The 72,089-nt window shown below is 43.3% G+C and overlaps 1 long non-coding RNA gene across 2 annotated transcripts; it reads left to right on the top strand.

Annotated features, from left to right (window-relative positions):
- Window positions 1-42,110: 42,110 nt before the first annotated feature.
- LOC140126340 (uncharacterized) lies at window positions 42,111-57,228 on the top strand. 2 transcript variants are annotated; one of them, XR_011854800.1, is made up of 5 exons: window positions 42,111-42,201; window positions 45,353-45,540; window positions 50,399-50,574; window positions 56,260-56,347; window positions 56,559-57,228. It is a non-coding gene; the product is annotated as an uncharacterized lncRNA (long non-coding RNA). The 2 variants fall into 2 exon arrangements; XR_011854801.1 differs by lacking the exons at window positions 42,111-42,201; window positions 45,353-45,540; window positions 50,399-50,574 and adding an exon at window positions 53,455-53,593.
- The last annotated feature ends 14,861 nt before the right edge of the window (window positions 57,229-72,089 follow it).

Genomic DNA, 72,089 nt, shown 5'->3' with positions numbered 1-72,089 from the left:
CCATGGGCCCCGTAGAAGGCTTGGATCCTGGGTTACTGCCCAAATCATCTATATTATAGTCCACTACTGCTTGAGTCTTGTTGCACCACATTGCTCCACAATGACATCATGGAAATCAACAACTACAGCCAAAATGGTGGCATAAAAGTGCTGGTAAAGTGCATTACAGCTGCCTTCTGGGATTTATTGAGGCTGGAGCCTCCTGATATATATTTTTGGTAAGCTACCCACATAATATCATGTTAGGGTATCTCCCATATCATGAACATGAAATATTTTGAGATGTGTTAGTTATAATAGGATTAGTCATAAATCATAGCACAAGTAGCCATTGTTCTGTGATTGACAGAGCGGGTTATAGATCGTATTCCATGACCTATCCAATGGCTACACGAGAAGACTATGGTCACATAGCAGACCACAGCCATATAGAGGTCTCTCCACTCCTACACAAGCCGTAGTGTTAGTGTAACACATTACTCTCCTTCCACAAGAAAAGCTTCTTTGTTCTTTGTTTCCCAAAGACAAAATCTTGCAGAAACATATAAGTCCCATCAAATGAGACTCGCCAGAAGCAAAGTTTCTCCATTCACTTGTCACTGACAAGTTTTTTAATTACTTTTACTTTAAAGTGTGTTTGATCTGAAACTTACAAAAAAGTAAAAGGTACATTTACATAAAGTCTAAGGAACCAGACCATATTCATCCAACTGAGAGCCCTGAAACATGGATTAATAAGCATTGGCGCTCACTTACTAAGGGTCGCAGATCGCACTTTCGTTGGACTTTTCACCGTTTTTGAGGATTAAATGGCTTTCACAGGCATTTAACAGGTGTCTGCGATTGTCAGTAGTGATGTAATGATGGGTCAGTGTTCTCTATATAGAGGTCATTGTACAGGGAGGAGGAGATGAGCTGTGACATCATCTATTGTCAGTAGTGATGTAATGATGGGTCAGTGTTATCTATATAGAGGTCATTGTACAGGGAGGGGAGGAGATAAGCTGTGACATCATCTATTGTCAGTAGTGATGTAATGATGGGTCAGTGTTATCTATATAGAGGTCATTGTACAGGGAGGAGGAGATAAGCTGTGACATCATCTATTGTCAGTAGTGATGTAATGATGGGTCAGTGTTCTCTATATAGAGGTCATTGTACAGGGAGGGGGAGGAGATAAGCTGTGACATCATCTATTGTCAGTAGTGATGTAATGATGGGTCAGTGTTATCTATATAGAGGACATTGTACAGGGAGGGGGAGGAGATAAGATGTGACATCATCTATTGTCAGTAGTGATGTAATGATGGCTCAGTGTTATCTACATAGAGGTCATTGTACAGGAGGGGGAGGAGATAAGCGGTGACATCATCTATTGTCAGTAGTGATGTAATGATGGGTCAGTGTTATCTATATAGAGGTCATTGTACAGGGAGGGGGAGGAGATAAGCTGTGACATCATCTATTGTCAGTAGTGATGTAATGATGGGTCAGTGTTATCTATATAGAGGTCATTGTACAGGGAGGGGGCGGAGATAAGCTGTGACATCATCTATTGTCAGTAGTGATGTAATGATGGGTCAGTGTTATCTATATAGAGGTCATTGTACAGGGAGGGGGAGGAGATAAGCTGTGACATCATCTATTGTCAGTAGTGATGTAATGATGGGTCAGTGTTATCTATATAGAGGACATTGTACAGGGATGGAGAGGAGATAAGCTGTGACATCATCTATTGTCATTAGTGATGTAATGATGGGTCAGTGTTATCTATATAGAGATCATTGTACTGGGAGGGGGAGGAGATAAGCTATGACATCATCTATTTTCAGTAGTGATGTAGTGATGGGTTAGTTTTTCTATATAGAGGTTATTGTACAGGAGGAGGGGAGATAAGCTGTGACATCATCTATTGTCAGTAGTGATGTAGTGATGGGTCAGTTTTTCTATATAGAGGTTATTGTACAGGAGGAGGGGAGATAAGCTGTGACATCATCTGATGGGTCAGTGTTATCTAGAGTATATAGAGGTCATTATGCATCAATTTTACCATGAAGTTATGTTAAAAACTATTTTGTAAAAATTTTCTATATATATATATATTTGTTTTTGATTAGTTTTTTTATATACTTTCCATGTGACCATCTCATTGATGCTGTGGCGATGCTCACGGGACACATTCACCGGGCCCCTGGGGTCTGCTATTGTAGATGACTATGATTATTGTGAATCCCTACATGTGGGAATACTCTCTCTACACGGGGAACCTCATTTTTCGGCGTATATTTCTATATCTTGAAGTCCTTGCACAGCTTTGCGCTAATAAATTGAAAATTGCTTACTTAGAGATGGAAGGAAACCCATTAAGTTGCTGCTTTACTAGATCTACCTTATTGAGTGTATAGAAAAATCCAGTAGTTTGGAAGCACCGCTGGGGGGTCAGCTCTGGGAGGAGGAAGATGTATTCTCACATTCAGGTAGGTATTACCATTTAATGGATAACATATCTCATAACAGATAGATAATTTGATAGATCTTCCTCTACATCTGTGTCCCCACAGTCACAATGCTTTGGTCCTAGCTGATCCAAATAGCAACAGGTTGTACTAAATGGGAACGAGCTCCAGTTCCTTGCATGCTAACATGTGATTTTCTACTCATTTGTTCATAGTAAAAAGGTTAAAAGGCTAAAAGTAAACATTATTTTAGAGAAGGAGGAACTTAGCAGATTGTACATAGTGTCCTATCTGCAGGCAGCGTGTTATAGAGAAGGAGAAGCTGTGCAGATTGTACATAGTGTCCTATCTGCAGGCAGCGTGTTATAGAGTAGGAGAAGCTATGCAGATTGTACATAGTGTCCTGTCTGCAGGCAGCATGATATAGAGCAGGAGGAAATTAGCTAATTGTACATAGTGTCATATCTGCAGGCAGCATGTTATAGAGCAGGAGAAGCTGTTCAGATTGTACATAGTGTCCTATCTGCAGTCAGCATGTTATAGAGCAGGAGGATATGAGCTGATTGTATATTGTGTTTTATCTGCAGGCAGCATGTTATAGAATAGGAGGAGCTGAGCAGATTGTACATTGTGTTTTAACTGCAGACAGTATGTTATAGAGCAAGAGGAGCTGGGCAGATTATCCATAGTGTCTTATCTGCAGGCAGCATGCGATTCACTTAGATTGTGCGTCCGATATCCTGCATGTGTCGCTTCCCCGCTCAGGTCCGACAGAGTTCACCTTCTTCTTCCTGGTGCATGTAAGTCCACAATCCGGTTGCGTGCGACACAATCCCAGCGCAGACACCTGTTAAACACCTGTCAAAGCCGCGCAAATCCCGCAAACGGTGCAAAGTCCAACGAAAATGCGTTCCGCGACCCTTAGTAAATAAGCCCCAATCTGTCAATCCCTGAGTAGCGCCACCTACTGGACTGCCAGAATGAGCTGCCACAATTTTACCAATTCTACAGAATGTATACATGAATCGGTACAGCTGCTCTATAACATGAGGCTTGGAGAATACGTTCAGTTTCACAGATTTCCTTTAAATGTAGCTAATGTCCTCATATTCATAACTGCGCTGATGTATGATGTGATATCCCACAGTACGCCATGTATTGGGTCTGAGTAGAGATAAATGATAGTGATGCCGCTTCCTCTGTTATCTCTCCTTCCTTGTCTCTCCCTAATCTAATGTTTCTATGAGGATCATTATGTCTCCTGACTCTCGGTGAACTCTTCTCTCCTTCTGCTGCTCAGATTGCCATGGAAAATTAAAAAACAAAACTCCATTAATCTCTAAAGTGTCGGATTCTGAATATATTGGCCGCCAGCCACACATGTCACAATCCCAGGTGACTGCTCGCATTGCCCCCTACTGGCTCCAGAGGGAAAGTCCTCCTCCGAGTGAAAGGTCGGGGGCAGAGCAGATGCCAAGAAGACTAAGTGCAGAACCGATCCAGATTCTGCTGTCATACACTGTAGTCATAGACACTATGAGGTGTAATAGAACAGCAAAGTGTCCTATATAACTAGTAACTTGAGCTGTGCCAAACCTTTTATGCCTTAGAGGGGTTCTCCATTGACAACAACTTGCTGATCGGTGGTTGTCTCAGTGATGTACCACTGGCTACTCTGTTCATGTAAGGTACAGCGCACCCCTGTTCTCATGAGCCATGGGGGTCCCATCACTGAGACCCCCACAGATCAGAAAATTTGCCCCTATCCTATGGATAAGGGCTAACTTGTCACTGGTGAAACCCATTAATTCATGCTGTTTCCCCTAATCCCCACCAGTATAGTATCCCCCAAAATGGAACTTCTCCTCGTAAAATATTCCACTTCCTTTGACATCCTATCATGTATAATGTCCCCAATCCTGTTACACCTATCATGTATAATGCCCCCTATCCTGTTACACCTATCATGTATAATGCCCCCTATCCTGTTACACCTATCATGTATAATGCCCCCAATCCTGTTACACCTATCACGTATAATGCCCCCTATCCTGTTACACCTATCATGTATAATGCCCCCTATCCTGTTACACCTATCATGTATAATGCCCCCTATCCTGTTACACCTATCATGTATAATGCCCCCAATCCAGTGACATCCTATCATGTATAATGCCCCCAATCCAGTGACATCCTATCATGTATAATGTCCCCAATCCAGTGACATCCTATCATGTATAATGTCCCCAATCCAGTGACACCCTATCATGTATAATGCCCCCAATCCAGTGACACCCTATCATGTATAATGTCCCCAATCCAGTGACACCCTATCATGTATAATGTCCCCAATCCAGTGACATCCTATCATGTATAATGTCCCCAATCCAGTGACCTCCTATCATGTATAATGTCCCCAATCCAGTGACACCCTATCACAGGGGTAGGGAACCTATGGCTCGGGAGCCAGATATGGCTCTTTTGTTGGCTGCATCTGGCTCTCAGGCACATATGTAATAAATAGTGATGGCTGCTGTGTGTCTGTTAGACTGATCACTGGACACAGGCAGCGATGTTACCGCTGCCTACACTTTTGTATGACCCAGGTGCTATTGTGGCCATCGTCTAAGCCTGAGTCAAAGAGAAGAGTGTGGGAGCAATGAGGAGCTGGCTGCAGGGAGCGCTGGTAAGTGAATATTCTTTATTTTTTTTGCTGTGACTACCTATCTACCGGGGAGCATGTGCTGTGGCTACTTATCTACTGTGGGACATGTGCTGTGGCTACCAATCTACCGGGGAGCATGTGCTGTGGCTATCTACTGTGGGCATGTGCTGTGACTACCTATCTACCGGGGAGCATGTGCTGTGGCTACTTATCTACTGGGGGTATGTGCTGTGGCTACCTATCTACCGGGGAGCATGTGCTGTGGCTATCTACTGTGGGGCATGTGCTGTGGCTACCTATCTACTTGGGGGCATGTGCTGTGGCTATCTACTGTGGGACATGTGCTGTGGCTACATCTACTTGGGGGCATGTGCTGTGGCTATCTACTGTGGGACATATGCTGTGACTACCTATCTACCGGGGAGCATGTGCTGTGGCTACCTATCTACTGTGGCGCATGTGCTGTGGCTACCTATCTACTGAGAATATGTGCTGTGGCTACCTATCTACTCGGGGTATGTGCTGGGGCTACCTATCTTCTCGGGGTATGTGCTAGGGCTAGCTATCTACTGGGAGGCATGTGCTGGGACTACCTATCTACTGGGGGTATGTGCTGTGGCTACCAATCTACCGGGGAGCATGTGCTGTGGCTATCTACTGTGGGCATGTGCTGTGACTACCTATCTACCGGGGAGCATGTGCTGTGGCTACTTATCTACTGGGGGTATGTGCTGTGGCTACCTATCTACCGGGGAGCATGTGCTGTGGCTATCTACTGTGGGACATGTGCTGTGGCTACCTATCTACTTGGGGGCATGTGCTGTGGCTATCTACTGTGGGACATGTGCTGTGACTACCTATCTACCGGGGAGCATGTGCTGTGGCTGCCTATCTACTGTGGCGCATGTGCTGTGGCTACCTATCTACTGGGAATATGTGCTGTGGCTACCTATCTACTCGGGGTATGTGCTGGGGCTACCTATCTACTGGGGGTATGTGCTGGGGCTGCCTATCTACTGGGGGTATGTGCTGGGGCTACCTATCTACTGGGGGTATGTGCTGGGGCTACCTATCTACTGGGGGTATGTGCTGGGGCTACCTATCTACTCGGGGTATGTGCTGGGGCTACCTATCTACTCAGGGTATGTGCTAGGGCTAGCTATCTACTGGGAGGCATGTGCTGGGACTACCTATCTACTGGGAGGCATGTGGTGGGTGTCAGGATTTGGAGTAATGCACCCCCTGGACCACCATGAATGATGATGTAAGCAGAAACCTGGGACCAATCAGTGGCGCTCTAAATCTGCAAGAGGTGAGTGAGCTCGGAAAGAGGCGCCGCCACAGAGAGGGGCACGGGTGTGCACCCGTAACACTGGGACCACCTATCTACTGGGGGGCATGTGCATATTGTACGGCTCTTACAGAATAACATTTTAAAATATGTGACGTTCATGGCTCTCTCAGCCAAACACGTTCCTGACCCCTGCCCTATCATGTATAATGTTCCCAATCCAGTGACCTCCTATCATGTATAATGTCCCCAATCCAGTGACGCCCTATCATGTATAATGTCCCCAATCCAGTGACACCCTATCATGTATAATGTCCCCAATCCAGTGACATCCTATCATGTATAATGTCCCCAATCCAGTGACACCCTATCATGTATAATGTCCCCAATCCAGTGACCTCCTATCATGTATAATGCCCCCAATCCAGTGACACCCTATCATGTATAATGTCCCCAATCCAGTGACACCCTATCATGTATAATGCCCCCAATCCAGTGACACCCTATCATGTATAATGCCCCCAATCCAGTGACACCCTATCATGTATAATGTCCCCAATCCAGTGACACCCTATCATGTATAATGCCCCCAATCCAGTGACACCCTATCATGTATAATGTTCCCAATCCAGTGACCTCCTATCATGTATAATGTCCCCAATCCAGTGACACCCTATCATGTATAATGCCCCCAATCCAGTGACATCCTATCATGTATAATGCCCCCAATCCAGTGACCTCCCATCATGTATAATGCCCCCAATCCAGTGACACCCTATCATGTATAATGTCCCCAATCCAGTGACACCCTATCATGTATAATGTCCCCAATCCAGTGACACCCTATCATGTATAATGTCCCCAATCCAGTGACACCCTATCATGTATAATGTCCCCAATCCAGTGACCTCCTATCATGTATAATGCCCCCAATCCAGTGACACCCTATCATGTATAATGTCACCAATCCAGTGACCTCCCATCATGTATAATGCCCCCAATCCAGTGACACCCTATCATGTATAATGCCCCCAATCCAGTGACCTCCTATCATGTATAATGCCCCCAATCCAGTGACACCCTATCATGTATAATGTCCCCAATCCAGTGACCTCCTATCATGTATAATGTCCCCAATCCAGTGACACCCTATCATGTATAATGCCCCCAATCCAGTGACCTCCCATCATGTATAATGCCCCCAATCCAGTGACACCCTATCATGTATAATGTCCCCAATCCAGTGACACCCTATCATGTATAATTCCCCCAATCCAGTGACATCCTATCATGTATAATGTCCCCAATCCAGTGACACCCTATCATGTATAATGCCCCCAATGCAGTGACCTCCCATCATGTATAATGCCCCCAATCCAGTGACATCCTATCATGTATAATGTCCCCAATCCAGTGACACCCTATCATGTATAATGTCCCCAATCCAGTGACCTCCTATCATGTATAATGCCCCCAATCCAGTGACACCCTATCATGTATAATGTCCCCAATCCAGTGACACCCTATCATATATAATGCCCCCAATCCAGTGACCTCCTATCATGTATAATGCCCCCAATCCAGTGACATCCTATCATGTATAATGTCCCCAATCCAGTGACACCCTATCATGTATAATGTCCCCAATCCAGTGACCTCCTATCATGTATAATGCCCCCAATCCAGTGACACCCTATCATGTATAATGTCCCCAATCCAGTGACACCCTATCATATATAATGCCCCCAATCCAGTGACCTCCTATCATGTATAATGCTCCCAATCCAGTGACCTCCTATCATGTATAATGACCCCAATCCAGTGACATCCTTTCATGTATAATGCCCCCAATCCAGTGACCTCCCATCATGTATCATGCCCCCAATCCAGTGACCTCCCATCATGTATAATGCCCCCAATCCAGTGACCTCCCATCATGTATAATGCCCCCAATCCAGTGACAGCCTATCATGTATAATGCTCCCAATCCAGTGACCTCCTATCATGTATAATGCTCCCAATCCAGTGACATCCTATCATGTATAATGTCCCCAATCAGGTGACCTCCTATCATGTATAATGTCCCCAATCCAGTGACCTCCTATCATGTATAATGTACCCAATCCAGTGACACCCTATCATGTATAATGTCCCCAATCCAGTGACCTCCTATCATGTATAATGTCCCCAATCCAGTGACACCCTATCATGTATAATGCCCCCAATCCAGTGACATCCTATCATGTATAATGTCCCCAATCCACTGACACCCTATCATGTATAATGTCCCCAATCCAGTGACCTCCTATCATGTGTAATGCCCCCAATCCAGTGACACCCTATCATGTATAATTCCCCCAATCCAGTAACATCCTATCATGTATAATGTCCCCAATCCAGTGACACCCTATCATGTATAATGTCCCCAATCCAGTGACCTCCTATCATGTATAATGTCCCCAATCCAGTGACACCCTATCATGTATATTTCCCCCAATCCAGTAACATCCTATCATGTATACTGTCCCCAATCCAGTGACACCCTATCATGTATAATGCCCCCAATCCAGTGACCTCCCATCATGTATAATGCCCCCAATCCAGTGAAACCCTATCATGTATAATGCCCCCAATCCAGTGACCTCCTATCATGTATAATGACCCCAATCCAGTGACATCCTTTCATGTATAATGCCACCAATCCAGTGACCTCCCATCATGTATAATGCCCCCAATCCAGTGACCTCCCATCATGTATAATGCCCCCAATCCAGTGACCTCCCATCATGTATAATGCCCCCAATCCAGTGACCTCCCATCATGTATAATGCCCCCAATCCAGTGACACCCTATCATGTATAATGTCCCCAATCCAGTGACACCCTATCATGTATAATGTCCCCAATCCAGTGACACCCTATCATGTATAATGTCCCCAATCCAGTGACACCCTATCATGTATAATGTCCCCAATCCAGTGACACCCTATCATGTATAATGTCCCCAATCCAGTGACATCCTATCATGTATAATGTTCCCAATCCAGTGACATCCTATCATGTATAATTCCCCCAATCCAGTGACATCCTATCATGTATAATGTCCCCAATCAGGTGACCTCATATCATGTATAATGTCCCCAATCCAGTGACACCCTATCATGTATAATGTCCCCAATCCAGTGACACCCTATCATGTATAATGTTCCCAATCCAGTGACCTCCTATCATGTATAATGTCCCCAATCCAGTGACACCCTATCATGTATAATGTCCCCAATCCAGTGACCTCCTATCATGTATAATGTCCCCAATCCAGTGACATCCTATCATGTATAATGTCCCCAATCCAGTGACACCCTATCATGTATAATGTCCCCAATCCAGTGACACCCTATCATGTATAATGTCCCCAATCCAGTGACACCCTATCATGTATAATGTCCCCAATCCAGTGACATCCTATCATGTATAATGTCCCCAATCAGGTGACCTCCTATCATGTATAATGTCCCCAATCCAGTGACACCCTATCATGTATAATGTCCCCAATCCAGTGACATCCTATCATGTATAATGTCCCCAATCCAGTGACATCCTATCATGTATAATGTCCCCAATCAGGTGACCTCATATCATGTATAATGTCCCCAATCCAGTGACACCCTATCATGTATAATGTCCCCAATCCAGTGACACCCTAGCATGTATAATGTTCCCAATCCAGTGACCTCCTATCATGTATAATGTCCCCAATCCAGTGACACCCTATCATGTATAATGTCCCCAATCCAGTGACCTCCTATCATGTATAATGTCCCCAATCCAGTGACACCCTATCATGTATAATGTCCCCAATCCAGTGACATCCTATCATGTATAATGCCCCCAATCCAGTGACCTCCTATCATGTATAATGCCCCCAATCCAGTGACACCCTATCATGTATAATGTCCCCAATCCAGTGACACCCTATCATGTATAATGCCCCCAATCCAGTGACACCCTATCATGTATAATGTTCCCAATCCAGTGACCTCCTATCATGTATAATGTCCCCAATCCAGTGACACCCTATCATGTATAATGTCCCCAATCCAGTGACCTCCTATCATGTATAATGTCCCCAATCCAGTGACACCCTATCATGTATAATGCCCCCAATCCAGTGACCTCCTATCATGTATAATGTCCCCAATCCAGTGACACCCTATCATGTATAATGTCCCCAATCCAGTGACCTCCTATCATGTATAATGTCCCCAATTCAGTGACCTCCCATCATGTATAATGCTCCCAATCCAGTGACCTCCTATCATGTGTAATGCCCCCAATCCAGTGACACCCTATCATGTATAATTCCCCCAATCCAGTAACATCCTATCATGTATAATGTCCCCAATCCAGTGACCTCCTATCATGTATAATGCCCCCAATCCAGTGACCTCCTATCATGTATAATGTCCCCAATCCAGTGACATCCTATCATGTATAATGCCCCCAATCCAGTGACCTCCCATCATGTATAATGCCCCCAATCCAGTGACACCCTATCATGTATAATGTCCCCAATCCAGTGACACCCTATCATGTATAATTCCCCCAATCCAGTGACATCCTATCATGTATAATGTCCCCAATCCAGTGACACCCTATCATGTATAATGCCCCCAATCCAGTGACCTCCTATCATGTATAATGCTCCCAATTAAGTGACATCCCATCATGTATAATGCCCCCAATCCAGTGACCTCCTATCATGTATAATGCCCCCAATCCAGTGACCTCCCATCATGTATAATGCTCCCAATCCAGTGACACCCTATCATGTATAATGTCTCCAATCCAGTGACATCCTATCATGTATAATGTCCCCAATCCAGTGACATCCTATCATGTATAATGCCCCCAATCCAGTGACACCCTATCATGTATAATGTCCCCAATCCAGTGACACCCTATCATGTATAATGTCCCCAATATTGTAACACCCTATCATGGATAACACTCCCTATCCTGTCATTCCGTACCTTTTATAATGCCCCCTACCCTGTGATTCCCTATCATGTATAATGCCCCCTACCCTGTGATACCCTATCATGTATAATGCCCCCTATCTTGTGACACCCTACTATGTATGATGCTATGTATGATACTCCACTATGTATAATACCCCCTATCCTGTGACACCCTATAAAGGAAAGTAAAAAGAATGGGAATTGATATGACTTGGGGCGCATTATGGTGTCTTAAGTAGGTGCGGTGGGCATAGTTGCATCTGGGCCGAGGAGCCCTACGGTGCCCATAAGATGTCTACTCATGCCTTTATGCATTGTGGTTTGGCTGCTTTGAGTTGCGCCTCTCATTTTCCAGGATCATTTAAAGAGGGTCTCAAGCTTATTTCCATCCATGCCTAATCAGAATGATGGGGATCCCCCATTTAGGACCTCCACCAATCTGGTGACTTCCCCCAAATCCAGAAACTTTGCAGATGATAAATCCAGAATAACACCACTTTTTGTGTAATAGCTGATCTTTGTTACTGAAGCTTGAATGGGAGCTAAGCTGTAATTACCCAACATGACCACTACACAAAGAATGGAGCTATTCTTCCAGCTCCATTTCCTGTGTTGATTTCAGCACCAGTGGAACACAAATCGTCTGATTATTGGTGATCCTAGGTGTTGCACCACCATCATACTGTGACCAGTATATGATCTTATATCTGATTTATACATCATGCCTTACATTTTCCATACTGTTTTTCTGCATTGACAGTACGAGGATGTGAATCCGATGTAATCCTACCAATGAGTAGATGCCATCGGCATCTGTCACCCAATGTGAAGCTATATATCTACTGGTACCGAATATGGCACTCCCGCTATATGAAATGTCATCGTCTCCTGCAATATTCCATATTCTACGTAATAAAGATATGATGCCAATTAATATAATAGGAGCCAATGGGTACACATGGTAGTATGGCTATGGGTGCAGGGGAAACTCTGCAGCTTAACAAGAGGTGATTTGTTCTGCCATCAAAAGCAGCCGAAAATTCAATAAAATGATTTAACGAAACCTGAATTCTCTAGATCTCATGTCATTATAGAATATTTCCATTGCTGACCTAAAGTATAGGTTATTAAAGGGAACCTGTCATCAGAAATTGGCTTAATAAACCACTAGCAGTATGTTGTCAAGCAGCTGAGCAGCTTCTAGATCATGTTTCTTCCATGCTTCAGTGTGGTGGCATCATCCAGAAAATCAAGTCAGGCGTAAATTGGTTTTATGAAGTCAAGGAGGCAGAGAGTTTAACACTGAAGTCAAGCTTTGATGGTTCTCCATCCAGGAAGATCAGATCTCCTGAAGTCTGATTGATGAGGAGGTGTTCAGAGGTGGGGGAGAGCTTGACTTCAGTGTTAAACTCTCCGCCTCCCTGACTTTATACTTCTAACTTACATCTCACTTCAAAGCTGATTTTCTGGATGATGCCTTTACACTGGGTCATAAAAGAAACATGATCTAGAAGCTTTTCAACTGCTTGACAACATACTGGTAGTGGTTTATTAGGCCAATTTCTGATGACAGGTTCCCTTTAATAACCTATACTTTAGGTCAGCAATGGAAATATGCTGTAATGACATGAGATCTAGAGAATTCAGGTTTCATTAAATCATATTATTGAATTTTCGGCTGCTTTTGATGGCAGAACAAATCACCTCTTGTTAAGCTGCAGAGTTTCCCCTGCACCCATAGCCATACTGCCATGTGTACCCATTGGCTCCTATTATATTAATTGGCATCATATCTTTATTACGTAGAATATGGAATATTGCAGGAGACGATGACATTTCATATAGCAGGAGTGCCATATTCGGTACCAGGAGATATATAGCTTCACATTGGGTGACAGATGCCGATGGCATCCACTCATTGGTAGGATTACATCGGATTCACATCCTCATACTGTCAATGCAGAAAAACTGTATGGAAAATGTAAGGCATGATGTATAAATCAGATGTAAGATCACATACTGGTCACAGGCTGCAGAGGTGGCACATGACTCAAGGTAACACAACCTTATATCTGCTTACAAAGCATGGGATGAAAGCTGCAGGCAGGGCTCCCAATTGTTGTTCGGTCCACATGCCCGTTTCAGCAGATGCATTCCCCATCTGCTGATTTAACTCTCTAGTAGCATCACCCATATAAATCCTTGGTATATCAGGTACAGAGCCATAAAACCATACATGTAAATACTATGTAACATAAGCCTCATACCAGGAATGTGTAAAACTATATAATTAATAAATGGAACATGAGCTTTTACTGCAGCGGCATATGAAGGACGCTATATGATCAGGAGCCATGAAATCTATTTTTCACGCAGCTTTAGGTTATCCAACCCCCTGCACTTTGCAGATTACAAGGCTCAGCTATTCTATGTTCCTGAGCATTAATGCTATATGCATAGAGGAAGACCCCCTAAATATAATAGAACCTGTCCTGGCCCCTTAAATTGTGGTGGACAAAGGTTCAGATTGAAACCCTGGCCCTGTATTTAGATCTCTAACCAAGGCAAAGTTTACTTTTGCTTGGTAAGAGGCCATTGATGTAGTTCAGGAATCTTTTTATGGAGACTGCTTTCACAGGCTACTCAAACACGCTCGGGATTCTGAGTAAGGAATATGCAAATAAGTTTTTCCAGGCTGGCAAAAGAAAAATTTAACTTCCAGCACTTCCATATATAAGGCAGCTCCCTTTACATCAATGTCTGACTTTCAGGAAGCCTAGAGGCATGATGCGGGGTAATAGCCAAACCAGTAAGTCTTTTCCAAAAGGAACAAGCATCACAGTTTTAATGTTATTACTTCTCATTAATACAGTGTAGGAGACTGGTTTGGTTAGATCAGAGACTGTCAACACAGTGCAGGAAGGAACTAATTCTCCTTATAGAGATTGTACATCTGAACAGGTATCCAGCAAAGGCAATCTCCATAGGCAGAATGAATTTCATCCTAAACTATGTTGATGGGCTCTCACCTAGCAAAACCAGTTCCCTATACTGTACCAATGAGATGTAATAACATTAAAACAGCACCAGCTACAGGTAGGTGCTATTATCCCACATCATGTCACTAGACATCCTGAAAGTCAGAAATTGATGTAGAGAGTGTTGCCTAATTTAACATAGCACTGAAGACATGGTATATATTTTCCCACACTGGAAAACTTATCTGCATATTGCCTACCAGCATGGTGGCTCAGTGGTTAGCACTACAGCCTTGCAGTGCTGGGGTTCTGGGTTCAAATCCGATCCAATGTGGGGAAAGAACAACCATGCCTTCAGTGCTATGTTAAATATGGATATGCATCTTTTTGGGGCATTTTTTGCAACTTTATGTCAAAATGTCACAAAATTCCCTGAAAACCTTAGCTTAGATGTATTAAATAAAGGCAGAAGTGCAAAGCCAAACAAATTTACATGTGCCCCATGTACTCTTAAAAACGCAGATTCAGGGGATTTGGGGTAAGGAGTATGCAGATAAGTTTTCTAGGGTTGGAAAAGAAAAGCTATGCCTGTAGGTCCCTGTACATCAATGTTTGACTTTCCGGAAGCCTAATAGCTAAACCAGTGAGTCTTTTCCTAAAGGAATAGACACTCACCTGTAGATGGCGCTGTTTTAATGTTATTGCATCTCATCTCTACAGTATAATGAACCAGTTTGGCTAAGTGAGAGGCCATAGACATAGGTCAGGAAGGGATTCATTCTCCTTATGGTGATAGCCCCTTGCTGGTCACCTTTCTGGATGTATGGATTCTTGTTGGTCCGTTTCAGTTTGGGGATGCAAATTTAAAGCAATTTTTGACACATCTCAGAATTTTACTATCTCTTTTGAGTCAAATCTAAGAGAATGAAAAATACAAATTGTTCCATATATAAGATAATAATAATTCTTTATTTATATAGCGCACACAGAATATGCAGCGCTGCACAGAGTTGCCAAATCAGTCCCTGTCCCCAATGGGGCTCACAATCTAATCATCCTAACAGTATGTTTTGGAGTGTGGGAGGAAACCGGAGGACCTGGAGGAAACCCACGCAAACACGGAGAGAACATACAAACTCTTTGCAGATGTTGACCCCGGGACTATATAAGATGTCTAGAGTTTGTATAGCTGGAGTGACATAACCACAGGGGAGACATTACATGACTTGTATGAGCGGCAGGGGGCAGGGCGTCTATTTTGGCTTTTGTTGTGGAGGGTCTATAGAGACTCTGCCATGTGAAGGACCTGAGTGCTTGTGTAATTCAGATGACAAATGATAAAGACAAAAGAGTGTGAGCTTGGCAGCGAGCTCCGGATCTGCCAGCACGATCACAGCTTGGGGCTTCACACATACAATTGTCATGGGTGCAGCGAGAATGGGCTACCACCCAAAAACATCTCGCTAACAACAGTCCTGTGGTGCGGAACAGAGGCCTGACGTGTCCCGGCCAAAGTACCAGACGAGGAGCAGGGGCAGGCATGGGCAGCGGGTATGGGGTCCTGTCATCCAATACAACACACAGACACTAGAGATATTGCTCCATGTTTAGGTGGTTTGGTCATACAGGAATCTGGAAAAGCTGGATACTACAAAAATTCTCCTCCAAGCCGAGATTCATGTGTGTATCATTGTCTTAGGAAAGCTGGGTGACAGGTAATATGGCTGTCTCTGTCCTGTTATATGTGGTTGGCAGCCTTCTCTTTTTTGGTTTCCATCTCTCTGTTATATCCCTTGCTGCTTGTACCCGCCATTCAGGAATCTGGAAAAGCTGGATACTACAAAAATGCTCCTCCAAGTCGAGATTCATGTGCATATCATTGCCTTTGGAAAGCTGGGTGACAGGTAATATGGCTGCCTCTGCCCTGTTATATGTGGTTGGCAGCCTAACATCTCTGTTATATCCATTGCTGCTTGTACCCGCCATTCAGGAATCAGGAAAAGATGGATACTGCAAAAATGCTCCTCCAAGTCGAGATTCATGTGCATATCATTGTCTTGGGAAAGCTGGGTGACAGGTAATGTGGCTGCCTCTGCCCTGTTATATGTGGTTGGCAGCCTTCTCTTCTTTAGTTTACATCTATCTGTTATATTCCTTGCTGCTTGTACCCACCATTCAGGAATCTGGAAAAGCTGGATACCACAAAAATCTTCCTCCATTCGAGATTCATGTGCGTATCATTGTCTTGGGAAAGCTGGGTGACAGGTAATATGGCTGTCTCTGCCCTGTTATATGTGGTTGGCAGCCTTCTCTTCTTTAGTTTACATTTCTCTGTTATATTCCTTGCTGCTTGTAACCGCCATTCAGGAATCTGGATATATATGGATACCCTAGACAGTTGTCACCCACCTTTTCCTGTATTGAATGGAAAGTCTGCCCATTGAGTCAGCGTTTATTTGCAGACATTCCATTTAGGAGTCTGGGAAAGCTGAGTGATAATCTATGGGGCAGATTTATCAAGTGTCTGAAAGTCAGAATATTTCCAGTTGCCCATGGCAACCAGTCACAGCTCAGCTTTCATTTTACCAGTGTTCATGAATATTTTAAAGGGGAGCTGCGATTGGTTGCCCTGGGCAACTAGAAATATTCTGACTTTCAGACACTTGATAAATCTGCCCCTATATGACTATTATCAATGTATTTGTGGCTTATTCTACAAAAAACTCACCCAGCTCTTATAGAGCACTGAATGGTAATGCTGCCTAGTTCTCAATGATACACCCCCCAGCTGCATATCTAGATGGATCAGCCATTTAGAAATCCGGAAAAGCTGGGTGATCATGGAAATTCAGTCTGTCTCTATTGCATCTCCTACAGGGTGTCACCCAGATCTTCTTAAATACTGAAAGGCAGATCTCTAATATAGCTCCAGCTGTGTATTTAGGTGGATTAACCTTTCAGGAATCTGGAAAAGATGGGTGACAATGACAATCTATACTGTTTCAATTAGATCTCCTCTATCCAGGCTCTACTGGATCTCCTACAGAAGGACATATGGATAGTTTAGAATACTGAATGGTAAATCTGTTATAAATCCCCCTGCTGCATATCTAGGCACAGTAACCATTCAGGAGTCTGGAAAAGCTGGGTGACAACGACAATCTATACTGGTTCAATTAGATCTCCTCTGCACAGGTTTTACTTGATTTCTGACAGAAGGACATATGGATATTCTTGAATACTGAATAGTAAATCTGTTATAAATCCCCTGCTGCATATCTAGGCACAGTAACCATTCAGGAATCTGGAAAAGCTGGGTGACAATGACAATGTGTTCCAATTATATTTCCTCCATACAGCATCTATTGGATCTTCTACAGAAGGACATCATTCTAGAATACTGAATGGCAAATTTGTACTTCATTCCCTGTTGCATATCTAGGCACAGTAACCATTCAGGAATCTGGAAAAGCTGGATGAGAATAAAAATCCATGCATTGTCTATTACATCTCCTGCATGTTGTCTCTTGGATCTTCTGGAATACTGAATGGTAGATGTGTAATATATCTCCTGCTGCATATCAAGATGGATAAACCAATCTGGAATCTGGAAAAGCTGTGTGACAATGACAATCCATACAGTCTCTTTTAGATCTCCTACATGTTGTCACCTGGATCTTCTAGAATACAATAATGTAGATCTGTAATACATCCCGTGCTGCATATCTATGAGGAGTAACCACTCAGGAATCCAGAAAAGCTGGGTGATGATGAAAATTAATACAGTCTCTATTAGATCTACAGTACGATGTCACATGGATCTTCTATACTATTGAATGGTAGATTTGTAATATATCTGCCTGCTGCATATCTAAGGGGTTTAGCCATTCAGTAAAATGGAAAAGCTGGGTGATGGTGAAAATCCATACAATCACTATTAGATCTCCTGCAAGCCATTACCTGGATCCTCTGGAATACCTCATGTAGATCTGTACAATAATCCCTTGCCGCAAATCTAGGTGAATTATCCATTCAGGAATCTGGAAAAGCTGGGTGATGGTGAAAATTCATACATTCTATATAAGATCTCCTACATGTTATCATCTAGATATTCAATAATAGTAAATAGTAGATCTGTAATCTCCTGCTGCATATCTAGGACGATTAACCATTCAGGAATCTGGAAAAGCTGGATGACAGATTAAATCCATACAGTTTCTGTTAGATCTTCTACAGCTGTCACCTGGATCATCTACATTACTGAATGTAGAGCTGTAATTTTTCACTGCTGCAAATCTGGGTGGATTCACCATTCAGAAACCTGGAAAAGCTGGGTGACAATGAAAATTCATACAATCTATAATAGATCTCCTACAGGCTGTCACTAGGATGTTCTAAAATACTAAGTAGTAAATATGCTGCTACATATCTAGGCGGATTAAGCATTCAGGAATGTGGTAAAGTTGGGTGATAGTGAAAAATCTATCGAATTTCTACTAAATCTCCTAAATGTTGTCACTTGAATCTTATACAATACTGTATTGTTAATCTGTACTATATCACCTACTGCAAATCGAGGCCAATTAACCACTCAGGAATGTGGAACAGCTGGGTGATAATGAAAATCCATACAGTCTCTATGAGATCTGCAGTATGTCATCACCTGGATCTTCTAGAAGGTATAACTATAGATCTGTGCTATATCTCCTGCTACATATCCAGGCAGAATAACCAGTCTGGAATCTGGAAAAGCTGGGTGATTATGAAAATCTATACAGTTTCTAGCAGACCTCTTACATGTTGTCACCGGGATCTTTATGAATACTGAATCGTAGATCCATAAAATATTTTCTGGATTAGCCATTCTGGAATCTGGAAAAGCTGGGTAATTATGAAAATCCATGGCGTTTCTATAGGATCTCCTGCAAGTTGTTACCTGGATCTTCTAGAATACTGAAGGGTAGATCCATAAAATATTTCCTGCTACATATCCAGGCAGAATAACCACTCTGGAATCTGGAAAAGCTGGGTGATGATGAAAATCTATACAGTTGCTCTCAGACCACTTACAAGTTGTAACCTGGATCTTTTTGAATATTGAACAGTAGAGCCATAAAATATTCCCTGCTACTTATCTAGGGGCATTAGCCATTCAGGAATCTGGAAAAGCTGGGTGATTCTGAAAATCCATGCTATTTCTATTAGATCTCCTACAAGTTGTTACCTGACTCTTTTAGAATACTGAATGGTAGATCCATAAAATATTTCCTGCTACTTATCTAGGTTTATTAGCCATTCAGGGATCGGGAAAAGCTGGGTGATTATGAAAATCCATGCAGCTTTATAAGATCTCCTACAAGTTGTTACCTGGGTCTTCTAGAATACTGAATAGTAGATCTGTATAGATCTATATTTACAGATATAGATCTGTATCTGTGTAGATCTCCTGCTGCAAATCTAGGTGGATAAATCATGCAGGAATCTGGAAAAGCTGGGTGATGACGAAAGTCAAAAACTGTAATATATCTCTTGATGCACATCAGACATCTGGGCGACATGCTTCATTTAATTCTGTGATAGTCGCCATATTGTTTACCCAATATGTATACACTTAGGGGGGGGGGGAGTGCTGGTCATAGTCGCCGCCCACTACTTCCCCTTCGGCGTCGTGATACAGTTATATTTATAAGAACAAAAGATCTGGAATTTGGGATGCTGCCAGCTGCATTGTCCACAGCTACAGACCCAGGATTCGTTTTGCTTGCAGAACTGAATCTGCGGAAAATGCTGATTCCCAGGTGGTGATGTATGTGCAAATATGTTAAATATAGTCCGAAATGAAGAAAAATGCCAACGCAGAAACATTAGAGGTCTCACAATAACAAAGGGCACAAAGTACAATTGTCTTTTCCTGCAATTCTATAGATTCCAATGGAGTGAACCAGTCCCCTCATCATCCGCTCTATAGAGGCGGCAGACTCCATTCACACACATCCATGATGGAATAACTATCACCGCTGAGCCCAATGGGTCCCACTATAAGTCAATGGGCACCCCTGGATGTCTATGGCATGTTCTCTGAAAGAACACAAAGATAGAAGATTAGATTCCATTCTTAATCCCAGTGGATTATCCCCTAAGCATCACATGGAGGTCCACAAGTGCCCCCTATGAATGGGGCAAGACAAAAACTGGGTTCACATTAAGTGCCCACATAAAGCACCGAAACCCAATTATTACACATTGAAGTTATGGATCGGGTATAACTGTCTGATTTGTTGAGGTCCTTGTCGCTACAAAGGTCCTATAACCCATGTTAATGGAACAGGTGGTCATGGATGCTAGAGAATTCCAGGAGTTATATCTGACAGCCCTATACTATCTTTACCTGTCTATAATGAGATAGAGGGATCACTAGCGATGAACGGACCCATTCGAATTTTAAAAATATGGACCGGGTACTGAAACCAGATGCGCACCAGTAACACCTATTATCAATCCTGGCAGTGTTAACTGTCACCACACTTAATGTCACCCATAAAATTTAAGTTATAAACTTGCCTGGTGTCTAGGAATCTATACAGCTAGTTGAGGGGCATGGCCTAGTCTCATGTGACATCATCACAGGTCTGTTAGCCTCTTAACATTAGCAAACTGTACCCCATGCACATATCTGACCACATAAAAAATCACATCATGCGTGCATGGACTTCTACTCCTCTCCATGCAGGCTGCTGTGATTTCATGTGACATGATATGCTGTGATTTCATGAGATATATGCTTGATGTACAGTTTGTTAGTGTTAGGAGGCTAAAGGACCTGCAATGATGTCACCTGACATTACTGCTGCATGCAAGTATGGAGGAAGTATGGGGAGGAGCTGCTGGATTCAGTAGGAGGAGGTCATGGCCACCTCAACTCTCTATAGATATACCTGGATACCAGGTAAAATTATGAAGTTGGATATATGCTACTGAACTTTGCAGTTTGGAATCACCCATCTCATAATTTGTGGGGGTCCTGTAGACCAATCAGACCTATAATGACAGAATATCTTATTTCTCTTCTTCCTAGCTGTGCCTTTCCGTCTCCATATCCGCCCCTGGTATTTCCCATTCCCAGCACACAATATGGAAGGCTCCCGCTTATATTTGTTACCTTTCTGAAATGCAAGAATAGCAGATTCTCCCATCAAGTTATTACAGAAGAATTTTTCATTTCCTTTTGTGTTGGGGGGAAAGGCTTTAACTAAGCCGATGACAACATCAAATGACTTGAGCTAATTAGCATTGTGACAAATTCATGACCATTTTCCCATTCACTCGCATATAAAACCCTCACATTATCTAAAGTGGCCGCCTTAAGATCCAGCTGCGGGAGAAGCGCTCACCCGTCTTCACAAGCAAAATGGGGCTGAAAATTGTATGCGGGAAAAAAATCTGACAGGCGGCCAATTTTCATTCATGAAGCTGCAAAGAAGAATCTAAACATCTGCTCCGACAAGCGTTCATCACATGAGCAGCGTTACCTTTCCTTCTCCGAAACCCCATTAGCTCTTAGAATTTCATATACACTACATAGGGTTAATATCACGTAATCTACCAATAATAATAATAATTCATTTATTTATATAGCAGAGATTACGCAGCGCTGCACAGAGCTTGTCACATTGTTCCCTGTCCCCAATGGGGCTCACAATCTAATGCACCTACCAGTATGTTTTTGGAGTGTGGGAGGAAACCGGAGGAGCAGGGGGAAACCCATGCAAACACGGAGAGATCATACAAACTCTTTACAGAAGTTCAGGGCTTGAACCCAGGTCCCCAGCGCTGCAAGGCTGTAATGCTAATCACTAAGCCACTGTGCTGCCCCAAATGTTTTTCCCTTTTTCCATTCGGTATGATGTTCCTCAATCTATTTCCCCTATAACATCCCTGAGACATATGTGGCACATATGTGGCAGTGGGGCACTGTACCTTTAGTACAGACGGTTTCCTCATATGCAAATTATCTTTTGTGACTCATGTCTGGTCTTTGTGACTCTTCTCTCTCTCTCAGGCTGACAGTGAACCACGCCCCATAATTCTGACTGACAGCTCTCTGTCTCTTCAAATCACTGCTCTGCCTCCTTGTACTTAGGGACTGTCTGCTAATTTTCAACTACAGACATATACAGCTCTATGTACAGATGGGAAATATTGTGTCAATTTTTTTTACATGGTGCCTTGTGTTAGATTCATGACATGTGACCAGAGTGACATCAATGCAGGTCTCTCAGCCTTCTAGTAATAGCAATATGTACACTGCGTATGTGATTTTGAAATCACAGGAGCCTCCATGGAGGATGGAAAGGAGTAGAATTCCATTGAGGCTGCTGTGACTTCATGTGGTAAGATACATGCATGGGGTACAGTTTGCTATTGTTAAAAAGTTAAAGGACCTGAGATGATGTCACTCTGGTCACATAGCATGAAGTATGACCAGTAAGGAGGCATAAGGTATGGGGAGTATTAGATGGGTGGGAGCGGACGAGCAGGACGCCCCCCTCTGATGCCAGGTAATATTAGATAAAGTGTGATTTATGTGGATGTAAGCGAAAACATTTTTAGCTAAAAGAAGGGTATCAGTCAGTAAATAGAACTCTACAGGAACCTGTCACTGGCTGTACATGTGCAAATGTGCTGACAGGTTCCCTTTAACTGTATTATAGATGTGATATTTCACTACATCTTAGATACACCGTCAACCGAGTCACCGAGTCTATGGTTGCCTGAAACACACCCTCTGTCTTGTCATTGGTTCATGATGCTGTTTGCTCCCTCCCCTGCGGAGCTCCGATAAATAGGACACAGTAAAAGGGGAGTGAAGCCTGAAGGACCAATATTAAAGGGGTTGTACATCGGTACAATGCGGTTCTGCTGCTCAGTTCTGTTAAATTATCCATGGATAAAATTTCATAGAATTTCTTGAAGATAGCAACCAAGGCCTACAAGAGCATAGCAAGGCCTAGTATCTGCTGTGGAATATGATGATAGTCAGGGGTCATTTCAGGTAACCGTGAGCAGAAGTTGTTGCTGTCATTTGGACGTTTCACAGGTCTTCATATTTAGAGAAGCCAATTATGTAATTGAAACATCATTTTCTCATTATGACGTACGCACCAGATCTTATTTATAATCATCGGCAGGGAAAGCTGTTCTGCAGGAGCATGTACAAGGCGCAGACACGCTGAGCTCAGTTACTGATCACTATTTATCGGTGCCAACTAAAGATATGTCAAGATATTCACAATATATCCAATTTGTCATTCAATAAAAATATCAATCAATAGAAAAAATGGCCACAGATCCACCAATATTTTCCATATCATCATGGGATGAGCAAACCCAAAAGGCCAGAAGGATTGTGAGGCCCCACTTTCACTGTCTATACTGAAAATCAAGATCACACAACATTTTGCCCTTCTGCTCATTAAGAATTTCTGTCCTTAAAGGGAACCTGTCAGCAGAAATTAACCTAATAAACCACTAGCAGTATGTTGTCAACTAGCTGAACACCTTCCAGATCATGTTTCTTTCATGGCCCAGTGCGGTGGCATCATCCAGAAAATCAACGATGAAGTGAGATGTAATTGGATGTATAAAGTCAAGGAGGCGGAGATTTTAGCAATGAAGCCAAGCTTTCCCCACATCATAATACCCCCTCTGCTGTGATTGAGATCATATACCAGGCTTCAAATGAGCCATATAATAATGACCCTGGGCATAAGAGCACATACAGCAGAGGAGGCATTCTATGGCAGGGAGAGCTTGACTTCAGTGCTAAAGTCTCCACCTCCTTGACTTTATAAATCCAATTTACATCTCACTACAAAGTTAATTTTTCAGATGATACCACCATGCGGGACCACAAAAGAATAGTGATCCGGAAGGTATTAACCTGCTTGACAATGTACCAGTAGGGATTTATTCTGCTGACAGGTTCCCTTTAAAGGGTTGCCCACCTTTAGCTTTAAAGGGAACCTACCACCACAAATCTACCTATAAAGGTAGATTGGGTGGTAGGTGGATCAATGGGACGTGAGGATAGCCCTTTTAAGGGCTAATCCTCACGTCCCCACACTTTTTTGATAACTTTTATTATCCCTATATTCAAATTTACTTATGTGGCTACTGGGGCGTGGAGTAGCCGCATCTGAGGTTACACGAGGCGGCTACTCCACGCCCCGGTAGCCACTTTACCCCTCCTACTCACCCATCTTCGGCGCGCAGCTCCGCGTAGCTGCGCGCCCTCGTCCGGCGATCCTGCCGTCTGCGCATGCGCAGAAGAGCAGGCCCGCGCCTGCGCGCTCACTGCTCCGAAACAGGCGCGGGCCTGCTCTTCTGCGCATGCGCAGACGGCAGGATCGCCGGACGAGGGCCGAAAATGGGTGAGTAGGAGGGGTAAAGTGGCTACCGGGGCGTGGAGTAGCCGCCTCGTGTAACCTCAGATGCGGCTACTCCACGCCCCAGTAGCCGCATAAGTAAATTTGAATATAGGGATAATAAAAGTTATCAAAAAAGTGTGGGGACGTGAGGATTAGCCCTTAAAAGGGCTATCCTCACGTCCCATTGATCCACCTACCACCCAATCTACCTTTATAGGTAGATTTGTGGTGGTAGGTGCCCTTTAAACATAAAAATAATGGGCAATATATTGCCGATAGCTAATTCTCCCTCCCAGTCCCAATACTGTTTTTCTCGTTTCCCCAGCTGGGTGGGAGCAGTGGGTGACATCTTCTTTGTGTGTCGCTAGACACATCATGGGTGACGCACATTACGGGTCATCATTGTGCATGCGCCAACATGGACAGCATGTTGATCGTTCCTCCATTGATTGAGACCGGGAGGATGGCCAGGAAGACAAAGAAGAAAGAAGATGGACCCGGAACCCCCGGACCACATGGGACAATGCTGGAGAATTCATAATGAAGGCAAATTTGACAAATGTTTGTCAGCCTGATCCCAGGCCATAGTTAAGATTTAACCCCTATAACCATAGGTCCAACTCAAGATCATTCTACGTGAAGCTGACTTTGGATACACTACAGTTTATTTGGTAGGTCAAATAATCTTTAAGGAAGTGAAAAGTCCAGAACACGCCACTGGCTGGGGGGCTAGTTGGATCATCCAGGTTAACATTTAGCCCTAGTAGTTAAAGTGGGACAATGGCCACCACAAGTGACGGTTCTGGCTCTATAATGTCAATGGGAATTGGGTAGAGCTAATGGGGCCCCTCTGTCCTATCTTCTAATCTTCTGCTTGTTTATTGGTTCCATTCTAGTGCTTGGGGTTAGCTCGGCTTCTCGTGGCACCTAAACCTCTTCTTGCTGCCTTGCCTACACTAAGATCCCTACAGATCCTCTCTCAGCCACGTCTTCTGTTTCTGAAGCGCCTGGACTTGCAGTGAATGTCTGTGGCTGTTCCTCATGAATCACACTACTATCATATAAAATCAAAGACTCACAATCTACCGTATTTTTTGGACTATAAGGTGCACAAAAAATCCTGCGGTGCGCCTTATAGTCCAGTGCGCCTTATATATGAACCATACTTACAGACAGCTGTCTTGAACTGTGCACAGGTCTGCCATCTGCTGGTCATTCATCCTTATAATCAGGTGCACCTTATAATCCGGTGCGCCTTATATATGATCCTAGATGTTTTAGCAGGCATTTATTGATGGTGTGCCTTATAATCCGGTGCACCTTATAGTCCAAAAAATACGGTAATCCCACCTTCCAATATGAATATTATAATTCTGAGAATGTATGGGGGTGATAATAAAGCCGTGTACATGAAGACTAACAGAAGTGCTCTACTGATGACCATATTTTGTTTGTAGACAATTTCCTGGTGTTGTATGACATTCTGACCTGAACATCTGCTCATGGTTGAATTACAACATGGAGCAAATACTGAAGACGGTTGCTTGTTTTTGCATCATAGTCACCACTGAAACAACCTGGGAGGTCATCTTGTTTTCCCTCTTGTCCCTTGAGTTGTTGAGCCCTAGAGGTGACCAGATCTTCTCACCGTAAAACCCCTGAGTCATGGTCCTGAGCAAAACAGGCTATTAATTGTTGTCCTAACACCTGAGCTGCTTTATTCTACAGGGGATATAATATCTGTCCTTTTAGACTATCCTTTATCCACACAATGGGAAGAAGTATATTCAAGGAAACCAGCTTTGTGCTGCTATTGTTCAACATCTGAAGCTTCTCTGCTTCTGAGCAGCACAATACGCCTTTTAACTGTTCATAACACCGGTCCATTAATCACAGAGCGAGGCCGTCCTCCATGTTTTCGGGGACCTCACAGCTTTATATTATATCGTAGTCGTTGTGGCCGATGAACTCTGTCTTCATTAAGAGAAATGATCAATGTGTTTTTCCTAGGTTTTATTTTTTAGTGATCCACAACGTCTCCCAACTTGCGTTGCAGATCACGTCAGAGTCGGATCAGGGTGCGATCAGGGTTTGGTCAGTGAAAAACGGGCTTGGAAGAGAATGGTATTTGGAGCACAGACATATACATTTTTTTGGCATCATAAAACATTTGTAAACAATCCTTCATGCATTACCCTGGTTTGTCGGGGCACGTGTCACACTGGTAGATGGTTTGTTTTTTATGCCCCTTTTGGAGCACACCCTGCACCTTTTCTGTGTCATTCCCTTGCTGGCAGTTTGGGAAACTTCTCCTGGAAAGTGCTGCCCTGGTACAATCCATGTGGCCTCGCTTCCAGTCATACTAGGATTCCCCCCACTTCCTGGTCTCTAAAAATCAAATTCTTGACTACCACCTCTTGAAATTCCAGGAAAGTTCCCCTCTGGCCGGCACATCGATGTAACACGTAAGCATTATACAGTGCCATCTGCATGATGTGCACGGCCAGCTCCGTGTACCACACCCTGGACTTCCGCATGGCGTTATATGGCTGAACTACCTTGTCCGGCAAGTCCACCCCTCCCATGTACTTGTTATAATCCAAACTATAGTCTGGCTTGGGGGCTTCTGCACCGATACCTCATACAGGGGCAGGGGTGGTGGTGTGCCAATGTATTGTTGTTAGTACAAGGACGTCCCTCTTGTCCTTGTACCTAACACACAATACTGAGTCGCTGCTTAGTGCTCGGCTCTCGTGCCTTCTGAGCTTTTCCCCTAGCAGTGACCTCTCTGACTTTTTCTAACAGTGCCGCATACCACAGTTTGTCTGGAAGTGTGGCACTTGAACAGGGTAGTACTAGTATAAAAGTTATCCAGGTAGAGGTGGTAGCCCTGGATCCAGTAGTGAGTGCACTAAATCCCACACTACTTTTCCAGCAATTCCCAGGAAGGGGGGGGGGGGGCCGATTCTGGGGGCACTATTCAAGAATCCTTCCCTTCATATACCCTGAACCTAAAAGTTTACCCTGACGCACTCTCACACAGCTTATACATCTTCATGCCATACCGTGCCCTCTTATTGGGCAGGTACTGTTGGAACTGAAGTCTCCCTTCGAAATGTACCAGGGACTCGTCTATCGATAAATGCCTCTCTGGAGAATACACTTCCATAAATCAGGCATTTAGATAATCTAATATGGGTCGGACCTTATACAACCTATCATAAGTGGGGTCATCTCTGGGTGGGCACTGTGCATTGTCGGCAAAATGCATAAACTTATGGATGACTTCAAAGCGCATCCTACTCATCGCCATGCGGAACATCGGAGTGTGGTACAGTATGTCTGTGCGCCAGTAGTCTCTGATTGATGGCTTCTTTACTAGTCCCATAAGAAGCGCTACGCCCCAAAACTTCTGGGCCATATATTGTGCAGCGTAGAGATTGGTCTGGGACACCATCAGACCAACTAGGTCCTCACTTAAAAAAGTCCACTGGTCCGAGCCCTGCTGTGTCTCTGCGTATCCCAAGACTGGCCGTAAAATCAGGGACCTGAGGGGCATAACTACTGGGGGTCACCCCTGTGGGGTTAGAATTCCCAGGCAGAAGTCCCAGGCTCCAGTAGAAGTCCTGGGCAATTCGGCACTACTACATAAGCGCATTCTCGGGGGTTCCACAGAGTCGCTTTGTGAGGACGAGGTAGACAAATAAAACGGACACTCGTCCCCAGTAGCTAAGTATACAACCTACACTACACTACAACAACTCCACTACAGTACACCACACCTACTCCACTACACCACAGCTACTCCACTACACCACACAATGCCTGTTCCTCCACGCTACTCCTGCTCCTATAATGCTACTCTTGCTCCTATATGCTACTCCTGCTCCTATACACTACTCCTCCAACTTCTAACAGATCGCACTGAAAAGTGCGGCTGTGGGGGATAGGGAAAACATACGATGGGGGGGGGTAATCAGGTGTTTTGGGGTACAGTAAAGGGACAGATCACTAGCACAACTCTCTCTAACAACTCCAACACCCAAATGGCGCTGTTAGAGAGTGTTGTGCTAGCTAGATCAGCGCCCCAGCGTCACAGATCGCTGTCATTGGCTATCTGAATCGGTTGGGCCATGGCGGCGATCAACATCATAGGACCAATTAGATCGGTCCTGTGATGTCATTGATGGGGTGTCGACACCTCCCACCTACGTCTCACCCAGTCTCGCTACAGGGTGACGTCCTAAATGTGAGTAGCGCTCATGCCCGATATATCAGACGCTGAGGCAAATCACCTCTCCTCAGCTGTTGTAATGTGTTTCAAAACGCAAGGAAAACGCAACCAAAACACAGCGTGTCACCGCGCTGTGGCACACGTGGCGTTTTGAACCCCTTTTTGGGCTGTTTTTAAGCATTCCATTAAAAAAAGCATGCATTTTAAAACGGATACTTTATTAGAAAACACATTCGTTTTTTCAATTTTTTTCCCCAATTATGATTATTATGATAATGAAATTTTGAAAATGCATCAATTTTTTACAGTATTTGTCCGTTTACCATGCGTTTGCCTGTTCATTTATTAAGATAATTGGAAAAAACGGCCAAAAACTGTCAAAAACACATGCGTTTTTAAAAGGACTGAAAACTCATGCTTAAAAACAGACCAAAAGCTCCATGTGTGGCATCACCCTAAGGGTGAAGACAGACGTGGCGTTTTTAGGCCATTTTTGGGCCGTTTTTAGTTAGTGCGTTTTTAGATTGTAAAAAACGAATGCGTTAAAAACTGCATGCGTCTTTTGAAAACGCATGTGTTTTTGACAGGTTTGACCAATTATCTTAATTCAAACTGGTCAAAAACGCATGCTGTTTCAAAAAACGCATACGTTTTTCAAAAACGTTTTTTTACGATCTGAAAACGCCAAACTAAAAACTCCCCAAAAACAGCCTAAAAACGCCACGTGTGTCTTCACCCTAAGGCTATATTCACACTGCCGTTGCCCGGCGCTTTGGAGGGGAGATGGGTCGGAGCGCCGCTCACCCCCGGCCCTCTCCATAGGAACATATGGCGCAAGGGGCCATATTCCGGAGAAAGATAGGACATGTCCTTTCTTTTTACGGGCTACGGAACGGTACGGTGCCACACGGTACGGTCCTGTACAGCGTCGTGAGGTCATTGCGATGTATGGGAGACGTATATACGTCCCCCATACGTTTGTGTGAATTTAGCCTCACGTTTAAGCTAAACTTAGCATGTGATCAAGGCTGAAACCCTTGGAATGCGTCAAAAACGCAACAAAAAACGTGACACAACACATCTTGTAAACTCGCAGTGTGCTATTGAAGCTAATATGGAAACAGGTTAACCCCTACACGAGGGTGCAGTCACATGTCGCATTTAACGCATGCATTTAAAAACCCATTGCAACAGCTGAAGAGAGATTTGCCTGTTAACACTTGAGATTACAAAATGCAACCATTAACACATGTTAACATCATGTTAACGCATGCATTTGTTAACACAACGTTAACACAAGTGTTACCATATGCGTTTTGTAAACGCAAGTGTTAACAGCTGTTTAATTAGGCAAATCTTCAGCTGTTGCAATGCATTTTTTTAATCATCCTATCTAGAGTCAATGCTCAATGCACACTTAATAATTAAAAATAACAAGTTTGAGTTAAGCCCCTCGCCCTCTTTGCGAAAGTTTTATTTTTTCCAATCATAGGACAGAAGACAGGCAAGATAGTTTCTATAAGTTTATTTTTAAGTTCAATATCTATGTAAATCAGGACAGTATATTCTGTATATGGAACTCCGGATAAATTATTCGCTGGTTTCCTAGACAATTCGATTTAAAAAATTTTGGGGTAACAAGTGAACATTGATTATTAATAAAGATTCATGATTTTGATCATTGCAGCCTGGGGTTAATATCTGTAAATTCTCAGTATCCCCAGAGATTACAGTAAGCCGAGAGATCTGTCAGTAAATAGGGGTCGTCCTTACGTTAGGTACTACCTGTGTAGTTAAAGGGGTTGTCCGAGACCTAAAAAAATATAATGTAAGAGGGCTGCTTAAAAAAATAAACATTTACTTACCTCCACGGACCCTGCCGGTGTCCCGTGCCCGGCTTGCCATGCCCCTGTTTGTTTACAGGTGCATGGAAGCTGTGCTGAATTCGGCTTCCGAGTTGGCCGACCACCTGTCCTCATATCCCAGCCATTTAAAGGGGCTCAGCTTGGTGAGGCGGTGCAGGACACCTGGAGGGACCACGGAGGTAAGCATTTTTTTTTAAGTAGCCACCTCCCAACCACATTTTTTCAGGTCTTGGACAACCTCTTTAATTTTGAAGCATACCTTTTTACTGATCATGAACCTGAAGGATAAGTGATTACTCTCAGATCAGCCGGCATTTAAAGAGCCTGCAGCGTTCACATGGGTGCTACGTTTTTTTTACAGTCTACCAGAAACAGTCCCGTACACTGTATTGTGGCTGTGCATAATATTGCACCTTTGCCTTATTCACTTGAATTCATCTGAACTGCAAACAGGCCACATGACTAATGGATGTGATATCATAGGTCAGTGGTGGCGAACCTATGGCACAGGTGCCAGCTGTGGCACTCAGAGCCCTCTATATGGGCACCCTTGCCATCACCCCAGGGCAGGGTTTGCCAGACAGGACTCAAGCCCCCCCCCCCGGCAGCCCAGGACACTAGAAGGAAGCCAGAACGATAATCCAAACTTGTTCTCCTTCTTTCTACTGTATTGGTGCCTATACAATTTAAACCTCTGAAAGTTCAGGGAGTAATAAGTTACTGCTTAAATTGTCGCATTGGCACTTTGTGAAAAATATGTGGGTTTCGGTTGTAGTTTGGGCACTCGGTGTCTAAAAGGTTTGCCATCGCTGTCATAGGTCAGTAAAGTGAACCCAGTGGGTGTGCCGGATATCAGACCACCGCCATTTGTTATAAACTATCCTAAGGATAGGAGACAAAAACGCATACTCCTTTAAATTGCACACTGTATCATAACAATTGCATACTATGGTTATTATTTAATCGAAAATCCCTGGTGACCGGTTCTGCTACCATTTTAGGGAATTGGAGTCTGTAAAGACTCGTTCCTGTGTAATTGTGGGAGACTTGACTTTTTTTTGTACTTTTAGATAACTAGAAGCTGATGGGCCCCAATGCAAAGTCTGTGCCAGGCCCCCGATTATAATGTATGGTTTATAGTAATAGTCTTCTCATATGGGAAAGTGACACCATAAGGGCCCCCTAAACCTCTTGGGCCCTGGTGCAACTGCAACCTCTGCAGCCCCAATAGTTATGCCCCTGATACCCGATACACAAAGCACAAAGAGCACCGGCCATTGATTCATATAACAAAACAGCAGCCTCACGCATGCGCCTAGGCTACCAGTACATGTGGTAATTACCATCTGTAATCATTGACTGAGTGGGCATCAGAGCTGGGCACGTGCCAGGCCTCACGTGGGTGTCTTCCCCTCATTACTTCAACACACAGCGAAATGGGAATCCCTCTATGATAATCTGTATCCTTGTTATCGCTGGAGAGTTTCCATGTGATTTGGCACCGAATGCCAATTATGATATTATTAGACTGGGCATTTTATCCTCTGGGCAGGGCTGGACAGAAAAGATAGCAGTCTCACTGTTATGCCTCCTTTATTTCAAATGTCAATGTTCCCAGTAGATTCCTGCGCGGGCCACCAACATAGAATAATACGAAAAGAAAAAAAAACTTTCATTATTTTTCTCAAAATTACGGCTCTAATAGTCCTTCCTGTAAAGTTGACCTTCTCGGCAGCGACAAATAGCATTTCTGTATTTCATTTCAAAGCATGGTAAAGAAAGCCTGTAACATAAAAGGAGAATGCAAAGCTGCTTATTATTAAAATGTCAGGGTTTAAGTCTGTGCGGGTTTTGTCACCTTTAATGCTCTGTTGTAACATGGTAATCTCCTACCGATTCCCCCTGCGGGTGCTAGGCCGCCATACACAAACAAATAAATAAAATCCTGTTTATTTTCATTACTGGCCAAAACTGTGAAGGGGTCTATGAACAATCTGCCAAAAAAAAGAAAAAAAAATCCTTTTTTTTTTGTTATTTCGATAAGATACTTCAGCGACGCTGAACATTATATCTGGTTGCTATGGCAGCTGTGACTGGGTTTAGTTATTGTGAGAAATATACAAAAAAAATTAGTCACTGGAGGGAAATCGCGTTGTGAAGAAAAAACGGAGAGGGGTGGGCAGGAAAAAAAAATAATGAAGACACGACTGACTGGGGGAAGGCGGTGGGTGAGAAAAAGTTTAAAACGGTAATAAAAGCAAAGATTTCGGTAATCAGGGAGTAGGTACCCTGCAGCTAAATGCTCTGGTAGTGTTCAGAGAAGAAAAGATTTGGCTTTTATTTCGGAAAACCAATACTGTATTTTAACATTTGCCCTTTAAAAAAGTGAAGAAAAAGTCACTGGTTTCTTCAAAGAAATCCTACAGGGCTGCGGACAAAGAACAGGCTTCTAACTGCGAGGTTGTGACACTAGGCCCGGACCGTCCTATAATCCTTAATAGGGCTTTCTATGACAGGAGAAGGGGAGGGGGATTTTTTTTTTCGTGGCGGTCTAGGAAAGTGAGCTAAGGATGCGGCCTGAGGTCCCCTCTGTTTTCATGCCGAGCTGTGAGAGGAAGTCTCAGCGGGTTACAGGCCTGCTCTGTGTTAGTTACATTCCCTCAGGGACTCCAGGACAAAGTCAATGAATGTTATTCATCACAGAAATAGCGCAGAGAGTAATTTATCACTTCCTTGTAGGTCCATGTTGCTTTGCTACACAATTTTAAGCAGGAGGGGGCAGGGGTTGTGAAGGAATGAAGCTGGAGCTGATGGATTTTGATGGATATACCTTTTTCATTGAGAGTGAAGAAAGTAAAGGGGACCCCAATGGAGCGTCCGTTTTGTGAAAATTTAAAGGAGTTGTCTTAGGGATAGGAAATATTACAGATATTAGGCTAGACATCATAAAATGTTTTAAAGTAAATTATTACCAGGGGAAAGATAACTCCAAATAACAGGGTCCCCGAGTCCCTTGTGTGAATAGAGTTACAGAAACCAGGTGATACCTTTTTAGGGCTAGCTGAGTACATTAGATGGTGATGTTCCGAGGATAATACGTCTTTTTGTCAGGCATGGCGTTATACCTAACGAAGAATACTAGTATTATCGGAGGCTAAATATCACATATTCTCAGTTAGTCACTCTTCTTCAGCACTCTATGGCTAACACAGTACAGGTCTACACTACTGGAGTTACAATAGACGTGTGTTGCCAAGGGTTCATTTCTGTGGGGACTATCACAACGTTGTAGTTAGATATTTGCTGTAAGGGAATACAGTGGTCGTCACATGCGCAATACTACATAATTCACAGTTAAGTTATGTGATGCTAAAGATCCTCACATATAGTGTGGGACTGACCCATTAAAGAACCAGAGGATCCTCTATTGGTCCAAGGCTCTAACTCAATATTAGACCCCTGAAGACCAGTAGAAGGCAACCCAGTTTCTAGGCCACTATGGTCTATTCCCAAGGGGATACTTTTATCATTCTGACCATGACCAGGTCTGAAATAGTGGCACCACAGCCCTTAAGCTTCAAGTCTTAGGCTGGGTTCACATCTTGTTTTTTGTCAGAGTACCTCTTGGAGGGCTCTACTTTTGCTTCACAGGTTGTTACACTATCTCCCCCTGAGCACTTCCTCCCCTCCCTCTCTCTGCTGTAGTCTCGCACAGTGGGAAGGGGAAGTGCTCCTGCCCAGTGTAACAGTCTGTGAAGCTGCAACACAGAGGGGCTCTGGTAACACCCCCAGAACCCTTCTGCCTCATTCCCATATTTATGGTGGGTAGACTAGAGGGAGGAAGGCCATGGAAGATGAATGTGGGAGGATTGCCACAGTCACGGAGTCTTGAATCTATGGGTGAGTGCCCCTAGTTTTTCATGATGGAATCTGATGGTAAATTTCCTTTTACAAGTGTGCAGCTTCAAATCATAGTATGAGATTAAATAATGCAAGTTTTAAAGAAAACTAAACTCAAACACTAAATACTTATATTTTAAGAGCCCCCCCCCCCCCCCTGTGTGCTCAGACCCACATTACTCCCCAATCCTTACTTCCTGGCCACCAAGGATGAGTAGCGTAAAAGTCTTATCAAGTGTAGGATGGTATTCTGGGATATTGGGGGCACTATAGAGAGATGGAGGAGAGGGCTACAAGTCACAGCATGCCCAGGCAGGGATTATGCAATATCTGTGAACAATATAAAGAGAGAGGTATAACTTTAAGGTAGACCATGAAGACTACAAGTCTCAGCATTCCCAGATAGTTGTTAAGATATATCCAGAAATATTAGTATAAAGGGGGACTATAACTCTAAGCAATTTAAGAATAAACTTTGGAGAAAAAACTGCAATTCCCAGATTTTCCAGTTTGTTATTTTGTTACTGGTGGCAAAACAGGGTGAACTAAAACTCCCAACTCCAAGGGTGATCACTACAAACTTTGCAAAGAACTACAAGTCCCATCATGCCCAGGATAATATATGAATGTTCTACAATGAAATTACAAGAAAATAATTTCTTAATCGTTCACTCTCTTCCTTTGAACCAGTCACAGAGGAAGAAGTGTCCGGGCTCCTCTCCTCTGCTCGCCCCACTACCTGCATCAGTGACCCCATCCACTCTCATCTTGTACAGTCCCTCACCCTCTCACCTCACTTAAATCTTCAACCTCTCTCTCTGTTCTTGTGTCGTTCACTCTTCTTTCAGTTGTTGTCCCATCACTAAAGAAACCTTCCCTGGGCACGTCCAATTCTGTTAACTACAGACCATTTTCTAACCTCCCTTTCAACTCCCTCCTTGACCACCTACAATCTGGTTATCGTTCTATGCATTCTACTGAATTTGCTCTTCCTAAAGTTTCCAATGATTTCTTCACCACTAAAGGTGATTATTCTCTCCGTATTCTTCTGGATCTCTCGGCTTTGTTTGAAACAACCAGCTCCTTCTCTTGGTTTTCTTCCAATCTCTCTGACTGCACTTTCAGTGTCTCTCTCTCTTCTCATCTTCCTCTCAGTATCGGGGTTCTTCGGAGCTCAGTCCAAGGTCCTCTTCTCTTTATCCTCTATACTGCCCATACTGGACAAACCATCAGCAGATTTGGCTTCCAGTATCATCTCTATGCTGATGATACCCAGCTGTATATTTCTGCACATAACATCACCCCTGCCTTACTTCAGAAAACCAGTCTGTCTCTCTGCCGTCTCTAACATCATGTCCTTGAAACTTAACCTTTCTGAGACTGAACTTCTTGTCTTTCGACCATCTACTTACCAACCCTCTCCATCTTGGTCTGTGGGATAACCATAACCCCGAGACAGCAGATCCGCAGTCTTGAGATTGTTGTACTGGACTCCGAATTCTCCTTTGCACTGTATATTCAATCACTTGCTTGTTCTTGCCACATTCATCTCAGAAACATCTCTAGATTCTGCCCATTTCTTATTGTTGAAACCTCTAAAATGCTAATTGCTGCTCTGAGTCACTCTCATCTTGATTACTGTAACTCCCTTACCGATCTTCCACTCACTAAACTCTCTCCTCTATTCTCTCCAATATATTCTTAATGCAGCAGCCTGCATTGATGCTGACTTACAGACTAAACTCTACACGGATGCCTCCAGTCTGTGCCAGTCACTTCACTGGTTGCCAGTCTCCTTCTGAATACAGTTTACAATAATCACCCTCATCCACAAAGCTCTGCATGATGCTGCACCTCCCTACTTTTCCTCCCTCATATCAGTCTACCGCTCAACACCTTAATCCGAACCTCTCACTCATATCTCAAGGACTTCTCCCGAGCTGCACTAATTCTCTGGAATGCTTTACCTGGGTCTATCCAGCCTCCAAACTTACAAATGTGCTCTTAAAACCCATTTCTTCAGAAAAGCCTATCACACCTGCTAACTGCATGAAACTTCAACTCTCTATTTACTTACCCAGCACATGTTCTCCTCTCATCTGTTATCAGGCAAACAACAAATATCAAGCTCCAGTCTCTGCAATCTCATTGACCTTGGACCTGTAGATGGCGGCTGAATTATTTTATTCTGTTCCCTTATGAAGAATAGCTGGATCATTATACAAGCTCTTATACCCCTTCACCCTCATAGACCGTAAGCTCTTGTGAGCAGGGCCCTCATTCCTATTGTTCCATATGACTATTTGTACTCTGTAATGTAATATCATATTTGTATATGTCCCCTATGATTTGTAAAGCGATACGGAATATGATGGCACTATATAAATAAAGTTTTATTACTATAGTCCCATAAATAATACCGTATATACTCGAGTATAAGCCGACCCGAGTATAAGCCGAGACCCCTAATTTTACCACCAAAAACTGGGAAAACCTATTGACTCAAGTATAAGCCGAGGGTGGGAAATGCATTGGTCACTGACTCCTCCAGTATATAGCCAGCCTGCCCCCTATAGTATACAGCCTGCCCCCTGTAGTATACAGCCAGCCCAGCTTGCCCCCAGTAGTATACATCCAGGCCAGCCTGCTTCCAGTAGAATACAGCCTGCCCCCAGTAGTATACAGCCTGCCCACAGTAGTATACAGCCTGCCCCCAGTAGTATACAGAGGATACTACTGCTGACGTCATACTATGCGCCACCCGGGGGAAAAACATGGCGGCGCCCTGCGGGAGGTTACAGACGAAAGAAGAGGAGCCGGAAAGCGAGAAGAGGAGCTGGGAAGCCAGAAGACGAGCCGCAATTACATCGGGGGAGCAGCGCTGCGCCACGGGGCCACTGGAGGGTGGGTATAAGTTTTTGGTTTTTTTAAAGTGCATTGACATATGTATTGACTCGTGTATAAGCCAATGTGAGGATTTTCAGCACATTTTTTGTGCTGAAAAACTCGGCTTATACAGTAGATATACGGTAGATACTTGACCAATCCAACAAAATTCAGCCAGCTTGGCTAACAATCTTGTGATATGTGTGGTCACATTTATGTTAATAACTGCTGATATCATTCACACCTCTCTACATGTAAATTTTGTGGAGGATCTCACCTCTTCATGTGATAAAGTCATGCTCAGAGGGACAGGGATGTTTCTGTATTTTGGTCCAAATAAGCTTGGGAAATTGCAGATAAAAATAGATAACATTCCGATAGCGCAGTTCATCTCGATAAGATACACTTTAGGAGTAGTTCTTAGAAATGAACAATGTGGCAAATTGCTGTCATAATTGGATCTAAAAAAGAAGCAATTATGAAATCTTTTCACAATGCAGACCTGTTTGACACCGAAGAGTGTGAATGGAATTTTTTGTGCTTTTCTACAACAATCAAGTTTTGGAGATCCAATACTATATCTTCCTCAGGCCAGTTGACCTACTTTAAGGTTACATTCACACAATGTATGCCCGCCGTACCGTAGTACGGCGGGCATACATCGGCGCCGCGGAGAGGGGCAGGGGATGAGCGCAGCTCACCCCGCCCCTCTCCATAGGAAGATACAGCGCACGGCGCCGTATCACGGGAAAAGATAGGACATGTCCTATCTTTTCCCGGGCTACGGAGCGGTACGGTGCCGCACGTGTGCAGGGCCGTGAGCCCATAGAAGTGTATGGGGGACGTATATCGGCCGCATATACGTCGGCCGTATACACGTCCCCCATACATGTGTGTGAATGTAGCATAAGGTAGGAAGCCATTATGGACCGATAAAGAGGACAACCAATGCTAAGACTCCTCCCACCGTGCACCATGGAAGATCCACCCCTTAGTATAATCTCTTTTTTCCCCAACCATATCTCAAAACATGGGTCAAGCCTTCCATTGCTCCTTCAAAATCAGTTGGTGGTCATCTTCTCAGGAGAATAAGCGAGTAATATCGGCATTGGCCAAGGGTTATCCCAACATGCACCATGAAAGACTTTGACTTTATCAAACTTTCTCTATTCCCCAATCATATCTCAAAACATGGGTCAAGCCATCCATCGCTCCTTCAAAATGAGTTTGTCCTGCGACAAAGTGGGTTATATCTTCCTTAGCCAATTTTGGGAGGTTGCACCATGATTATTGCTACCAATTATATCAATGAATAGGTTAAAGGAAATCTACCATCAAAACCCATCATGATAAACCAGGGACATTACTCATAGATCCAGGAAATGTGACTGTGGTAATCTTCTCATATTTGTTATCCGTGGCCTCCTTCCATCTACATTCGACTTTTAAAATGATGCTACCCTAGCCCCTCGGTGACCTGGCTTTACAGACTATTACGCTGTCTCACCCTCCCCATCTGCTCCCTCAGCACTTGTGCAGAGAGCAAAAAGTGCTTACTGCAAAAGTTCTCATTAGCATAATTTAAAAAGTTGATTTTAGAAGGAAAGAGGACAGGGATAACACATATAAGAAGATTACCACAGTCACGGTGCCTGGATCTATGAGTAAGTGACCCCTGGTTTATCATGATGGATTCGGATGGTAGATTGTCTTTAGGTATATCGTCTGCTGCCATAAAATATCAGTAATAGTTCATTTATACACTTTGAAAAAAAAAAAATTATTTTGCTCATAGATGTCCTATGAATCATTCGGAAAACTGGGCCCAGTGTGATAATGACATCTGTTTCCCAGGCAGAGCAGTCTGTCACATTTCCGCTACTTGCCGATTGATCATAGCATTCATGAAGCAGAACAGTGAATGAACCATCAAGGTTGGAGCAAACAATGCAGGTTCTCATGTAGGTTATGGATTGATGGAGACCATAGAGATGGCTCGTCGGCCAATAGGAATAATGAAGTCATACGATTCTTAGATGAGCATTTAGTAGGTGAGTTTTATAGCTGGTCAGGAGCATACCGGTGGACTCTCATAGTCATGTAGACAATTTGGGGGCTCGTACATAGATATTAGGACAATAGAGCTCATAGGAGGAAACATGTCAATAGCTATGGCATGACTATGACCAGTTCAATGTTCTTGCGGTGACCATACACAAGATTAATGTTAGACAAGTCCAATGCATGTCCATCTAATAAACTGCCATTAGAGAGCATTGCCTCTATCCCTTCATTATCCCTCTACATGCCTGTAAACCTAAGCAATGAGGTCCTAAAGCTGTATGCAAATGACCTGTGAAATGTCCATATTCAAGCTGTCCACCTTATTCATGAGTGGGAGGCACAGCCACACCCCCAGTGCATGACTGACAGCCTGTATAATGATGTGAGGCTGTATAATGATGTGCTTCCTGGTGCTGGTGGCCACTCCCCCTGCAGCCTGTGTGTGCATGTGTGTGTATAGGAGAGATACAGCAGCTCCAGGCAGCCATGTTACAGCAGAACATGTCAGATTCATGTGTAGCTGATGTCTGTGTCTCTCACCTGTATATTAGGAGGATGCAGCATGTCAGCAGATACAGCACACACACCAGCCATGCTTTACTATACATTACACACAGACATGAGCAGGGGGAGGAGAGGGGAGGGGGAACAGGGGTGACATCACTGCCTCTGACCATGTGACCAGCCTCATTTACATGATAAAGAATAGATGATTTTACAATGGATAATGTATGAAATAACTAGATAAAGGCTGGGATGGGATCCTTGTGAGCTGCTCCAACAGGTAGAGGTGACAGGACTAGTGACACAGACCAGATGACAGGTGTCCTTTAACCTAAAAGCCACTCCGCCTCTCTACACAAATAACATTCTGCTCAGCTCCTCCTGCTCTATAACATGCTGCCTGCAGATAGGACACTGTACAATCTGCTCAGCTCCTCCTGCTCTATAACATGCTGCCTGCAGATAGGACACTGTACAATCTGCTCAGCTCCTCCTGCTCTATAACATGCTGCCTGCAGATAGGACACTGTACAATCTGCTCAGCTCCTCCTGCTCTATAGCATGCGGCCTGATGATAAGAAATTATGTTCCATCTGCTTAGCTTCCCCTTCCCCTATTAAATGCTGCCTGCAGATAGGATACTGTTTACATTCTTCTCAGCTCCTCCTGCTATATACCATTCTCCCTGCAGATGAAACGCTATGTACAATCTTCTCAGCTCCTCTTGATCTGTAAAATTTAGCCTGCAGCTAGGACACTATCTAAAATCTCCTCTGCTGCTCCTACTCTATAAAATTCTGCCTGCAGAAAGGACATTAAGCTCCTTATGCTCTATAACATGAGCAAATAGTAAACTATGTACAATTTGCTTAGCTCCCTTGTTATATAACATCCTGCCTGCAGATAGGATACTATGTACAATTTGCTTAGCTCCCTTGCTATATAACATGCTGCCTGCAGATTGGATGCAGTAGAATCTGCTCAGCTGCTCCTGCTCCATAACATCCTGCCTGCAGATAGGATACTATGTACAATTTGTTCAGCTCCTCCTGCTCTATAACATGCTGCCTGCAGATAGAACACTATGTAGAATTTACTCAGCCTCTCCTGCTCTATAACATGCTGTCTGCAGATAGGACACTGTATACAATCTGCTCAGCTCTTCCTGCCCTATAACATGCTGCCTGCAGATAGGACACTATGTACAATTTTCTCAGCTCCTCCTGCTCTATAACATGCTGCCTGCAGATAGGACACTGTAGAATCTGCTCAGCTCCTCCTGCTCTATAACATGCTGCTTGCAGATGAGACACTATGTAGAATTTTTGCTCAGCCTCTGGTGCTCTACAACATGCTGCCTGCAGATAGGACATGATGTAGGATTTGCTCAGCGCCTCCTGGATTCTCCCTATAATAAGTAATTTGTCAGGTTACTACATGGCAAATCCGAGTGAGATCATTACAGTAAAATCCGGCTCTCACCCTTCATGCAACAAAACACGAACGCGCCTTTAGAACTCAGTGCCGACCCCTTGCAAACTGTCATCTGCTTGCGCCCCCTGCCCATCTGTTCCACTCCGGTGACGCAACTGTATCCAGAATCTGAAAAACCTTCTCTTCTCCTTTTTTTTCCCCCTACTTTGTTCCCAAGCTCCTCTGATACAGCACATTTTGCAGACAACAAAAATAATAATTGCTGATTGTTTCATATGCTGCTCCTTTGCGTTTTTTTCCCTTTATTCCTTGTTAATTGTACGAGAATAAAAAAAAAAAAGAAAGTAAGTCGCAACATCTGCTTCATTTGCATTTCCTGCGCCAGGCAGCGTTAGCTGTGACTCCTATAGAGCGGCTCGGATGATGAGAGGGAGACAGAACAGAGGAGTCTTTGAACTGCTGACTTCAGAGAGGAGGCAGGTTTGTCTTACGTGGAGCGGAGGAAGGCAGGGGGGGGGGGGTGCTGGAGCCCAGCGTTGGGGGCTCCGAGGTGTTTATTGTGTTCTTGTACGGTTCATTTGCGTCTCACATTTCCTCTTCGTCTTAGTTTAGCTCCTCGCCATCCTTTCTTCTTCTAAGGGAGCTTTGCTAGTGCGAAACACCTGCCTATGATACAGAAAAATGCCAGCACAAAGCTGTATGTGATCTGTGCCACCACACCCTGCCTTCTGGCGCTGTGTTATACACGGCTGAAGCATTCGCAGTACTGGAGGCAGCACAGATCACAAGACCTGGGACTGGAGGCAGAGACCATCCCGGCCTTTGTCTCTCTAACAGAAAGGTCATCTTATCTTTGTAATCCATTCAGAAGGTGTGCAAGTCCTTTATTTGGTGACCTTTAACACCTCTCACTGATCAAGTATGAAGGTCACTGGGGGATACAAGCCAAACGTAGAAAGTCGTGATATTATATTCAGGGTCGGCTCCAGGTTTCAGTAGGCCCTGGGTGACAGAGTGGGCCCCTTTGCTGAGAACTCATGTGGCAGCATTAAAAATTCAGAAACTAAAACAGTCTCCTGTTCTCTAAAGTATTCCCTAGTTTATCATCCTAACAGCCCCCTCTTCTTTTTTTTTTTTTATACAAAGCCCCCGTCACATCCTATGGATTCATTAGATACAGCCCCCTTATTGTTATTTTATACAAAGCTCCCCTCACCCCTTATAGATTTGTGAGATACAGCCCCCTTATTGTTATTTTATTTAAGCCCCTTCAGCCCCTATGGAGTCATTAGATACAGCCCCCCTTACCACCATGGATTCCTTATGTACAACCTTATGTTGGCGCCCAAGGAGCCCTGGGCCCTGACACTTGCCCAGGTATACCCAGTGCTAGTGCCGGCCCTGATTACATTATGGAATGAGGGTGCAAGAGAACAGAAAAAAAAATGGGCCTCTGATGACTCCAGGAACAATACATAGATTTCTTTTTGAAAAACCTAACCTTTTTATGCATCAAGCTATGTGGAGGAAGGGAGCTGTGTGTCTGCAAAGACGGGCAGAGATAGGACCTGCTCTACCGTGAACCATGAATAATGCGCGTCTATTTTTGCGGCTTTCTCATGGCTGCCATATGTAGACACACGATTGAAGCCTTTCTCCACCTTGCTGCAGCTTCCAAACTTATCATACTACACATAAGTATATGGAGAGGGTAGGGGGCGGAGACATGAGAGGGAGAGGAGAGTCGCTGGCCCGGCACAGAGGCTGCTGGAGTTAGATAATAAGTACTGAGTGATGTTCAGGAAAGTTCAGCCACACCCCTACTTGAAAATGGCAGTATATAAATCCCAGGGGTTTGAGGATACCACCATTTTGGTGCGGGGTCGTTATTCCCGATGATGTCATCGGGCACCAGCATTGATTTAAAGAAAATCTACCATCAAAATCCATCATGATAAACCAGGGACACTTAATCATAGGTCCAGGCACCGTGACTGTGGTAATCTTCTTATATTTCTTATCCATGGCCACCGGCCTTCTAAAATCAAATTATCAGAGCCCCTCTGTATTGTAGCTTCACAGGCTGTTACAATGAGCAGAACATGTCTCGACCAACCCGCTACTCTCTCTCCCTCCTTCCTCGGCCTGTGTAATCTAGAAGCAGGAGGAAGGGCAGAGGGTGGGGAGGCCTGGTCTGCTCATTGTAACAACCCTTGAAACTCTGAGAGCCTATGGAAACACCCACCAGAGCCCTTCAGTCTCATTAACATACTATAAAAGTTGATTTTAGAAGGCAGGAGGCCATGGATAACACATACAAGAAGATTACTACAGTCACGGTGTCTATGAGTAAGTGTCCCTGGTTTATCATGAGGGATTTTGATTTTTCTTTAAATGGCTCTGCTGCCGGAATTTAAAGAGTTAACACCCACAATACTGCACCGATCGCAGGTGTCCCCTTTAAGAAAGTCTTTCTCCTCTCCCTCTTACAATATGTGATGTGCTCACACTTTGTTGAAGTTTGTTCTCTTTTCTGCCTTTACAAGGCGTAAAATTGTACAGAAAAACTATGTAAGTTATGGAGAACACGCATACACACTGCCTGCAGACACCGGGAATCAATATCTTGTCAGTCGTGCTTTTCTGTACATCAAGAAAAAAATATTTTTGGAATATTCAGTAACATTCCTCAACTTGTCAAAACACTTCACAAAAATCATGGAGCAGGGTTTCACAAAATAAGATGTGATTCACAAAATCATTATCGGAACTGGGGCTGTGCAATGTGCCAAAATTCTGTGGCGTGTGTGGAGCCCGTGTATGGAACCCACTGCCACAAAAAGTCTCTATCATGAGAAAATTTGTCAGCCTTATTTTCGTTAATATTTTTGTGTATTTGGAACATATATTGTGCAATTTTGAGCTCCCCGCTCCATCATTGAGCCTCTGCCACTGCTGTGTACGGCACCGGCCTACAGACGGGATGTGATGGCATCATTGTACCTGTTGGCATCAGGCCGTGCATAACCATCTGCAGAGAAGAACAGGAGGGAACGGCTCTCAGGGAATTTTATTTTTTAATATGACTACATAGGGCAAGAAAAGGTGGGAAATGGGGGCATCAGGGAACTACAGAAAAGGGAGCATGAGGTGGGAGGGCGCACTAAGGGTGGGCATAAGGTGTGGGAGCTACCTAAAGTGAGTATGAGGTATGGGAGTTACCTAGATGGGGGTGTAAAGTGAGACGGGTAACTTAAGGGAATAAAAGATGGGGGAGCTTTCTGAAGAGGAACATAAGATGGGGGCCACCTACCTCTCCACTCTTGTTAGGTGAAGTGTGCATGTGTTATGGGTGGTAAGAGCTGAGTAAGCCGGTGCAACATTCCTGAGTTGGTGGTTTCTCTCCTCTGTGGACAAAAAGGTCAAGCACTTTGACATCTGGCGGCTTGACCCCACCACCATACTTGCAACATAGTTGGACGGTCTAGCAAATATCGGTGTGCTCAGTGGATACTGATGTTATATGTGCAGTCTTATTTTGGCCTCATTAAAAAATAATTTTAAAAACTGTATTTTTGCAATATTCCAATTTTTCTCCTGAAAATGTTTTGTCTTCTTCTCTTTTTGTTAGATTGAAGAACGGATTTCCCTGGCACTAGTGTGAATGCAGCCTTAGGCTTCGTGCAGACAACTATATTTACATGTTATTGACTTACATGACCAGGCAAAAACTGAGTCAGGGAAAATGCCCAGAAAAGAAAATAACCTGATTGACCAACCCCTAGCTAAATAAAACACAAGCAATTTCTTTGTTGGATGGTAATTGGTCACAGCTTTATTGAAATCTTTGAAATACAACTGAAAAATATAAAATTCTTTATTAACATGTCATAACAATGAACATTATATACATCCCTTTTACAATGATGGTGGCTGAGTTCTTGACAACAAACCTGAACATTTCAATATGATCACCGAAGAAAAACAGTACGGTATAACCTGTGTTGGCTACAGGTTTCAGAAAACCCCTGGGTGACAGAGCCTCGGTGGGCCCCTTTGCAGTTAACTCACGTGGCAACATTAAAAGTTCTGAAGCTAAAACAGTCTCCTGTTCCCTTAAATATTCAATAGTTTATCATCCCAATCAGCCCGTCATAGTTATTTTATATAAAACCCCCTCACCCCCTATGGATTCAGTATGTGGGCCCCCCCCCCGGCAGCTCTGGACCTTGGCACTTGCCCAGGTATGCCCAGTGCTGGCATCGGCCCTGGGTATAGCTACCCACCGCTCAAAAAACACACCTGCCAAATCCCCAAGCCACCAAGAGAAGATGTGACTGAAACCATCTCAACTTCTCAAACCAACCAGCTGCTCAGACGTCAAAGCTTGAAGGAGCTTGGAAATCCACATCTCATAATGACAACCAGACTTTTACCACTCACTAATGTTACCTCCTTTAAATTTAGCTGTTGCCAAGAACATGCCCCACCTTACAAAAGCTTGAACACTACCCAATGTAACTCTGAGCCTAACATAAAGGAAAACTACTTGTATCCCTCCTTCCTAAAATCACATCTGTGAACCTAATACAGAGACCAACTATGGGAAGGGCGGGCGGGATCAATTTGCTCCAGCCAAAAGATTGGTGTTTCCTTCCTTATATATGCACATAACTCCAAAGCCCCCTATCAACCCCTTCTTTATAGAATTGTTTCCCCTAAATCCCTTCCTCAGCCAATCCCTTCCCTTCCTTGGTTGATCTTGATGGACATGTGTCTTTTTTTAAGCGTATAAACTATGACTATCACCTCACTTATACACTCCACCCCCAATTAAACTCCACCCGGACTTCATCCTGGTCATAGCCGCACTGCACTTATTTGCTCCCAGCTACGTGCTAACATAATGCACATTGCGGTGAGAACACTCCGTCTCGTGACCGAGCCGTGCCGCCGTGCTACAAATTGTAGAGCAGGTCCTATTTCTGCTCAGCTCCTATGGAGAACTCCAACTGGTCGGAGTTGGTTGTGACGGTCGTGTGCACTTAGCCTTATTCTGCGGTACATCTTGCTCCAGCTCATCCCCCACATACAATCTGTAAGACTTAGTATGCCAGATACACGCACAACTTCACTTTCCTCCTGATATAATTTCCCAGTCAATGTTCTCTGATAATGTGTCTCCATCGCTGATAACCTTATTGATTTTCTTATCTTCTATCTGTGTTTATAGCTGTAGAAGTTCTACTCTGCTTTCTTCTCTCTAGTCAAGCGAATACGTTCTTACACTGCAAATAAATCACGGCGAGCGGGATATTTGTGACCCCCTGTCACCATAAGCACATGGAGGGCTGTTGTCATGTTGAGTCTGAGAAATCACATAGTATCGATTCATGATGTCACTGGTTCCTAGTGAGCTAATAGTTTATCATAGCGGGAAGGCAACAGGTGCCCTATTCTGGATAGGTCATCAATATCAGTTATGGGGGGGTGGGGGTTCACAGCTGCCGATCTGGACCATGGTTCTCAAGCATAGCATATTATTGTATAGCAGGTGTAACTCATTGAAATTCAATCTCTTTTTCTAGATGGACTCTGTAATGTAATATTATATGTGTATATGTCCCCTATGATTTGTAAGGCGCTGCGGAATTTGATGGCACTATATAAATAAAGATTATTATTATTTCATGGGACTTGATATCCGATGAGATTGACATCCAGTTATATTCCTTAGTGATGTCACCATTCCTCCTTCTGTGACCCCTGTGGCCATGGACTGACTGGAGTGGATACTTGGACACCCAGGGTCAGCTCCAGGTTTCAGTAGGCACCTGAGCGATAGAGCCTCAGCGGGCCCCTTTGCAGTGAACTCACGTGGTGAACTTAAAAATTCAGAAACTAAAAGTTTGCTAAACTTTTGTTGTACAGCCCCCCTCACACCCTATGGAATCATTAGATACAGCCCCTTTCACCCCCATGAATTCCATATGTATGGCCCTGTGTGGGTCCTCCCAGGAGCCCTGGACCCCAGTACTTGCCCAGGTATGCCCAGTGCTGGCGCCAGCCCTGTGTCCACTAACACTTCAATAAAGTTATCAAATGCAGTGCCACACCACAAGAGCCGTAGGAGGGTAAGTTCCTTAACACCTTAGCGCTCTGCGCCGTAGCTGTACTGCGCTGAGTCCCGCGATTAGCGCTCAGCGCAGTACAGCTACGGCGCAGAGACGATGCCGGTTCAGCGCTGTATAGCAGCCGAACCGGCATCGCTAGCCGCGGGATTTCAGCGGTAATCTACCGCTGACATCCCCGGCTAACACCCGCGGTCGGAGTGGGCTCCGATCGCGGGTGTTTAACCCGTTAAATGCCGCGGTCAACGCGACCGCGGCATTTAACATGCCTTCTGGGGGTCTTTACCCCACGATCGCCCCCCCCGCACCGTTTTCGGGGGGGGCGATCGCTGTTTTGGCTCCTCTGGGGTCCGATCGGGACCCCAGAGAAGCCTTGGAGGGTTTACCTTTAAGATGGCGTCTGTGACGTCATCTTAAAGGCAAAGTGTCAGCCTATGCATCTGCATAGGCTGGCACTGATAATACCCTGCAATACATTAGTATTGCAGAGTATTATCAAGAACAAGCAATCAGATGATTGCTTGTTCATATCCCATGGTGGATCAAGTAAAAAAATGTAAAAAAAAAGGTTTTTCAATAAAAAATTACTTTATAAATCACTAAAAATGCCCATAAGCCAGAAAACATATAAAGAGACATATAACGCTCAAAAAAGTCTAAATCATAACACAAACCCCACATATATAGTATCACCGTGTCCGTAACAATCCATAGAATAAAACTAAATAACTATTGAACCCATATGATGAACGCCGTAAAAAAAAAACGTCAAAAACCCGCCAAAAATTATGATTTTTACCTATTATATCCCACTAAAAATGCAATAAAAAGTGATCAACAAAACATATGTACTCCAGAATGATATTGTTGCAAAGAACAACATGTCCCGCAAAAAATAAGCCATCAACCAGCTCTGTAGCCAAAAACGTAACAATGTTATGCCACTTGGAAGACGGCGATGCAAAAATGATAGATTTTTCCCCACATTAGGGTTTTATTTGGCAAATTTAGTAAAACATAAGAAAAAATATTCATGTCTGGTATCCCCGTAATCGTATCGACCCATAGAATAAAGATAACAGGATTATTAGGATATACGGTGAACACCGTAAAAAATCCAGTACAGAATTGATGCTTTTCTACTCATGACCTCAAAAAAAGTTCCAAAATTTTCAACAATAGGTGATACCATCCCCAAAATGGTAACACTGGAAAAAGCATCTCGTCCCGCAAAAAAAATGCCGTCACATGGCCCAAATAACAGAATAGAGAAAATTTTATAGCCTTCAAAAGGGGGCAACCAGAAAACTAAAATCCTGGCAGCTGCAGGGTGCTCCTTCCCTTCTGCGCCTCGCTGTGCCCCCATAACACAAGTAACGGCCACGTGTGGGGGGTCGCTGCATTCAGGAGAAATTGTAGAACAAATTTTATGGTGAGTTTTTTGGAAATGTGTAAATTTTAGGGCTAAATGAACGTATAACCGACAAAATTTGATAAATTTGAAATTTCTAAATTTCACCGCCATTTTGATTCAATTACTATGAAGATCTCAAGGGGTTAACAATCTTTGTAAAAGCTGTTTCTGATAGTTTGAGGGGTGCAGATTTGAAAATGGGTTGGTTATATAGGGGGTTTTGTTGCTAAATATGTAAAATTTGATTTCAAACAGTATTTATGCCCAAAATAGTCAATTCTGAAAATACGGAAAATCGCTATTCGATTTGTAGGCCACGTGACGTCAAAATAAATTATCCAAACATTTCAAAAATTATGAAAATGTAAAGTAGACAAATGGGAAATGTTATTCTGCAAGTTATTTAGGTGGTAAATCTATCTGCCTGAAAACGCGGTGATTTAGAATTTCGAAAATGGCAAATTTTTCTAAAAATTCATCATTTTTTTCTTTTTTTTGTAAATAAACGCAAAACTTATCAGCCAAAATTTACCACTAAAATGAAGTACAACATGTGGGGAAAAAACAATCTCAGAATCGCTTTGATAAGTAACAGCGTTCAAAAGTTATTACCACAGGAAGAGACACTGGTCAAATTTAAAAAAAAAGTTGCGAGCCTTAACCTGCAAACAGGCTGCGTCCTTAAGGGGTTAATTGGTTAGTGGTATTTGTAGAATATCAAGGATGTCACAGATGGAGGGTCCATTCAAGGGAAACTGTCACCAGCTTTCACACCATTAAACTAACAGTACCCTCAGGAAGGGAAGAAATATAATTTCTAACATTTTAATATTATAAAATAACATGCAAATAGCCTGAATTACTAAACTACTGTGTGCTTTTTATGTGCTTGTTCTATGTACCTTGCCAACTATAACAACATTAAGATTCTGATGGATCATCTGGTTCTGTTATCTAGCATCAGTTTGTATTCTCATTATTGACTACATTCATTGATTTGTCTTATATAAATCTTTGCTCTCATATCCCAACCACACTCTATACTAGTGATCCCATCTTTGACCTCATATCCCAACCACACTCTACTATAGTGATCCCGGTATGTTGCAACTCTCTCATATTTCTACTGCAGTTTTCGAAACCTTGGAGGAACTTCAAAAGGAGTAGGCACTGGGTAGAAAACAACTTGTGCCGTTTAAGCAAGGCGTCCTTGCTGACGTAATAGTCTGTGCGCCGCCAGCACACACAGTCCCATTACCACCAGGTGCTCGGGAATCAAGAAGAGGACCTGTGGATGGCATCAGAAAGGTGAGTACGAAGTTTATTTTTTTACCCGAGTAGAAGCCGAGTGGGGAATTTTTTTATGTGCTGGGCATAATGGTGGCATGGACTAGCTGGCTGGATATATACTGAGGGTAATGGACTGGCTGGCTATCCACTGGGGGCATGGGCTGGCTGCATGTATACTGGGGGGCATGGGCTGGCTATATGCTGGGGACATGGGCTGGTTGGCTATATATTGGGGAGCATGGGTGTGCTGGCTATATACTGGGGGGCTGGCTATATACTCCCATCAGGGCTGTTGTCTTAATGGTTGCCCATGCTCATTACAATTGTGCAATTTTTGTAGTGAACCAAAAGTTCATGATGTGCATAGACCCTGGTAATCTAAAACCATACCTTTGTGTTAGTTGATAGTAGCAGGATTTTGAAGAATAAATTTTAAATTCCAGGATTGTAGCTGGACTTTGAGCACTGGAATGTGTCCTCCCAATGTTGTGTTCTTTGTGATCTCTGCATAATACACTTCCCCTCTCCTGTAATATCTAACCAGAAGCCTGCTACAGCACTGATTTAGAGCAAAAAGGAGGGGCTGTGCTGTGTTCAGTGAATAGATCTTACACACCAGTGCAACAGAGGGCTCCAAGTACTGATGGAATCCTGGAACAAACAAGTGCATTTATCACAGTCCTGCTGCTGCTGCTACTAACAACGCACACAATTCTATGGTTACACAGGTGTCTAGGGTTGGTACCTAACATTTTCTTCAGTTTCTCAGGATAGAACTGCCAGTAGACTCCCTTTTATTAAAATTGCTTTTGAAATTCCACCATTGCAGAAAAAAAAACACACAGAAAATACCTGTGTCCTACAGGTTTTCCCACCGGGTGTCTCTAAGCCTGACACAGATTGACATAGAGAATCAATTTGCTAACAAAGCACTGCCTTTAAGTTTATAAGGAAGGTATCCAGTCAGTTCTTAGCTTAAATCACATATCCCCGTATATTTCCCATGAGCCTGAAACGCCGCGCAAATAATGCTGGACGTGCTGACTTTTCGTAGTTCAGCGCGGTTGGCAATGACCATCTGACTGTAATTGGTAGTGACAGTCCTTTGCAGCACTTACTTGCTTCACTTATCCTACACAAGTCGACTGATGTTTGTAGTACAATAGAGAACCCATCCAGAAGGGATTAGCAAAATTAAGGCCGTCTACACATTGCTATTCTCTTTAACTGTTATTAGACATTAGAGGGAAATCTGAGGACATTTTAGGTCAAATTAAAGCAGGAACACTTAAAAAGGACTAGAGGATTTGCATATTTGCTTTTTCATCTAGAATAGAAAAGTAGAATCAGGGTTTATGCAGTCGCAGGAGATTTCCTGCGGGCTCGGGATATGGCGGACCTTGAAAACTGAACTCACCATCCACACTGATGACCAGGGGCAGATAAAGATGGGCCCTGGGCTGTAGGAATATTACAGCCCCTACAAGTCTGGAATCACTTCCTACATCTGGTACTAGAATCAGCTTCTTGTGTAATGGAGGATGAGCAGGGGAGTAACTTGAGGGGGTGCGGAGGTTGCGGCCGCAACCGGTCCCAAGATGCTTAGGAAGCATCTTCCCATATGAGGCGACTAGTACTATAAATCATACATTATAGTGGGGGGCCCTGGCACAGATTTTGCACTGGAGCTCATCAGCTTCCAGTTACACCACTGAGGATGAGTCCCTCCTACGTGTGGTTTCAAGACCTTTGGAGGACCTACAAAAGTCCTGAAATATCTCTTGTGTACATGTGTGTTAAGAACATGAACAGATGTACAAGGATTTCATGGGTGAAGGTCCTATTCAGTATAAAATCTGGTGGGTGGTTTGGGTGGCCATGGGCTCCCTAGAAGGTTTGGGCCCTGGGCTACCACCCAAACCGCCTATATTATAATCTACTATTGCGGTTGACTGATCCCAGTTGTGGTCCTCTCTTCAAGCTTTCCATGGTAAAGATAATTATCAACTGTACGTCCAATGTTAGAGTCCATGTGAAATTAGCGAATCTTAAAAAAAGAAAAATACCAGGGGCATAATTTTTGGGGGGACCTCCGTCCTGCCTGCTTTATTGTCCTCAATTACAGTGTTGACTAAGCAGGACTCAGTTGCAGATGTATAAAGTTGCAAGTCATCAACGATTGGTACATATGGACTACTCCAAAATATGAGCTCTGTATTTGTTAAAACCCCAAGGGTATTCTCATGAATAGTGGGTAGTTGGCCCCATCAAAACTCCCATAGACCTGAATGGAGAGTAAATGGGCTTGCATAAAGCATTGGAATTTTTCAATATTCTCAGAAAGACAATATATAACTGCCTATACATCAATTCAGAGGGTCCTACGTGGGTATTCCCAGAGTCAGCGATAGACAGGGTCAGCAAGTTGGCCACCAGACAACCATCATCTGAACCACTTGCCCCAACTGAATCTGTGTAGCCTTGCCCTGTTCAGAGGTGAAGAAGAGGAACATTCAGCCCCAATCATAAAAATAGGTCCCAACAACATGAAATGGCAGGCTGAGCATCGATCAATACTATGTGATTATTGGAAAAAGCTGAGAACAGCCCTCGGATATCCCTGGTGCTCTAATAGACAGTGAATTAGCTATTGCCAATGTCTACTATAGTGTTAATGCATGCACAACCTAACACTCCATCAATGAGTAAGAATAGGACCAGCATTCTTGTGATCGCTGGTTATCCCAGCAGTCATACCCCCACTAATTGGATTGTTATCCCCTTTACTGTGGATAGGGGATAACAATCAATCTACCATCAAAATCAAGCATGGGTAAACCAGGGACAATTTGGGGAGATTTATAATAAGTCTCTTAGAGCAGAACTGTTCTAGTTGCCCATGGCATCCAATCAGAGCTCAGCTTTAATTTTCCCATAGCTGTTTATAAAATTAAATCTGAGCTCTGATTGGTTTCCCATGGCAACAAGAACAGTTTTACCTCAGAAACTTGATGATAAATCTCCCCCTTTGACTGTGGTAACTATTTTATATTTGTTATCTATGGCTTCCTTCGTTCTGTAATTAAGTTTTAAATTATGCTAATGAGTGCTACCCTACCCACCCTGTGATCTGACCTTACAGGCTCAGGTTACACTGGCTTCCCCACCCCCTATTTCCTCAGCACTTCCTGTTGTATTCTCAGTGCTGAGAGAGCAGGAGTAGTGTGGAACAGTGTAACAGTCTGTAAAGAAAAATCACAGATGGGGATAGGATAGTCCCTCAGGCTCCTTAGCATAATTTTAAAAGAAAATTACCACAGTCATGGTGCCTAGATCTGTGGGTAAGTGTCCCTGTCTCTTACCTAATCAATCAGACATTTCTGACCATACAATGGCCGCAGATAAAGGGTCATATGATCTCGCCTTGCCAGGACCTTATGATAGTATTCGTGAGTATAAGATAAAGATCCTGGCAGGGTGATTGTTCATGGACATATAGAGATCACATGACCCTCCATCTGCAACCATTTTATGGACAGGAATGTCTGGCTGATGAGGTAAAAGACAGGAGGCTTCACTTTACATATCAAGAATGTGGTGCAGAACTATTAATAGACGTATATTGGTAAATTACCTAATATCCTGCCCCCAAAACTTACACACACTACTCCATTGTAGAACCCCATTACAGAATGTATCAAATCACCCTACCACCACCTTCCATGTGCTAGTTATAATACTGGTGTCTTCCTTTATGGCATTGAGGGCCATGACCACCTTAGACATCAGATCCCAGCTAAAACTGTTGCCTCTAAACATCTATTACTGGTAGTGGGGAAGGTGGACATTTGCATATAACATTATATCATATTTAAGATGTTAACTAACTCTATCCATGACTCTATGTAGCGTATTTATCAAGGCCCCTGCCGCACATCAGTGGTCGAAGAAGCCCTGAAATAATCGCAAATGCTAGCTTATTGCTAGCACTTGCAATTATTTAACCCTCTCCGCCACCAGCACACCAATGGGATGTGAAAGGGGGGCGCAGCCGGCCGGGAGTGGGCTGGTGTGGGGCGTTACTGTCCCCGCGCCTGCGCACTTGCTGCAGCTGGCGACTTTTCACATGTGATAAGTCGCCGGCTGCGTTTATTTGTACTCCAGGCCCTGTCTGCACGCTGCACAGGACCCTGCCCTCTTGATGTATCATGCTGCAAAATTGCAGCGGAGAGGCTATCATACGGAGCAAAGGGGCGCACGGGCATCGGCATATGATAAATATCCCCCTATGACTCTATCAATAAAGTGTTTGACGTCAGTGCCAAACTCCACAACCTCACATACATGCCCCTTTTTAATCTTTCATGAGTGCCTTCAAGACTGGGTGAAGTCTAATGGCCTTACAGAATTGTCAGGTACTATCATCTTTCCTTCCGTATCCACACCGAGCAGAGATATTCATTTTCCAGCCAAACCTGACATACAGATCTTATCAGTCATGAAATTTTGATTAGATATGACAAGCGGCTGAGAAAGGATAACGATGAAGCATCAGACACCTGCCTTATGGTGTCACCAGGCCTCGAGGGATACGTATAAATTTTCCCTTAACAGTTACTAGGCTAATTCTCATTTCCAATGCATGATTTAATGCCATTTCTTCACCCTGCAATGTATATGTTTGCTGCAGTGCGAGCTGGGAAGTCTTCAGCCTGAGAAAACACCTGCTCTGTCACTTATGGTTTAGGGTTGGTTCGCACGGCGGATGCTCTTTTACAGCCCCCTCAGAATAGTATCATATTCAATTATTAAGTAGGAGGACATATTAAGGAGGTGATCATTCTCTGCGATGTATGGAGACCTGATGTATAGACAGCTATTAAGGGAACACCAGACGAATGTTATACTGAAAATACAAACAGCCCAGTCCGGTACTAGGATGTGTAAATTTGTTCTGGTAGAACATAAAATTTATATATACGAGCTCTGGGTTACACCTGGAAATAACTACATACTTTGTAGATCTAGAGGAAGGCAAAAAATAAAACCCTCCAACAATTATGCCAATTGTCCTAAAAAAATTTAAAAAAATTATTCTCAATCCCAAAGTGGATCAACATCAATTATTGTACTTTTTTTCATAACTTTTTAATTTTTTGCTTTCTCTTGAACGTGTTCAAATTCAGCCATTACAACGTCTTGTTAGAGAAAGTCCCATATATGATGGATACAGAAGACCAGTGGTGGCAAACCTACGGCATGGGTGCCAGAGGTGGTACCCAGAGCCCTTTCTGTTGACACCCAAGTCATTGCCCCAGCACAGAGTTGACCAGACAGGACTAAAGGCTACTCCTCCTCTTGTAGTCCCAGGCAGCCAAGGACGTTCCATGTTCAGAGCTATTTTAAAGTGACTGGAACTGGAGGACAAGCGACAGAGCTGTATCAACATTTCTTCTCCTTTTTATTGTATTGGTGTCCTCAGGATGCAAATGCAATTGAAACTTGTGACACAGCAGGGAGCAATGAGTTACTGCTTAAATTGCCGAAATCGATACTTTGTCAAAAAATATGTGGGTTTTGGTTGTAGTTCGGGCTCTTGGAACCAAAAGGTTATCTATCACTAGTGAAATTTTCAAGAAAAACAAAAATGTTCCTACAATTTAGTATTCCTTAACAATCCAAACATTACTCATCTCTTTCCAGTTTCGAGGCTCAGTGGGTGGCTAACTGCTGTTCTCTTCTTGATGACTGGCCTTATCCAGTGATTGACTTTACAAAATGCAGAGCGCAGGTAAGACCCAAGCAATGTCTCGAAAAAGTGATAAAGAGGCTGTCAGGGTTTTCGGTAGAGGTGATTAGTGTCACTATGTTCAGTGTTAGCAACATGTTTATTCCCCTGGAAAATCCCTGTCCCTGAAATGGCCTGCTAAGGGCCTGGTCTTCTGGATCCAAATCCCACCGATTGGCGGCTGAGATGATTGTTTCTCTTTTTTCTCTTGCAGAAAAAACAAGTGTCCTCTCTTATCCCGCCGTTATGTAAATGGTTTAGCATGGCTCGAATGGGAGAATCAAAGTTGTAACCGGAACGGAAAATTAAACCCCTAAGAGCAGCCCACGGATCTCTACTGGCCATTCGAGTGACTGAGCTGAGAACTACATAGCACATAACTTCTATGTTATTGGTGTTGAGAACCAGAGGATTCTCCAGTGGGCCAAGGTTCCAACATAATAATGGGCCTTAGAGGTCCAACAGAATACATCCCAATTTTAGGCTAAAAGGTTCTATTTTCTAAGGAGGATTTTTGAAGAAGGGTCGGACCTTATCTATTGAGATATTTCTAAGGAACCCCAGTCTGACCCTGAGCCTGATTCAATTTTCCTTCCTGGAATACTTTTCCTGGTCTTCTTTAAGACGGCTTAAGAACAATCTCACAACTTAATTGATTCGACGTGGCAAGGTTTGACCCTATAACATGCTGATGGTTGATGATCGAAGACTGATGTTCACAGGAGCAACTCTCTGTTAGAGTATTTGGCAGGTAGATTATACCAGCCATGCCTTTTATGTTAATAAGGCTCAGCTGCAATACTAGACACGGCCTAGTAACCAAAGTGGCACTATTTCTGGAAAAAAAAATACTCTTTATTAGGCAAAAAATATGATCAATAAAATATGAGTACATTAAGTGCTTTTTGTTGTTTATGGTGAAGTTGAAGATGGTATAAGCCCCATCGCTGCTACTACATTTTTTTCCTCTTAAAACATGGTCCTATAGATAAATAAAGAAGGTCCACAATGTTGTGGGCCTTAATTCGAGATCAAACAAACAATATCCTAACCTTGACACCGGAAGTCACGTTAACGGCTGATACATTACGGTCTCGCGGATGAAGAGCAAAGGCCATGTTATCTCGCAGACTACATCAATGTTTATTTGTGTGAGGGCCAAGGGACAAGGGCACAAGTCAGACTCAGAACGCACCACCAGAAAGGGATATTATTGCTCTGCATTGAGTCCTACTTTTTTTTTTTTGAAAGAAGAGAAGAGGGTTAGTATTTATTATCACCAGTATTATTAGTTTGGGCCAGAAAATCTCTGCTACATCTTTTATAGCCCTGGCTCACAGTAAAAGGGGTCATCCAACTATTTTTTATTTTTGACAATGGATCGATACAACTAAACTTTCCTTCAACTGGGGTATTCATTACATAAAATTAATGGGATATTCTGGTTACTTTAAAGAGGACTGTAAATAAAATTAAAATAATCTGCTCTGGCTAAGACAAGAATCCCAATGTACAAATTTTTATGTTTGAATATTATATGTATGCTTATGAAAAAATAAATAAAAACAAGTAAAAAAAAAAAAAAGAGGACCTTTCAGGACATTAAAACATGTTAGCTGCTCATAGGAGCAGCACCCTCGCTCTCCCCTAGTAAGAGCATTGTTAAATATCTTGCTTTATCGGAACATACCGATAAGCTATGAAACAGTCCACTACGTCCAGCGTATTCATGAGTCTGAGGTGCTCACCTCTCCTAAGCTTCTCCCCCGGACCGCCACTCCCACACCATATGCCAGCGATGACAGCCAGGCTCCCTGCTGCAGTCACCGCCTCCTCACACCACCAACTCATGAATATGCTGGACCGCTGTAAGCTAGGTGATCATATCGCTACATAGTGTTTCGTAGCTTATCGGTTTTGGTAAAGCTAGAGATTTAACAATGCTCTTACTAGGGGAGGGCTAGGGAACTTCTTACTTTCTTATGAGCAGCTAAAGGGTTTTAATGTCCTGACATGTCCCCTTTAACTATTCCCTTTCCAACATTTGGGACCCTGCTAAAAGGGGTCCCTTCAATGTCTGCAGAAACATAGCGGTTGCTATCCTATATGCATCTGCTCCATTCACTTTTCTGGGGCTTCCAATGATTGCCAAAGACTCTACTCTATATTATCTCATAGGGGCTAATTTACTAAGGATCCAAATCGCGCACTTTCGTCGGGTTTCCCAACGATTTCCAATTTGCGCCGAATTGCCCCGGGATTTTGGCGCACGCAATCGGATTTTGGCGCATTGGCGCCGGCTTTCACGGGACAGAATCGGGGGGTGTGGCCGTCGGACAACCCGACGGATTCGGAAAAAATGTGAAATTTTAAAAAAATTTGTGTCGCAAGATCAGCACTCACATACACCGGGACGAAGAAGGGGAACTCCGGCGGACCTCGGCGCAGCAGCTACACCTGCTGGATATCGGGTGCACGGACCTTAGTGAATGCCGGCAGACCCGAATCAGAGTCAGAGTAAGTAAATGTGCCCCATATAGTCTTATAGAGAATGAGTGTGTGCCCAGCCATAATAGGAAACATAAAACTATTTCTCTGAGCAATAATGGGTAAAAAACCCTTTGTTAATCTCCACATGACCTAATGCAACAGGAAAAGGATTATTATAAATAATAGGGGCTGAAGAAAGGGGGGCATTATCCGGAAGGGGGGGGGCTAGAGCAAAGAAAGCATTATAGGTAGGGCCCTACATTATTATTATTATTATTATTATTATTTATTATATACATTTCTGCAGTTGGATGATTGTGCAGTTGACTGTTGGAGGGATTGTGCAAAGAAATAAATAATGTTTGCATATGAAATGTTCAGGAGTTACTGCATGTCCCACACCTGTTCTGTGGCAATGAACCCTGAATAGCACATGCCCAGCTACTGCTGCCTGAATTTAGGAATGGTCGTATCCAAAGACAGACTAAGGGACAATATGGCTACATCTATGGGAAATTATCACACATGTACATATTTTAATGACATGCAACTGAAGAAATATTTGTATTGGCAGATGAATTACATGTAATGTAAGTGTCCAGATGGGGATATCCCTGTAAGAGGTAAATTACTCAGTGTGGGGGGCCATTAAAAGTGTGTGGGAACGCTATGGGATTAGTTTGGGTCAGGGTAGGGGTGGAGCTTTTGGTGTGAAAAATTTTCACAGTTTATTTTTTGGCATACTGAGTCCCAAAAGTTGGGAGTTTTGCTTTATGGTACCAATAATTGGCCTGATTGAGATTTTTTTTTGTACAGAGTTTGGACTCAAAACAAAGTCGATAATAAAGAAAAAGTAATTTACATTTCCTCTTTATTTTTAATTCACTCCTGACTTTGGCTTCAAAAACATAAAAATAAGTTGATGAGACAGACTTAAAGTAACTAGGGCTACTCAAACGTAGAAGTGGAACTATTCAAACTCCACCACCACCACTACTGGTAGGGATACTAAAACCCCAGCACTACTGCAGCTACTCAAATCATTAGCAATACTGTTAGCGCTACTCAAAACTACATCACTTCTAATGGGCAACTCAGATTCCACTACTCCTGCTGTAGCGTATCGAATTCCACCACTACTAGTGGGACTACTTGAACTCCACCACTTCCGAGGCTACCCAAACTCCTTGAGAAAAGTGTATATGGAAAGTTAATGAAGCTCACCCAATCAGATGCTTATCAGGGGGGACTTCCATCCAAGCAGCTCAGATCCCCACGTCACCAACATGTTCGACAGGAGATTAAGACAGGTTCAACGATGATTAAGAGCGTATAATGCGCTCGAAACGCGTAGGCTGGAGCCTGTAGTCTACACTCTGGATGCAGTGCTATAATGTGTTTTTGATGTATTGCTGATTTTGGAGTCAACAATAAAATTTGGAGGGGCTTTTAACTTTATGTGCTGGATCGCTGTTTCTTTGGATTGCTACTTAAACTCCACCACTACTGTTTGGGCTGCTTAAAACTCACCTCTACTGCTGGGGCTACTCAGAATTCATTATTACTACTGTTGCTACTCAATATTTACCACTGCTACTGAGGCTACTTCAAGAGGACCTCGAAATAACCCAAAATAATCACTGAACATACCGATAAAGCTAACAAACAATGTAGAACGTAGCACTCCCCCAGTGGTCCGGTGTATTCATCAGGAGCGGTGACTGCACATGAAGCCTTGCAGTCACCACCGGCATATGGCGTGGAAGAGGCTATCCGGAGTAGAAGCTAAGGAGAGGGGAGCACCTTAGACTCATGAATACGCTGGACCGCTGTAAGCTTGGTCCGGTGTTCGGAGGGCTATGTACTACAGTGTTTGTTAGCTTTATCACCTACTGGGTTAGGGCTAGGGAGCTGCTTACTTTAGTAAGCAGCTCCTTGAGTGATTATTTTGAGTGACAAGTCCTCTTTAAAGGACATCTACTTCCAGGATCAAAGAATGTAAACCAAGCACACTGACATACTGGTGTGTGCCTCCTCTAGCAGGATCTGCTCTTCTTTGAGCTTCCTATACCCTTGTTTTTAAGAAAAAAGGCTTTAAAAACTATGCAAATGACACTTATTAACATGGATGGAGCTCAGAGCCCCTCAGGCTCATTTGCATAATTTTAAAAGCCCTTTTTAGTAAAAAAAACTAGGGCATAATAAGCTAAAAGAAGAGCAGAACCTGACAGAGAGGGAACACACCATGTAAGTGTGCTTGGTTTACAACCCCTGCTCTTGATGGTACTTGATGTACTTTAAATTTCAACGCTTATACTTCGAATAATCAAACTTACCATAGGGCACTGTTTTAAAACTCATAACTATTAGGAAGACCCATAAAATAGATCAGCCCTGATGTGTCTACTTAAGTCCTACTACAACCTAGATTAAAATAAACTAAACTGATCTTCAGAATGGAAAATATCCAGAAGGAAAGATAGCTGTGCAACATCCCCCACCGGGGCCTAGCCTTTTCTTGGGGGCCTGGAGGAAGCCGGGGCCCAGAATACCGGAGTGACTGGCGGTTGCAGCCTAGGCACGCTGATGTCACGGTGCTTGATATGGGGACCGGAGGACTGTCCAAAGCCTGGCAGGTCTCCAGCAGGTGGTGTGTGCAAGAAATATGGAGGGAGAGGCTGATGTACTGGTTCCCCATAGGTAGTGTCCGTAGTACAGGTTCCTGGGTAATGGATGGGGGAGCCCTTGGTGTTACAGCTGTATCCAGGGACCAGGCGGAGGCAACGTTGAGCAAAATAACTCACAGTTCTTTATTAGAACAACTGCAGGCAACAAGCCAAACAATCTTGTTACAGATTCTGGATTATAGGATGATTCCGGATTACTGGGGTGGTCTCGGAGAGTGATCCTCAGGAGTTGTGCTGGAGAGGAGGTGACCCCCTCCATAGAAAACAGCATTGCACGGCCGCCCACACTGCAAAAGATAGAGCATGCTCTATTTTTTCCCAGTGTAAGGTGCAGAACGGTGCCACAGATGTGTGGCACCATACCGCCACCATTGCCGTCTATGGGGACGTATATGCGGCCGCATATACATCTCCACAGACAAGCGTGTGAATGAGGCCTAAGAATGTGCTCAGTTTCCCATGGCCCCCAATCACAGCTCAGCTTTCATTTTACCAGTGCTCATGAATATTTTAAAGGGGAGCTGTAATTGGTTGCCATGGGCAACTAAGCACATTCTTCCTCTTAGGCAGCTTGGTAAATCTACCCCATTATGCCTTAATCACTAGTTTTCTGGCAGAGAAGGCACATAAATCCTCCCCGCCAGTTTCTCCCACCCACACTAACACCCGGCCGCCAGATTTACTGTAGTCTCTGCTGGAAAACCACAGGAGACTATAGCAGAAATCTCGACCTGATCAAACCTTTGTCTTAATAGGCGCGACCTGGAGGAGACTGCGCCGAAGCCTCTTAGAAGATAGGGGCACTGGAGCACCGGCAGGGGGACGTCCCCCCACTGTATCTACTCTCTTGATTCTCATCCTTATGTTTGATTCACTTCTGATGCTTCTCCTCGTTCTCCTTGTGCTGAGACATGTAGCGCCACATGTGACAGATGCCTTTGGCCATGAAGGTGTTAATAGCCCTCATTTCTCTGTATCTGTAAGATTATGGCCTTTTTCAATCATAAGAACCTTTGTGATACAGCGGGAACATACATATAATACACTTACATGGCTGGAAAATGTATAAAAGACAAGTGTCATTAACCAAAACACAGTGATACATGACAGGTACAGAGTATAGCTGATCAGGTACAATGATATTATATACAGGGGGATATATATTCTATATTCAACACATCGATCCTTGGTGCCATGAGTCATAATAAACTGTAATAAAATCATCACTGAATTGTAAAATAACCACAAAATGAACATTACTATAATGGTAAAGGCTGCAGTATTTTACATCATACAATAAGTAATAATAAGACCATAAAACAAGATGAAATTAAACCATATGAAAAATAAGCTATGATAAAGTATAAAATCCCTTAAAGGAAATCTACCATCAAAATCCATCATAATAAACCAGGGACTCTTACTCATAGATCCAGACACTAACTGTGGTAATCTTCTTATATGTGTTATCCATTGCCTCCTTCCTTTTAAAATCAACTTTTTAAATTATGTTAATGAGCCAGAGTCGCCCAGGAGATGTTACCAGAGCCCCTCTGTGCTGCAGATTCACAGGTTTTAGCATGCAAGGAGAACTCCCCCCTTACTGTGTGCTGAAATTTCCTTTACTGCAGTGAGACTACATCGGGGAGAGGGAGCAGGGGGTGGAAGGGGAGACTGGTATCACCCTCAGTAGTCCTTAGAGATCATTGGCATAATTGTAAAAGTTGATTTTGGAAGACAGGAGGCCATGATAGCAGGATAGCAAACATAAGAAGATTACCACAGTCACAGTGCCTGGATCTATGAGTAAGTGTCCCTGGATTATCATGATGGATTTTGATTTCCTGTCACCTACTTTTACGCTACTAAACTCAGGAACCCCCTCAGGAAAAGTATGAAATGTATGCAGTATCTCCAGTTGTGAAATATTTTTTTCTGTAATATGACATCATGCTTAAACTTGAATCATCTCATGCAAAATATGACTCTTCTCTGTGCCTTTTTCATTGACTTTGGAGGAGATTTTTTTCATGAACGGGTGAGAATTCACATAAAAGAAGGAATTCTAGAAATGATAATTCATACTCTGAGGGACCTGCGAGTTTAGTGGAGTAAAAGCTGTTCAGCACAAGCTCAGTGACTACAACTTATAGGAGAGGGAGAGGGGGGGACTGGAATCTTCTTCACTTTACTGCCAACATCTAATGGAAAGTGTACTTGAAGACAGGAAACAATGTAGTGGGAACCAGAGGAGGGTACGTACGTTTTAAAGAGGCCACTCATTGACTAAAGCAGGTCCCATGAGCCTCTCACACTTCCGGGCCAGACGCAATCCAAGAACCATAAGTATTGGAACGCCCCAGTAAAATGGAGTAAGTAATTCTGCTTTCTAGAGGTTCCCTGACATTACTGGAAAAGCCCTTTAAAATTAGTACATTATGTTAAAAAGTCAATAATATTGGTGACCTACCGTATTCTAAGGATTTCAAATTAGTGGGGATCATATATCCTGTACCCCCATAGATCAACCGTTATCAGCAGCTGCTTCATAGGTAACAGAAAGCCAACATCTCCATGAATTACATACGTAATAGATGAACGTTGGCTCACCCGGCTGTAGCCCAGACAAGCACAGGTCAGCATGCTGGAGCGTAGTAGGGGTGAGCGCTGCTCACCCATCCCCTCTCCAAAGGAAATCGCACCACACGGCCATTTTTACAGCCAAAGATAGAGCAGGCTCTATTTTTTTGGAGACACAGAACGGTGACAACATTCATAATCATCTATGGTAACGTATATACATCCCTGTGACGGTTGTGTGAGCCTTATACTGCAAACCATGATCAACTAAGCCTTTCAAGACAGGAGGCAAATGTGTACCAGACGAACGTGTCATATGATATGAATTGACTATACACTCACCGGCCACTTTATTAGGTACACCTGTCCAACTGCTCGTTAACACTTAATTTCTAATCAGCCAATCACATGGCGGCAACTCAGTGCATATCGGCATGTAGACATGGTCAAGACAATCTCCTGCAGTTCAAACCGAGCATCAGTATGGGGAAGAAAGGTGATTTGAGTGCCTTTGAACGTGGCATGGTTGTTGGTGCCAGAAGGGCTGGTCTGAGTATTTCAGAAACTGCTGATCTACTGGGATTTTCACGCACAGCCATCTCTAGGGTTTACAGAGAATGTAAAACATCCAGTGAGCAGCAGTTCTGTGGGCGGAAATGCCTTGTTGATGCCAGAGGTCAGAGGAGAATGGGCAGACTGGTTCGAGCTGATAGAAAGGCAACAGTGACTCAAATCGCCACCCGTTACAACCAAGGTAGGCAGAAGAGCATCTCTGAACGCACAGTACGTTGAACTTTGAGGCAGATGGGCTACAGCAGCAGAAGACCACACCGGGTGCCACTCCTTTCAGCTAAGAACAGGAAACTGAGGCTACAATTTGCACAAGCTCATCGAAATTGGACAGTAGAAGATTGGAAAAACGTTGCCTGGTCTGATGAGTCTCGATTTCTGCTGCGACATTCGGATGGTAGGGTCAGAATTTGGCGTCAACAACATGAAAGCATGGATCCATCCTGCCTTGTATCACCGGTTCAGGCTGGTGGTGGTGGTGTCATGGTGTGGGGAATATTTTCTTGGCACTCTTTGGGCCCCTTGGTACCAATTGAGCATCATTGCAATGCCACAGCCTACCTGAGTATTGTTGCTGACCATGTCCATCCCTTTATGACCACAATGTACCCAACATCTGATGGCTACTTTCTGCAGGATAATGCGCCATGTCATAAAGCTGGAATCATCTCAGACTGGTTTCTTGAACATGACAATGAGGTCACTGTACTCAAATGGCCTCCACACTCACCAGATCTCAATCCAATAGAGCATCTTTGGGATGTGGTGTAACGGGAGATTCGCATCATGGATGTGCAGCCGACAAATCTGCGGCAACTGTGTGATGCCATCATGTCAATATGGACCAAAATCTCTGAGGAATGCTTCCAGCACCTTGTTGAATCTATGCCACGAAGAATTGAGGCAGTTCTGAAGGCAAAAGGGGGTCCAACCCGTTACTAGCATGGTGTACCTAATAAAGTGGCCGGTGAGTGTATATATATATATATAGAAACAGTGGGGCACATTTACTTACCTATCCCGTTGCGATCCCTGAGCAGGAATGTCCGAGGAGGATTCAGAGCTGCCGCGATTCACTAAGATCGTGCGCCTGATGTCCTGCATGTGCCATAATCCCATCGCGTGCGCCAAAAACCCAGGGCAATTCGACGCAAATCAGAAATAGTCGGGAAACCCAACAGAAATGCGTCCAACGGACCCTTAGTAAATGTGCTCCAGTATATATATCTATAGATGGTATAGAGGTATAGAATATTAACCCACATCATGGTGTGACCCCAGGCTCACAATGCATTGATATTATACATGGGATTTCAATGTATTTCAATGATAGGTATACAATGAAGTGCAGTGTAAATACAGTCATTCCCCGGCCTAGGCCCATATTTAGCTAATTAAATCCTACACTTAGGCACACCTACACTTCACTTGCACTTTTTTGCTCCCTGACAAGCATAAATTTCGCCCTCTGTCTATTTGCAGACAAGCCTGAATTAATTGCTTAATCACATAACAACAAAACCTGCCATTTTCACCCACACAATAACCCTCAGCCACGAGTCTGTAAACACGAAAATACCTTATAGCTCGCTATTATCGCCTCTCTAATCAGGTCTCATCTCCAAAAGTATCTTTCACCTTAATTAGATGGTAACCACCTCCTACTTTATTAACTTTCTGTTGGCTACAAACTGGCCACCGATGAATGATATAATAGAGGTCTATTTGTTTGCATGTTGCATGGGGCGGTGGAGTCCACTGCTGGAGATATCCAGCAAAATCCCTTTACATTATATTGGAGTGATGGACTATAGGGATTGCACACAGGGAAGGTCTTTAAGGTGCTCAAAAAAACTCCTCTGTAATAAAACCTGGACTTCTTATAACTCTTCTCACAATCCTTAAAGTGAACCTGCAATTCGTATAAGACCACCCAAAATAAATACTTCATAAAAATCTATGATTAAAGTGCATTGCCCTTATCCTACATGGTTCCTTTTACATGGATACAATATTAAGAGAAGCAGCTTGTAAACTTATATGCAACTCACTCATGTGAGTCCAATCACAGTGAGTGAGTCCTGTATATTCATTGTTCCCTGCACTGTCCTGCCTCCCTGTTTCTGATTGACATATCTCACTGCTACCACCATGCATGGAACTAGTAGTTAGGGACCATCTGCCAAAATAGAACTACAGACATATACAGCTTCCTTTACTTTCCCCTGCTCACCTCTTTGAGGCTTAAGAGAATTTTGGGCAGTAGTGGATTATAATATAGGTGGTTTGGGCGGTAGACTGGGGCCCATGGCCACCCAAACCAACCATCAAATTTAAAAGTCTGAAGGACCTTCAGCCATCAAATCCTCATACATCTGTTCCTGCTCTCAATACACAGATACACAAGAGCATTACAAGACCTGTGAAAGTCCACTAAAGGTCCTGAAATACCTGATTGAAAGCAGACAGTAGGGACATATCTTCCATTCCTCAAGAAGCTGATTCTAGTACCATATTTATGTAGGAGGTGATTCCAGACTTGTAGGGGCTATAATATTCATATAGCCCAGGGCCCATGGCAGTCTTAATGCACCCCTGATTCTGGTGATGGGGTGAGGAACAGGTGAGAGAGAGGATATCAATAAAACTATTTTTTAGAAGAATCCCATGGAGAGAGGCATCAGTGGAACATGTATAAAGACATCTAAAAGGTACTGCGATCATTCACTGACACAATAGACCCTTCAATGAATGATGAGGGAGGCGAATAGGCCGGCACAAATTGATCTGATATTGGACCCAGTACCATATCAGAGTTTATCCATCTAACTGGGTGCAGAGTTCACTCAGATAACCCACATTATTGAACTATCGGACACAAGGATGCATGTGTGCGGCATATGGCAGACGGCCATTGGAGCATAGTGACATTAGGCTTCTTGAAAGTCATGCTTGATGTCAAGGGGGCTGCCTTACAAGGTAGGTAATAGAGGTGTGGTTTTCCTTATCCCACCGTGGAAAATGTATTTGCATATTTTCTGCAGTATCAGGTGCATATCTAGAACAAGCAAGGTAGAAAAGACTCGCAGTAGAACAGGCACAACCCCCGCTGCTTATCGCTCGTTAACCCCCGAAAAAGAAAGACGGTGCGGTACCTGCTGAGGTCTTCAGATGCAATTGGATTACTTGCGTTGCTCAAGTCCCAAAGGTAAATAGACATAATAGTTCAGATCCCAGGATAGGACGGCACTCGCTGATACGATCAACAATCTTTATTTAGCGTACATGCAAGCGGACATGTGAGGACGCCGAGGTCCAAAAGGTAACAGGCTGTTTGGTGCTACTAGCGCTTTGTCAAACCTCCTTGTCATGTTCAGAACCCCTCCCTTAAAAAACTGAGGGGGGAGATGTCTGATATCATGTCAAGCAGAGAGATATACATGTAATAAATAATAATTCTTTATTTATATAGCACACACAGATTACGCAGCGCTGCACAAAGCATGTCAAATTAGTCCCTGTCCCTATGGGGCTCACAATCTAAACAACCTTACAGTATGTTTTGGAATGTGGGAGGAAACCGGAGTACCCGGAGGAAACCCAAGCAAACATGGAGAGAACATACAAACTCTTTGCAGATGTTGACCTGGGTGGGATTCGAACCCAGGACCCCAGTGCTGCAAGGCAGAAGTGCTACTCACACAGCCACCGTGCCACCCTAAATAGTGCAAACAAAACAGTTTATAGTGAACACCTACTCTTTCGCCACTAAAACAATGTAAAAACACAGTGCAATACAAAGGCGTTATTTTGTTAAACTTTTTATAGAAATACACTTAAGTCGTTTCTATCATTTAGTCCAGCTGGACCCATTGGTCCTGTTCTTATAATCCATTTTGCTTCCTCCCTCAGCAGTTCTCGCTGCCGGTCTCCTCCTTTCATACTGTTCTTTACATGCATGATACCTGCAAATTTTAAAAGTTGCGCATTACCGTCATGATTATCAACCATGTGCTGGATCAGCCTGGGAGACCCTTTTAGGGACGTTATGTTCACGAAACCTTATGAATAAATGGCACATTGTTTTACCAATATAGAAACATTTGCATGGACAGTAAACTACGTAAACTATAAATGAGGATCTACAGTTTATAAAGTCATGTACCTTATATGTGACACCCCCTACTTTTAGCAAATCTGTGTACATATAGCTGCAGAAGTTACAATGTCCGCATTTATAGTTTCCCTGCGGAATGCATTCAGCCATGTTCCAGTGGGTGTACTGAAGTGGCTACTGACTAGAATATTTCTCCTAAATGCAATCATTGGTCTCTGTTCTGTCAGTTCCTTTAGTTGGGGGTCCTGCTTAAGGATACCCCAATTTCTATTTATTGCTGCACGGATTTCTGCTTCATAGGAATTAAAGCCAAAGGAAAAAGCAAAACGATTCTGTTTATTATTTCTATCCTTTCTGTTTCTTGTTTTACCCCTAAGGGCTTCTTCTCTCGAGACAGAACAGGCTCTCCTAGCTGCCTTTCTGATGATATTTTGGATACCCTCTTTCCTCCAATCTCTCAGATAATTCCTCGACTTGATGTGAAAAGGTGGAGTCATCGCTATTTAGTGTCCGCAGCCTAAGAAACTGGCTATATGGCACCCCCGTTTTAGTGTGTTCTGGATGGAAACTCTTAAAAAGTAACAATGTATTGGAAGAAGTGGGCTTTCTGTAGCATTCAGTTTTTATAGTTACTTTCAACTGTAACTAGAACATCGAGAAACTCCAGTTTCGTGTCCCCAAAGTTGGATGTAAAAAACATATTGTATTCATTGGTTTCGTTCAAGAAAGCAATAAATTCTGTAAACTCCTCTTTGGTACCCCTCCATATAATAAACATATCACCCATGTACCTTAAATATGTGTGCATACACTTCAGAAATGGATTTGTGGTGGAGTATATGTGTTGTTCCTCTAATGCATCTAAGAATAAATTTGCCAAGGCACAGACCACCGGAGTGCCCATGGCCGTTCCGTTCTTTTGAACGAACCATTTGTTGTTGAAAATGAACGCATTGTGTGCCAATATAAACTCCAAGGACTCACAAATAAATTCTATCAATGGTCTGTCTTTGTTTGTGTTCATAAGGATACGCTGAATAACCCCTACCCCTAGTTTTTGTGGAATTTTTGTATATAGACTTTCAACGTCAATTGACGCCGAATGAAAGTCTTCTTGCCATCCGATATCTCTTAAAGCTAGAAGGAAATCATTGGTATCCTTGATATATGACGGTATGTCCTTGAGTAGGGGACGTAAAAGCCAATCAATATATTTTGAGAGGGGTTCTGTCAGGGAGCCTATGCCCGCCTCTATGGGGCGGACTGGAGGCTCTTTTAACCCCTTGTGTACTTTGGGCAAGAAGTACCATGAGGGAAAGGTAGGGGAAAGCAGGACCCCCAACTAAAGGAACTGACAGAACAGAGACCAATGATCACATTTAGGAGGAGTAAAACACTGAGAAATATTCTAGTCAGTAGCCACTTCAGTACACCCACTGGAACATGGCTGAATGCATGCATTCCGCAGGGAAACTATAAATGCGGACATTGTAACTTCTGTAGCTATATGTACACAGATTTGCTAAAAGTAGGGGATGTCACATATAAGGTACACGACTTTATAAACTGTAGATCCTCATTTATAGTTTATGTAGTTTACTGTCCATGCAAACGTTTCTATATTGGTAAAACAATGTGCCATTTATTCATAAGGTTTCGTGAACATAACGTCCCTAAAAGGGTCTCCCAGGCTGATCCAGCACATGGCTGATAATCATGACGGTAATGCGCAACTTTTAAAATTTGCATGTATCATGCATGTAAAGAACAGTATGAAAGGAGGAGACCGGCAGCAAGAACTGCTGAGGGAGGAAGCAAAATGGATTATAAGAACAGGACCAATGGGTCCAGCTGGACTAAATGATAGAAACGACTTAAGTGTATTTCTGTAAAAAGTTTAACAAAATAACGCCTTTGTATTGCACTGTGTTTTACATTGTTTTTAGTGGCGAAAGAGTAGGTGTTCACTATAAACTGTTTTGTTTGCACTATTTACATGTATATCTCTCTGCTCGCCATGATATCAGACACCTCCCCCTTCAGTTTTTTAAGGGAGGGGTTCTGAACATGACGAGGAGGTTAGTAGCGCGAAACAGCCTTTTACCTTTTGGACCTCGGCGTCCTCACATTTCCGCTTGCCTGTACGCTAAATAAAGATTGTGGATCGTATCAGCGAGTGCCGTCCTATCCTTGGATCTGAACTATTATATCTAGAACAAGAAAAACTGTATTGCATAAACATTAATAGCTGGGGCTTCATCCATAGAACCTTCATTCCTAGAATCAAGACGGTATTGTAATGTCACACCAGGAGTAGCCATCATGATGTCATCACAATGAGGGGCATATAATATGATGCTCGGCATAGAACTGTCACTCATCAGCTGGATGTGAACCTGTGAGTACTGCACCATTACTGTCTCTACAGGACATAACTATATACAGAATATTATCATATAGTCCTAGTAACCCCCCCACACACACACACTCGTACTCACTTATTTGTAGGCTTTCTTTTAATTTTCATCGGTTTAGTCTTAAGATACATTAACGATTCACATTCAAAATACAAAGCCTCTCATAGAAATATACTTGACTGTAGGGTATTCATCTTTATGATCTAGGGGGTGCTCTTGTGAAAGTCCTAGTGTGTAAAATTAAGAGATCCTCTATATTTGAGCCCATCTTCCCCTACTTAAATTGTACCCTAGGCAAGTGACTGTTCTGCCTTCCCCCTGCCCTGTCTTATATATATATATATAATAAACTTGTACTAATTTATTCTGTAGTCTCCTCATATGGTTCATAGGGAGCTTTTTGGTTCCCCAAGCTTCATTGACCTTGGTATAGAATGAGTGCTGGTAAATTTTTCCCCTGGGGATTACAGAATAAATTAATACAAGTTTATTACAAGTAGAGGCTGATTATATTACATATATTATTTCATATACTTCATCCTATAATATGCTATGTAAAGTCTGGTTGTTCTAAATTCTAGTGGTTCTAAAGTCGTTGTTATGCCATCACAGTAGAAGCAGCCATTGTGATGTGAACCTCTCCCATATCCATACCCACCTATGTCCTTGTATAATTAATATTCTTAATTCCTGAGACATAATCGCTCTATTACTATATAAGAGTCTATGGTATGAATGCCTTGGGAATCAGTTATGCTCTTCGTATTCGTAGTTTTGCATTATTTAGCTATTATAGACACATTATAAGACTTGGACTAGTTGCTTGTGTGAATGTCCAAGTGTATATTTCCCTCTCCTCTCCCAACTTACATAGTCCCCTAGTC

Source organism: Engystomops pustulosus, chromosome 4, assembly GCF_040894005.1.
Source record: "Engystomops pustulosus chromosome 4, aEngPut4.maternal, whole genome shotgun sequence".
Lineage (NCBI taxonomy): Eukaryota > Metazoa > Chordata > Amphibia > Anura > Leptodactylidae > Engystomops > Engystomops pustulosus.
Note: the sequence above shows the minus strand (reverse complement) of the source record. Positions and strands in the feature narration are given on the sequence as shown.